Genomic DNA, 72,089 nt, shown 5'->3' with positions numbered 1-72,089 from the left:
TTCTCTAGAATCAAGCTAATCTTCAGTAGAATCAAATGACTAGTTTATATCATCATTAGTACGTAGAACTATTTTGTACCAGCCAAGAATGTTAATCTGACCTTCATTTGGATAATATATCCCTTCGCCTGGATCATTAGGATGACTATGTACTGATTTTAAGTTATACTATCATATATAAAAATAAAAAACAGGCACACCTTCTGTAAGTAAGAATAAGCCGAACATTTTTAAAGTTGGTGAAAAAAGAATCTACAAAAAAGAACAGTAGGACAAAATTGGTCACTTCAGATTCTAAAAAGATGATTTTTTTTTTTTTTAATTAAGGAGAACGAACTAGCATGACACCGCACAACAAATTTCAAAAACATGATAGTTTCTTGGGCACAGGGAAATGTTTATAAAACAATGTAGTCCTAAGAATATACAGATACAAACATGTTTGTATCAAATCTAAATTTGAATTGACATGCTTTATACAGTCTTTCAGGACTTCTGGGCTTCCGTAATTATAATAAACTGAAGTAGTGGTTAATAAAGAAATTTAAGGTTGAGGTAATGATGGTCAAAATACATTATAAAAGTAGCATGGATAGAACCTCCAAAAATCCAAAAGAAAAAAAGTCCATTCACCAACTCAGGTGTAGTATGATAGACAATGATACATTATGCACAAAAGGGTTTTATACTGTATGAAACATCTACTACCTCAAGACTACAGGATATTTTAATGGGTATACATACCCAGACCCACTCAAGTTATCCAATCATTGTAGACACAGAATGACCATAACACCTTCTTTATATTAAGATACTACACATTGAAATTCAAAATCTTTTTTCAAAAAATTATCATGTACATGTCTTGCAAAGAAAGTATTAAGAACATAGATAAGCTCATATCTAGAAGCTTCCGGATGGGTCAGGTGCCACGGGTCCAAAAAAGAAAGTAATATTTAAATTTGGTTTACACATGTTTCAAACTTTCAGGTTTTCACCAAGGGAAATTCAATTTGAACACCAAACATAAAAAGAAATAGTGATTTACAAGGGTAGAATATCCTCAAAGATTTTGAGGGGTTCTTCACAAGAAGGATGCAATGGTGAAGCTAGGACATTCCGCTATCTAAATGGAATGTGGACATTCTAAAGTGTCCACAATGAAGCACATGAAAATGTAAAACCAAGGAAAATGTTGGTATTGTAGATTCATCATATTCTATGTCACAGGATGTCCGTTTGAGCATTTTAACAACATTCTGTCCCTAATATCCATTTTAACAACAATAAGAACATTTACATCCCTAATATAATAACAAGAAGCACATGAACAAATTCAATCCATTCAACAATCAATTTACTTCTTCTACCCAAAGGCACATCATTAATAATAAAACATATGCAAAGAAAGCACTTCATTTTCAGAATTCCAAATAGCATATAGAGTAGGTACATACAGTGAGAAAATTGCCACAGTTCTGTCCTTCAGCCCTGAAGTAGTTATTTTTTGCAGAGCTGTTGACACCTGCAGGAATCTGCTTAATAGCATCCCCCCCATTCTGAGGATCTGAAGGAACCTGCTTGTTTACAGCCGGCTCTTCAGGAGAAGCGGGTGGTTCATTGTTGACAGTCGGTTGCTGAGGAGGAGGAACCTCGCCATTTCCAAACAAGTACCCAAGGGAACTCTGTCCACCTCCGCAGCTGACTCCACGACCCATATCTCTCTCTCTACAACAAGTCAGAAAACCTAATCACACAATTCATGGTAAGCGTGTTAATGGATCTATACATTTCAGATGATGAGAAAGCAATATGGAACGAGAAGTTAACCAGATCTGAATAATTAAATAACACTTATATATTTCCATTCAATTGTCAATGGTAAAGTAATGAATGAATCGTATGTATATGAATATGGAAGAAAAGATTGAGAAAAATGACGTTACCTTTTTCCTTTGTGATCGGATCAGCTACAAAAGGTCGAGAACCGAAAGATAGAGAGCTAGAAGAACCAGAGAGAGAGAGAAAGTGAGAATTGCGCGGAAGGTCGTTCCTTATTTATCTCTGCTTTTTCTTTTTCTTTTTCATTGATTGATTGATTGTGTGGCACTTCTTTGAACCGGCCGAAGATATTTTAGCTAATTATCTATTACCATTCAATTCAATTCAATGCTAACTTTAATTAGACTCGATTGTCTCAATTAATCCCACACAATCTCATTTCACTCAAATTCCTACTATTTCATATTCAAATCATGCTCTAACTTTACTATTCAAGATTTCATCAATTACATTTATAATTTTCAGTACAAATATATATATATTTTAAACAGGTTTTTATCCCCCAAATATATATTACTTGATTACACACAGTAAACCTCGATTCATCCATATTCATATTATAGGTAAAGATTCAAATAAGTTTGAACAATTAATTTTTTAATAATGTTAACGTTTTATTAAAGAAACACAAAATTCAAACCTCTGTCAAACTAGAAAAATAAAAAATAAAAGCGCAAAAATATTTAATGTCAATAAAATTAAAAGTATCATTCCGTACAGTTGTATATGCTCTTTTACGGATTGAAGTAAACATGTGTAACATTAATTTCATAAGACATTGTAACCATAATTTTTCCTTTGGAATACTTTTTTATTTATTTCTTTATATATTGTTTATCACATGATGAAAGAAATTAATTTCAGTTGTCCAAAATGTTATTGTTAGAGTTCCAATAAATACATTTAACCCAAAGTTAACAACTTTAGTTGTGTATCACATTATAAATAAAAAAAAGGTTCTATAGAAGAGTCCATATTATCTTCAAAAGGTCACAATGCAGAAAAATATGATTAATGAATAATTATTCACTATTTAACAATTGTTTCACAAGCTAGACAAATGAAATATTAGATGTTAAGACTTCTCTATTGCTAGTTTCCATCATAAATAACGAGATTCTTGATAAAAAAAATCCATATTTAAAAAAAAACTAAGATAGAGTGTTTGAGAATCTCTATATAGTCTTTAAATTTAAATTATAAGAGTTTGGTTAAAGAATACTTAGTTGGACTTACTTAATTAGACAATAATATATATATATATATATATATATATATATAAAATAAAAAAAAAATAAAAAAAAAAAAAAAAAAAAAAAAAACTGTTTTGCTTGCTTCACTTAAGAAAAACTTTAGGATTGTTTATTCAAATTCGCTTATCAATTCTATAACCTTTTATTTTTCTTTGAACTTCCTTTGAAATAATGTTTTTTTAACAAATAACTATTCAAAAATTAAGTGAGAAGTGCAATAAAATAGAAGATTTGCAACATTCCTTTTTTTATTTATCAGGATGACAAATCTGGATCTTTGATGATTAAAGTTAAGTTTTTATTAATTTTTAGTTAGTTTACTGTACAAACATAACAGTTTTGTAACTTAAATATTATTTGTTTTGATATTAAAATAAGTGAATATATCTCTAATTACCTTACTATGATCCATCATAAAAGAATTTAAGAATGATTAACAAATTGATAACATAACAGGAACATGAGTATAAAAGGAACAGGTGTATGAGACTAGGAGGGGAGATCCTTACCACTATGCATGATGTTTTGTTTTCATACTGGCACTGAACACAACCCACATTTATAGCAAACAAAGTTTCTTTGATTGAGCAACTTCCAAGGGTGGAATTAGAATTGACACTTTCAATTATGATATCTGTTTAGGGATTTAAATGTAATATTGAATTTATAATTTAAAATTCAAATTACATTCTTTTCTTATGTCTGAATTCTAATTCCTAATCTACTGAGTTAGCTAATTAAGAATCCTTGCATGGTGAAGTCTATATATTGTTTGAAATAAAGCAGAATAATCATACTTGTGATTAATTAACTATTCTCACTTGATTGGATATTTAGGAGCGAGAAACAACAAATATAAACGGAAATATAAATTATACAAGAACACCAAGAATTTAATGTAGAAAATCTTCTCAAATCAAGAAATAATACAACGGAACTTTGTCCAAAATAAGTTTCACTATAATCAAATGTTAAACACAAAACAAATGAAAATAAGATCTAAAATAAATAAGATATCTCATTATCTCTCTATAAGTGTATACTAATGTCTCTTATATGTGTTTTGATAAGGTCGCTTTTTCCAACTTTTATAGCAGAACGAGGACAACTCAAGAGTCTTTTTCCAATAAGACAATCATGCCCCTATTTAATACAAATTGACTTTTAAACAGGCTGAACTTTTTATTACATAGCTGAGAGCCCAAACAAGTAACCCAACAAACCCCCACAAAACAACTATGGAAGGGTTACTGTCAAATCCACAGTTGAACAACAAAACTTGAACTTGCCTTTTGGTAGTGTTTTGGTCAACATATTAGTGCAATTATCATTTGTATGCACTTTATCTGAAGCCATAAACTTTTCATCTAGTACATCTTGTATCCAATGATACCTTACATCAATGTGTTTCGATCTAGACTGAAATGTTGAGTTTTTTCAAAAGGTAATCGCACTTTGACTTTCACAAAAAAACACGTATTTATTCTATACAAAACCAAGTTTAGATAGTAATTTTTTAACCCAAATTATTTTTTTAAAGCTTTAGTTGCTGCAATAAGTTCAGCTTCAGCGATTGACAACGCAACACATTTTTGAAGTCTGGATTGCCAAACAACAACTACCTTGCAAAAGTAATCAAATAACTAGAAGTAGATTTTCTCGAATCTACATAACCTACCATATTGGGGTCGGTATAACCAACTAAATCCGAACTCTCATTTTTATGCCAAAGTCTCAAACTTGTCGTACCTCAAAGATATCTTAATATTCACTTGACAACTTCCCAATGTTCTTTTCTTGGATTGGAAAGGAACCTACACAAAGTACAAATAGAATGGGAAATATATGATCTTATGCTAACCATGGCATACATAAGACTTCCAACCTAGATAATATTCCCATTATATTTAAAGAAGAAATGCAAGAAATAAGAGTTAGAAGAGAATACATCAAGTACTCATTTAGAGACGTCGATGAAGGTAAATGTGATTCACTTTTGAGGCGTATTCTAGAAGGTGATAGAATCCTAAATCTAATGAGGCAGATGCAACTCAATTAAAGAAATGATGAAATATGCTAGAAAATAAAAAGTAACGAGAAGTTTATTACAGGAAAGGCATGTGAAATGGTTAGAACAAGAGGACATGAGGTAAATTGGCATAATGTGATATGGTCTCCAAAAATTATTCCTCGTCACCAATTTATTCTTTGGCTGGTATACAAGAAAATGTTAATAACAAAAGACATAATTCGAAAATATATAAACATTCCTGATATCAACTGTGTCCTATGTGAGGAAAGCACAAACCATTTATTTGGAAATGCTCTTTTAGAATACAAATCTGGAGGAGGTATGCTACAAACATGAACATCATCAACTTTCTAGGAACATGGGATGAAATCCAAGAGTGGATGAATAATAAAGAAAAAGGAAGATCCTTCTATGTAAGTATGCTGAAATGCTACTTTATAGTAGTAATCTATAATATCTGGAAAGAAATACATTCAAGAACTCATAATAGAAGAAGTAAAACTACTGAAGATATTTGGGGAGATATAACATCAGATGTAAATGCATTCATTCAATCTTGGAGAGGAATAGAAAGGAATGAAGAGAATAGAAAACTCTGCTAGATATGGGATATCTCTACTAGATATGGGATATTTCATTTGAGAAAGTCACAAGTAGAATCAAAAGTAAAAACGATATAGGCGCTAATTGATTGTTGTTGTTGTCTGTAATTCAATTATTGTTTCATTGTCAAATCTAGAAATTATCTAGATCTGATCTTAAACTTTTGTATTCTCTTTCTCTCTTTTGTTTTTTTAATGAAATGGCACTAACCGTTTCCCCCCCCCCCCCCCCCCCCCACCCCCAAAAAAAAGACTTCCAACCGTAGAACCATAAATATAAACACTAAAATATTTCTTACCCATTTTATAAATATTAAAATAATTATTTTGAATAAATAAAATTAAAATTAAGGCCAAAACATGATTAAATAATTAATTGGATTAACTATTGTGATAATTAAATCTCAATTAATTAAGTAATGGCCAAGAAAAATAAATAAAATAATTTGAGATTAATATTATACTCATTTTATCTCAAATTTATTTTAAGAAAATTATAGGGAATAAAAATAAATAATTTAGGATAAATGTTGTATCCATTTTAGCACAAATAAATTGTTTATTAAACCCCAAAATATACAATAAAAAATAAGCAAAATAAATGTCATATTTATTAAAAATATTTTTTAGGTGAAAATGGAGTAAAAAGGGATTGAAAAAAAAATCAATTTAAAACAAGCTTCAAGGCTAGAAAATGACTGGAATCTCCTCATAGCCATCGGATGAGCGTTGTATTGTCATACAACACCCATCAGCCAACCATGTAGCCCACTACAACGAAAGAAGGACACTTACGCGCAATAGAGGAACACCAAATAGGTGTCTCAACGTCGTTACCCCGACGCGACGTAATTCCCAAGCATAGACGGAACGCGGACAGAACACCCATGCATCCGCGCTATGGCCCAAAATGACGTCGTTTCGCATGGTTTATCTTCTTTTTCGCGACAACAAATATGATAAGAAAATATTCCATCTTTGATATTTCAAAGATGGTAGTTTGTCATTTCTTCAACATTTGAACTTGTTCAAAAGGTGAAATGATCACCCTACCTCGATGATTATTTCCCTACAACCTTAGACATCATCATTGTCTATACGAGCAACTGGCCGATGATCAAACAAAAAACCATTGATGGTCTTTTGACTAAATCAAAGACACTTGGTCAATCAACAAACATTGGGACACTATAAATAGCCTCCTCTAGGCAACCGAATGCAAAAAATCCACCCTCAAGCCATCAATCGACCTAGAACAAATATCCATTAAAGATTGTACGCGTTTAAATTTCTCTCCCACCCCATGTCCCAAGAAAAATGTTTTTTATTGTTTCTTGTATCGAGATTTTTTCTTCCATCTTAAGTGTATACCAATTTTAAGAGTCCACCTAAAGTCTTTCGTTTTAGGGCATGAATGATGTAATCTTAAGATATATTTATCTATTTGAATGCTCCGTCTTTATGAGCGTTTTGTGCGATCTGAAGTTGGTCGGTCTCATGCCTTACATATCCTTTGGAATGCTCCACCCATGGAGGGTACGCATCTAATGACTTAAATGGTAATAACGACTCGTGCACTTTTAGAAAAAAAATGTTTTTTTTATGAAAGATATGATATAAAACCCCGTGACTAACTTTCCTCTCGAATCTCACAAAAAGTAGATTGAAGAACTATCCATGTATGATGTTGTCTTATATGTTTGAGATGAGTAACCAAAGTGAAATTCTATATCATAGATCTTTCCTTGCTTGGCGTGTACATATTCTAGATTAGTACGTGTTTAAAACGTAATAATTCGGTTGACTTTAAGAGTCGCCACTTTAGTTTACTTCAAAAATAAACAAAAGAAAGAAAACAAAGTATTCACGGAGTAAGGGTTCGGTGTTTGGTTATGCATGAGGAAAGGAACTCACCAACTATGTCATATGTGCCTATCATGTGGGATAGTCTCTACTCCGATGTAGTTGGCCATTATTTATGAATGAACGTTACACGTTTACATTACGAGTTTAGAAATCTTTTTCTTGTGTATGCCCTAACCTTATCCTTAATCCAAAATGAGTAATCCTAGCTCTGATTAGGTTCCAATAAATCTTGATATCAAACCATTATAATTCTTGAATGTCCATTTATCGTTTCTTAAATCTAATTTAATATGGTATCTGTTAGGATCTAGGTCGCCGCTGGTGGACCGGGGGTTGGACCGGTTAGCGGTTCTCACTCGAAGGGTGGTGATTAATCCGGTTAGAGATTAATACCGGGGTTTCAATACTACACAACCTGTCACAAACCCTTGAACTAGGTTCAAGCGCGGAAGAGGTTTGCTTTCAAGTTGAAGCAGTACACGTGTATGATAGGCGGAGTCGGTTTCGGATGATGGAGATTTGAAGAATGGTGGGTCGGTTTCGGTTATCTGGATATTCGGTATGGTCAGTATGGAGTCGGTTTGGAGCGGTATGGTTAAGTTAGTCGGTTAGGTAATGAAGCCAACAGAAAGTAAATAACACAACAGATTTTATGGATGTTCGGAGATAAAACTCCTACGTCACCCCTTCCTCTCGAAACCGCGAGAAGGATATTCACTAAGGAATACAAGTACAATCCGATCGAGACTTATTTCTTGCTCGATAATACTCTTACAATTCACACCGAAATTGTAGCACACACTTAGAATTTAGCACTTAGGCTTTCTCAGAATACAGCACTGATATTACTTGTAGTAAATGCTCTTAGCTCTTGTTATCCCAATGTTTGTCCCGCATTTACTCTTCTGCAACTGCCTCCTTTTATAGGTGAAATATGCCAATGGTCATATTTCAAAGCCTTGAATCTGATTGGCTGATCAGAGATGCAGTGATTCAGTGTCTCAGACCTGCCGGTCGTCTCAGACCTGGCATCCTGTTTCAGACCTGCCGGTCTGTAAGACAAACCTGCTGGGTTTGTCTTTTACTCAATATAGGCACTGTCTGCTTGGACAGTTGTCTGTACTTTGAAGATTTCCTTTCTGGCTTATCCCGAAGTAGAAGGATCCGGTAGTACTGTTTTCTGCAGCCTACAGTCTTTCTTCAGACTTGCATGGATATGGAAGTATTCAGTCTGTTCCTTTGGTATCATTCTCAACAGATACCCAGAGTGTCTTCTTGTACAGGTCGGCCACTTGACTTGGCCGAATGTCTTTTGATAGTGGAGTAACCGGACTTCTTCCGGTTATGATTGCCTTATGGATTGATCGGCTGTATGATGGTTCCGGTTTTGAGCTTTGGCCGATCCTTCCTTTGTTCGGTCACGTTCTGAATATACTCGATCGGTTTGGTAGCTTGACCGGTTCGGTAGCTTGACCGGTTTGGTTACTTCAGTTGGTTTTCTTATTCATCCGGTCTGGTTCCTTGTTCCTGCATAGGAAGTTTGTTTAAGTTAGGTTTATTTGGACCGGTATGAATTTATCTAACAATTTCTCCCTTTTTGATTATTTTATTTAAAATTATCAAAATCATGTAAGTTTGCAACCGTAGGCCGGTTGTTTTGTTTGGCCGATTTTTGAAAAAGACTTAGAGAATTTTTCGAAAAAATTTTGAGGGAGGTGGTTTGGAAGAGTTTTGGAAGAATCTCTATCATTTATCTAACAATTTCTCCCTTTTTGATTATTTTATTTAAAATTATCAAAATTATGTAAAGACGCAAAATAAGGCCGATATTCAAAAATAACTTTCATATATATTTATAGAAAACCGAAAGACAAAGCATAAATACTAAGACAAGTAAGAAAAGGAAAGATAGTCCCTATTCCGAGTCCGTGAATTCATAGGCACTCTTCTTTTTCTTCGGTTGCGGTGGTGGTTGCGGTTGCGGTTGCCTGGAGGGTCGTGGCCTTTTAGATCGGGATCGTAGTTGTTCTTCTACTTCGTCCTCGACTAGGTCGGCTTGCTGCGAAGTACCCGTCTCGACCGGGTCAGAAATTGTATTAAGCGTCTCCACAATCCGAACTTTCTTAGGAGCCGGCCTTTTTCTCTTCTTCGGTTCTGAATCGGAGGCGGCCGCTTTCTTCTTTTTCTCGTGTTCCTTCGCAAATCCCGCCAGCCTTCGTTGCTCCGTTTCTAATCGTTCGGCATCCGCTGCGGCCTGTCTGGCCAATTTCTCAGCATATCCTGGATATAAGATCTCGGCCCTTCTTATTCTTTCGGCCTCTACTTCTTCCTCGGTCAGCTGAGTCGCTCGCGGCGCCTCTTTGTCTTTGCTAACTTCGGCGTCCAGCCTTTCCTGGACTCTCTTAGCAACCAGAGCATCGGCCTCTATAGCCGCGGCATCCGCGTTTTCCTTAGCTTTCAGGATTTCGGCCATCTGTTCGTTGAGTGCCTTTACCTCGGCCACGAGAGTCTCATTTGTCTTTTCAAGCGCTGACACCCGGTCAATTGTCATGTCGACCCGGTCGAAATCCTTCTTTAATTCCAAAGTGATGCCCTCCAGAGCCGCGGTCTGCTGAGCACATTTTTCACGCTCACCGGCTTCTTCCCACAGTCCGGTGCTGAGTTCTGCAAGGCGTTCTTGATTTTGATCCACAACTTTCTTTGTCGCATAGGCGAACTGCATGGCCGAGTCAAATATTTTATCGCAACTATCCTTGAACGGTTGAAGCTTAGAGACGTTGTGTTCAAGTATCCGGTCATCAATCTTCTCTGATATTGATGCCTCAAATTTCTGAAGCCGGTCTTCAATCTGCCCTGATGTGGACACTTCAAGTTTCTTGAGTTGTTCATCAATCCGCCCTGATACGGATGCTTCAAACTCTTGGAGCCGGTCTTCAATCCATTCCTTAGGGAGAACTGAAACGGTGGCTTCCGGTGGCGGAGTAGGAGGGGACTGCTCGGTTGGATCAGTATCGGCTCTCTCACCGGAGTCTAGTATTACAACATCCTCAGTAGGTGTTCCTAATGTGAGCGCCTCCTCCAAGTTTAATGCCGCATTGTCCATGATCGGTACCTCGACATCCTCTAGAGTTTGTACTTCAGCAGTTTTTGAAGTCGGTACCTCATCATCCTCTGGCATCGGTGTCTCAGTGTCCCTTGGTGTCTCAGTGTCCTCTCTTGAAGTTGTTGTCCAGTCTATTGGAAATTCGTCGATGACCGGAGCGGTATATACCGGAACTTGTTTCTGACTGCATATGTCTTCTAGCCGCTTTATCTCTTGATGTATTTCCAATTTGCCGCTCTCGAGCTTTGCTAATACACGCGGCGCCACGGTAGACACCGATCCCCCTGCGGTATACTCCTCCGTAATTTTCCGGATGCGCTTTCTTAGTTTCCGAAGTCGGCTTCTTGGTATCAAGAGACAGGTTCGGCATTGTATTTCATGAATTGTATTGGATCTAGTTAGACGTAGAATCATGTCTTCTACTTCCTCCAATCTCTCGATGCAGCTCTGTGGCGAGAGGTCCGTTAGGATATCCTTATATTTTGTGTCGAACCGGTACTCATGCCATTCCAAGTACAAGTCTATAACCTCCCCGTCTCTTTTGAGAATACCCTGAAAGATATTTTGGCTAATACTTCGGCCTCGGCCTCATCGGCCTCTTCCCGGTTGTAGCCTTCATCATCGGCTCCTTCATCATTGTCTCCTTCATCAACCCCGTCCTTACCCTCGGTGGTCTCAGGATTGATGCTATGCTCGGTATCGTTCGGACTTCGAACCAAAAGATCATCGTCATGGTCCGTTCTATTTTCGGTTCCTTCTGTGTCGACTTCCTCATCGGCCCACTCCTCATCTTCCGCTTGCTGCGGTGGGTCTTCGAAGGTTATCTTTTCCTTCCTCTTTCCTCCGGTGTTTGCTTTTGCCGGGGTATCTTTCTTTGCGGCTTTCTTCTTTCGGCCACCTGTGGAACTGGAGGCCGAATTCGTTCTTGGAAGAAAGTGCCTTGATCGGATGATGCTACGTTTTATTATCCCAACACCGGGACCGACGTTGATGTTTAGGTGTAAGAAGATCTTACCGAGTTGTACGGCATACCCCCATGACCTGGCTGAATCTGATCTTACCATGTCCATGAGGTTGCTGAATACCGATCTTGTCCAGTTCACCTCTGTTCCTTCCATCAGACGAAAAATCATTTTGATTTTGTCTCTTGTCAGATTGCTGAAATTCCCTCCCCTTGCCAGTATCGCCCTGGCAAATACGTCACATGCCGGGATAAGCTCCGGTTTCAGCATCTGTTTCTTTCCGGATGTGGTAACCGGCTTGTTGGTTGCCGATAAGATGCGGCAAGCGGTTTTGAAGGTATCATCGTCCATCTCTGCCATTGCGTCCATGCCGGTAGTTGGGAGACACAAACTCTCGGCCACCACTGCTTCGGTGATCTCAACTTGGGAACCGCAAACCGTTGCGAGGATCCTATCGTAGGAGATGGTTGCGGTTTTGAAGAACTCTTCGACCGCGTCCTTGTAAATTACGTGAGGGCCATCTAGAAAATATCCCAGACCGGTTTTAATCAGTCGGTCAATTACTTCTTTTGCTTCGGTTGTTCCATTCTGCCGAATCTCTTCAAAGTCCACTTGAGAGTATAGTTTGAACAATACCGAATCACGACCCATGTTTGAAGAGTTTGAGAATGAGAGAATTCGGCTTCAAAGAGTTTAGTAGCTTAGAGAGAGAAAGTAAATTTGTGTGAGAATGAAAAATATGACGAAGGCCCCCCTTTTATAGGCACGGTTTGGAAGCCAAACCGTCCCATCATGAACGAGCGGGAGTTTTCCCTCCAAAACGAAAGGACGCCAAACTATGGGCGGTTACGTACGAAACAGTGGGCGGCATCTTTGAGCGGGAGATTTCCCTCCAAAGTTTTGTCTATGTCATGGATGACACAATCTTTTCTTTGAGACCGAATGGTAGATCGTTTCTAAGCCTATTCAGATATTTTGATTGATCGGTGTTTAACAGTTTCAAGCAGATTTTATAAGACCGGATAAGTAAGCGGTTATAGGTAGAAAGAGTGAACCGGTTACTTAGATAAGTGTTCAAGGAATTTAAGAAGACTCGATCATTTAAACTAAAATGATAATGAAATTCAGGAAATATTAAGAGGAGAAAACCAATTATAAGATTCGGTACAGGAGTAGGCATATAGAAACAACGAAAACTATAGCCTATTCAACAGGCATTCTCCAGAGTCGTTCTCTTGCCGAACCACTGTTGAGGATGTTTGAAGAGGAAGCCGGTGTGCCTGGTCCGAACTCTAGTCGATACCCAAGAATCAGCTTGCTGATATGCGGTGCATACCCGAGACCCTTCTTGGTCAGCACCATATCCTTCAAGTTTTCCCAGATGACCGAGGACCAGTTAATGGCCGATTTGCGAAGAATGTTGGTCATGATATTGTAGGTATTCTTGGAATACCGTTGATTGGGTGATTGACACAGGATCGACCTGGTCACGATTTCGAGCAAGAGCTGACCGTGACTAGCAAGTTGGGATTTTGGCCCAAACTGTTCCACTGGAAGAGGAGTGGCCGACAGGTAAAGTGCGGTTTCAGTTCCCGCAGGGTCCTGAACAGCCGGGAAGTCAGAAAAACCTTCAGCGGGTAGATCGAAGAGTGAAGAAAATTCATCCTCGTCGATCCAGAATGTGTGGTCTCGGACAGTCGAGACGATGTACTTCCCCCTGATGCAGGCGCTTCGAAAGAAGGCCTTGACATCATCTAGAAGGATGGGACCGGCCTCTTCAAGAAACGGTTGAAGACCGGTTTGAACAAGGGAGTCATACATGATTCTTGTCTTAGCATTACAATCCCTTATGTCCGTGCACGAGTTGAAATCGATGCAAAGAAAATTTCCCAGAGTTCTGCTCGGCATGATTTCGGTATTGAGAGAGAGAAACGGGATTCAAGAGGAGATAGTGATTTTGTACTTTTGGATGTGATGAAACAAGAAGAGGATGGCTCCTTATATAGGATCGGTTTTGGAGGGAAAATCTGTGCATTGATGGTCAGTTTTGTTTTATTAAGGAAGAGAATCTTTTCCTTTTCAAAGTGCATGGGGAAGCGGCGGTTTGCAAAGCCCGAGGTAAGTGTTCGTTGGAAAGCAACCAGATTAGTTGGAAATTAAATGTGCGGGTGGTTGGGAGTTATCTTGTTAATTGCATTAATCGGGATTATCACATTAAATGCATTTAAGCGATATTGATTAGATAGAAACCGAAAATGGTAGAGACAATGCCGAAAATGACATACAGAAATGATGAAGTTAAGAAAAGCACAAATAAAACCGAAATGGACATGGATGTGGCCGATATGGTCAAAGTTGAATAGGTTAATGATACATCCGGTACATGCAGCAAAACGACCGGATGCCAGACGAAGTGACTTAGCGAGGGGGGTTGAAGTTCCTCCTCCTCCATTCTCTTTCAAACCGACTGTAGAAAGAGTCGGTCATTTCCCTAGTTAGCACCTGAGCCTGGTTCAGGCCTTCGCCAGGACAAGTTGGAACGCCGAGCTCCACCAGAAGGGTGCTCATTTGGGGAATGAGACCGACTGACTGGACGTTAATCATCCAAACTAAGGTGTCGAACAGCACCCGGGACCAGTTTACTGGTGTGCCAGTAATGATGGCGGCCATCATATTGAAGCTTGCCACGCAATAGGTATTGGTGACATCTCTTCCAAAGATGCCCCTTCCTAACACATCATTGAGGAGCTGGTACTCAGCCCTCAAGAGAGATTTAGATCCATGATCATTGACAGGCTCATCCGACCGGGCAAAGGCTAGGGATACTTCAGCCTTGATGTCTGCAGGAGGATTGAGATCTGTGATCCCTTGCTTAGGCAGACTGAAACACCGAGCAAAGTCCTGCTCGGTGAAATCGAAAATTATACCCCCAACCTTGGATTGGATGTGGGTCTCAAAATGGGGTGTGCCCCGGAATACCCTAGCATTATAGTAGAATTCCATGACGGATTCAGGGTAGATGATTTGCTTATCATCCAGAAAATACTGGAGACCAGTGTCTTCTAACTTCTTAATCATCCGATACACCTCATAGTGTTCGGTACCGGTACAGGATTCAAAATCTACTTGGAGGATGTTTGGGAATTGAGACATGGTTAGTTTGCCTTAGTGAGAGGATATTCTTGTGACTTGTGAGTTTTGTGGTGAGTGTTTCCCTCTCTTAAATACTAGTTTAGGGGCTAACCTATTGTCCAGGCATTAAATGGAATGACATGTATTAACTGCAGGATAAAAGGTTTTTCACCAAAATGGGCATGTTTGCAGTCTAGGTGTCGGTCATAGGCCTAAACCATGAAAGATATCAAAAGATCTTCACGTCTTTTTAGGCGCGACCAGTTTTCTTTGAAAAGGCAACATTTTAGAACAGATATCTACAAATATTGGTAGTTGTTCCACATCTGTGAAATTCAAATAATCTAGGATGACCTGCTTCCGAACCGGTCAGTCGTCAGTTGTTCATCCCGATGCGGTTAGTTGGTGTTTCCACCAAGTAGCCGGTCGGTTTACTCTTTCTAATGAGCTGGGCGGTTCTTCCATAGGCATCTTGAGAATTCAAAAGTCAACAGCTTAAGAAGAACTACATGTTTTATCTGTCGAAGCCAGTTTTCCTTTTAAGTATCCTTAGGAAGGATCTGACTGATGTCGGTTAAACCGAGAGTAAGTCTGAATTGAGAGAACTTAGCTTCCTGTAGAGGCTTTGTGAAGATATCGGCTACTTGTTGGTCGGTAGGTACGTATTCCAGCCGGATATGCTTCAGCGTGACATGCTCTCGAATGAAATGATGCCTTATGTCGATGTGCTTGGTTCTGGAGTGGAGAACCGGGTTGTAGGTGATTGCAATGGCACTTGTGTTGTCACAGAAAATCGGGGACTCTTCGGCTGTAATACCGAAGTCCTTCAGCTGCTGTTGGATCCAGAGGAGTTGAGAACAGCAGCTTCCGGCCGCCAAGTATTCAGCCTCTGCGGTTGATGTAGCCACCGATGTCTGCTTCTTGCTGTGCCATGACACCAGTCGGTCACCTAGGAACTGACATGTTCCACTGGTGCTTTTTCTGTCGATTTTGCAGCCTGCATAATCTGCGTCTGAATAGCTTGTCAGATTAAATGATGAGTCTTTTGGGTACCACAGACCGACATCAGGAGTGCCCTTTAGATACTTCAGTATCCTTTTTGCGGCTGTGTAGTGGGATTGCTTTGGATTTGCTTGGAATCTCCCACACACACCAATTGCAAACAGGATGTCCGGTCTACTTGCTGTCAGATACAAAAGGGAGCCAATCATGCCCCGGTATGCAATCTGATCTACTGATTGGCCTTCATCATCTCTGTCCAGTTTAATGGATGAACTCATTGGAGTGGCAGCCGATGAGCATGTGTCCATACCGAATTTCTTCAGAAGCTCCTTGGTATATTTAGGTTGACTGATGAATGTTCCTTCCTTGAGTTGTTTAACCTGAAGACCTAGGAAGAAACTTAATTCTCCCATCATACTCATTTCAAATTTGTCAGTCATCATTTTTGAGAACTTGTCACAGAGCTTTGGATCGGTGGAACCGAAAATAATATCATCTACATAAATTTGAACAAGTAGGATATGTTCCTTCTTTTCAAACTTAAACAAGGTTTTATCCACTGAACCGATGGTGAAGTCATGCTCTAATAGAAATGCGTTTAGCGTATCATACCAGGCTCTTGGTGCTTGCTTTAGACCGTATAAAGCTTTGTTCAGCCGGTATACATGGTTTGGAAATGCCGCATTTTTGAAACCGGGTGGCTGTTCAACGTACACTTCTTCACGTATATCACCGTTCAGAAATGCACTTTTAACATCCATTTGAAAGACTTTGAAATTTTTGAAAGCAGCAAATGCAAGAAAAATCCTAATGGCTTCAATCCTGGCTACAGGAGCAAATGACTCTTCAAAGTCAATGCCTTCTTCCTGTTTGTAGCCTTGAGCCACTAATCTGGCTTTGTTCCTCGTGACCAAACCGTCCTCATTGAGTTTGTTTCTGAATACCCATCTTGTTCCTATGACCGATTTATCTTTCGGTCTGGGAACTAAGTACCAGACTTTACTACTCTCGAACTGGTTTAGCTCTTCTTGCATTCCCAAGATCCAATCCGGATCTGACAATGCTTCATCTATTCTTTTCGGTTCAATCTGGGATATAAAAGCAGAGTTAAAATATCCTTCCAGAAGTTGACTCCTAGTTCGAACAGGTTCTGAAGGGTCACCTATAATTTGCTCAGGAGGATGTTTACTGTTTCTTCTGAGATTCAGCTCAGGGGTGTCTACCAAGTTACCGTTTATTTGATCAAGGCTAGACATATCGGTAGGCTGACCGAGATTGTCAGACCGACCGACTCCCTCGGATTGGACCGAGGTGTCAGCTTCCTGTTGTGGAACAGCTTGATCCGACTGGATATCAATATTACCCATTAGGTCATGGACAAATCCCCTGAAGACCGGGGTCTCATCTTCACTGTCAGAATGAATATCATTATTTTCAAATCTGTTGTGTAGATCGAAGCATGAAGCAGTGTTGCTTTCAACCGATTCATCGAAAACAACGTGAATTGTTTCCTCCATGGTTGCAGTTCTATCATTATATACTCTATATGCTTTACTTACTGAGGAGTATCCTAGCATAATGCCGGTATCGATCTTTGCATCAAAAGCAGTGAGTTGAGTTTTACCGTTTATATGAATATAACATTTACAACCGAAAATCCTGAGGTACTTGAGTTTAGGAACTCTGTTAAAATAAACCTCATATGGTGTTTTGTTGTGAAATCTGTTTATTAGAGACCGGTTTTGTGTATGGCATGCAGTGTTGATAGCTTCAGCCCAAAATTTCTGAGCAATGCCGGAGTCGGCTATCATAGACCGTGCGGCTTCCTTGAGAGTCCGGTTTCTTCTCTCGGCCAGGCCGTTTTGTTGAGGAGTCCTGGCATTAGACAACTCGTGTCTAATGCCGGATTCATCAAGATATGCAGTTAATGTACTATTAGTAAATTCGGTACCTCGATCACTTCGAATGCTGTTGATGCGAGTTGATTTTTCATTTTGCAACCGCTTGAGAAGTGTGATCAGGTTTGATACAGTTTCACGTTTAGATGGTAGAAATATCACCCATGTATATCTAGAATAATCATCAATAACTACCATGGTGTAAAGCATACCGCCTAGGCTAATGACCTGAATCGGTCCAAATAAATCCATGTGAAGAAGATCTAGGCATCGGCTAGATTGAATATTTCCATTACTCTTGAAAGATGACCTAGTTTGTTTACCCATCTGGCATGCTGAACAGACCTTATCCTAGTTGAATACTATATCAGGAATACCTTCAACTAGCTTTTTGCCACGAATGTAGTTTAAGGTTTTCATGTTTAGGTGGTTTAGTCTTTTATGCCATAGCCAGGTTTGATCAGTTTTAGCTATCATGCATATAGGATGTTCTACTCTTGTTTTCCAGTCTACCTTATAGATGTTACCTATCCTATTTCCGGTTAGCAATACAATACCTTGAGAATCCTTAACTAAGCATGCATGTTTAAGAAATTCTACCGTGTATCCGGCATCACACATCTGACTAATGCTAAGTAGATTAAAACGTAAGTTTTCAACTAAGAGTACATTATCAATAGTTAGATTACCATGGACAATCTTACCCTTGCCCACAGTCTTACCCTTTGAGTTGTCACCGAAGGTAATTGGAGCACCGGTTACTGATCTGATGTTGATTAGCAGATTGCTGTTTCCGGTCATGTGTCTGGAGCAACCGCTGTCCAAGAACCATTCGGAGTTTCCTAGTCGTTTCTTTGGGTCCTGCAAAATTTACATATTTACAACTGTTTGGTACCCACGTTTACTTGGGTCCACATGCGATTAGTCCTTTAGGTACCCAAACCTTGATGAACCGAACAGTTTTCTTTGCTAGGGAATTAACTGTCCTTTTGGCACTCGGTCTTGTGTATTTCGTTTTTCCTTCAGATAACCTAAATGGAAATGATCTTTGATTCGGTAATCTATAGTTTGACCTACGTGGCTCAGGAAAATTTTTCTTATATTTGAGGATTTCGGCTCTTCTTTTCTCAAGGTCAAGCCATGAATCGGTTGGGCCAACATAATCGTATTTTAGCTTTTCTTCCCTATAATATGCGGTTTCCTCTTCTTCAGCTGTCCAGGTACTCTTAAGAAATTTTATAAAGGGAAAGTTTCCTTTTGTGAGTCTTGATTTCTCTATAGGTTTTCGGTTTTTAGAGCTATTCCCTGTGTATCCTAGACCACGCTTACACCGAGGATGCCTATAGTGTTTATTTATATCCTTTACTATATCGCTAGATCTTTTATAGGCGGCCATCGTATATTGAAATCGGGCATTCTCTTCCTCGGTTAGGTCTCTAGTCGGTTCACTAGGTTGTTCGGTTTTAGGATCTAACTCGGTTTCTAGAGTGTGGGTATCATCAGGTTGTATGACTTCCGGTTCGGTGATAATAGGTACCTCTGGTTCTATTGGGATAGGTGCTATGGGGTCGGTCTTGATGTTGAGGTGTTTAGGTAACATGGTCAGTAGGTTCTTATATTCTTCTACCATGTCATTTAATGCTTCATATAGCTCATCTTTAGTAAATTCGTCATAGGGAGAATCGAATACCTGTTCCTCATTGGCCATGAGGCACGTGAGTTCATCGTCACTGTCACTGCGAGCCCACAGACTTCCTCCATCGTCGGCTATTAGTGCTTTTGGCACCTCACTTCCCTCACCGGCTTGTTGATAATTGTTTCTGTCATTTTCATATTCTGGTTTCTGGGTGTCCCTTCTTGGTTTCCTGCATTCCCACTTAAAGTGTCCCATACAGTTACAGTTATAGCATCTTATATTGGATTTGTCACCATAGTAGTTGTTTGTCGGTTGGCTCCTTTTCATGAACCTCCCAAACTTCTGTGCGAGCATGGCCATGGCGTCTTCAGTAAACTGTTCGGCTGTTCTGATAGGTGCGGGAGCAGGAGCCGGTATCGGGACAGGTGTAGGTACAGGAGTAGGTACAGTCGGTTCTGCAGATGTGAATAATGCTCTGGTTGATGTTGAGGCCGAGACTTCCTCTTCGGTTCTGGATTTCATTTCGAATTCGTATGCCTTTAGATCTTCGAATACATCGTATAGCTTCATCTTACGTAGACTCTTTGATTCCCTCATTACCATTGTCTTTATATCCCAGGCGCTTGGAAGAGATCTCAAGACCTTCATAATGACCTCTTTGTTGTCATACTTCTTACCCAGAGTTGCTAGTTCATCTAACACACCAGTGAACCGGTCACTATATTCCTTCATAGTTTCTCCTGGTTTCATTTTGATGCTTTCGAACTTCTGTGTGGCCATCATTATCTTGTTCTCCTTTGTTCTTTCATTTCCCTCAAAGATCTGGATAACTGTGTTCCATGTCTCCTTCGCAGTTTTGCAATCTCTGATCTTGCAGTATGTGTTTCTGTCTACGCTGTTGGAGATTCGGTTTCTTGCATGGTTATCCAGATTGTTTCTTCTCCTATCTTCAGCCGTCCATTCTTTTCTATCTTTATCGATGACTATCGGTCCTTCGGTTAGAACGGATTCCATTTCATCATCCAAGGTGACTAGATGCAGGTGCATGCGTGCCTTCCAGTTGGCAAAGTCATCACCTTCTAGCATTGGAGGCCTATCCTGATACATGTTTGCTTGAGTATTGAAACTACCTGCTCTGATACCAATTGTTAGGATCTAGGTCGCCGCTGGTGGACCGGGGGTTGGACCGGTTAGCGGTTCTCACTCAAAGGGTGGTGATTAATCCGGTTAGAGATTAATACCGGGGTTTCAATACTACACAACCTGTCACAAACCCTTGAACTAGGTTCAAGCGCGGAAGAGGTTTGCTTTCAAGTTGAAGCAGTACACGTGTATGATAGGCGGAGTCGGTTTCGGATGATGGAGATTTGAAGAATGGTGGGTCGGTTTCGGTTATCTGGATATTCGGTATGGTCAGTATGGAGTCGGTTTGGAGCGGTATGGTTAAGTTAGTCGGTTAGGTAATGAAGCCAACAGAAAGTAAATAACACAACAGATTTTATGGATGTTCGGAGATAAAACTCCTACGTCACCCCTTCCTCTCGAAACCGCGAGAAGGATATTCACTAAGGAATACAAGTACAATCCGATCGAGACTTATTTCTTGCTCGATAATACTCTTACAATTCACACCGAAATTGTAGCACACACTTAGAATTTAGCACTTAGGCTTTCTCAGAATACAGCACTGATATTACTTGTAGTAAATGCTCTTAGCTCTTGTTATCCCAATGTTTGTCCCGCATTTACTCTTCTGCAACTGCCTCCTTTTATAGGTGAAATATGCCAACGGTCATATTTCAAAGCCTTGAATCTGATTGGCTGATCAGAGATGCAGTGATTCAGTGTCTCAGACCTGCCGGTCGTCTCAGACCTGGCATCCTGTTTCAGACCTGCCGGTCTGTAAGACAAACCTGCTGGGTTTGTCTTTTACTCAATATAGGCACTGTCTGCTTGGACAGTTGTCTGTACTTTGAAGATTTCCTTTCTGGCTTATCCCGAAGTAGAAGGATCCGGTAGTACTGTTTTCTGCAGCCTACAGTCTTTCCTCAGACTTGCATGGATATGGAAGTATTCAGTCTGTTCCTTTGGTATCATTCTCAACAGATACCCAGAGTGTCTTCTTGTACAGGTCGGCCACTTGACTTGGCCGAATGTCTTTTGATAGTGGAGTAACCGGACTTCTTCCGGTTATGATTGCCTTATGGATTGATCGGCTGTATGATGGTTCCGGTTTTGAGCTTTGGCCGATCCTTCCTTTGTTCGGTCACGTTCTGAATATACTCGATCGGTTTGGTAGCTTGACCGGTTCGGTAGCTTGACCGGTTTGGTTACTTCAGTTGGTTTTCTTATTCATCCGGTCTGGTTCCTTGTTCCTGCATAGGAAGTTTGTTTAAGTTAGGTTTATTTGGACCGGTATGAATTTATCTAACAGTATCCTATGCTTAATAAAAGGTGATTATGAACTCTCATTAGATTTCCTTGACTTAAAGAAGATGAAATGGAACCTCAAATGCGCTCTTTGAACTCTCGCATTTGCATATTTTCTTGAAGGTTTTCTTGTTGTATGCAAAACCCCCAGGATCTTTATCTCATTCCATAGCTCAGCATGTGTGAAGAGACGTGTGACAATATGGAGGGACTATCGTGGGGAAGCTCGAGGTTCAATTTCTTTCAACCTTGGTTTGTGTGTCAGACATCTTTTAAAATGAAATATTTAGTTTTTAAAAGATTACGATAATACGTGAGCGGAAGAAATTAATTATGTAAAAATAATTAATTCTTTGTTCAAATTTTAATAATTTGGGGTCTAAATAATAATTTAACCTGAACTCGGTTTAAATTATTTAAACATAACTAATTTAAAAGATTATTTATTTGAAAATTAGAGACCTCAACTGATTTAATGAAAATCAATAAAATGATACGTGTATAAATATATTAATACCAGAGTTTCTGAAAAGGGTTTGTTGTCTGTTTACGCTCGGAAAATGACTTTCGTGCTATGTCATCTATGCCCGTCTAAGGACGATTTTAGAAAATAAAATATGGCTATGATAAACTTATTTATAACATTTACTTTCTTTAATTAGTAGCCTAGGGGTCCAAAACAATGTTAGGTTAATTTAGCTCGCGTAAATAATTTTACAAAATTATTGGAAAAGGGGTGTGTACCTGTTGCGCTTGTATTTAGATTTAACAAAATTTGAAAATATCAAGGAAGGTGTTAGAGAATGTATCCAAATAAGGTCTTAGAAAAAAACATTTATTTTTGAAGACATCCCAGAAATATTTGAAAATCATTTTCTAACCTCAAGAATACCATTTAAAATGGGATGTGGCTCCAAAATTACCAAAATAATTTTGTATTTTTGAAAAATGGAATCAAACAGGCCTTAAGATCAAGGTCCTAGGGCTTGGGTCCGATCTCACTGATCTAGGCTTGGTTGGGTCATGGAGGCTCGTTCTTGGGTGAGTGAGGGCTCGGTCTTAGGTCTAGGGTTAGGGCTAGGTTCATTGGTCCTAGACTAAGTGAGGGCTAGGTCCTAGGGTTAGAAACATCGGTCATATGTCTATGGTTAGGGTTAGGTTTACCAGTCCTAGGTATAAGAGGCTTTGTCCTAATCATCGGTCCTAGGCTAAAGTCTTTAAGTCCTAGGTTAAAGTAAGGCTCGGTCCCAGGTTAGAAAATCGGTCCTAGGCAAAGGGGAGGACTCTGTCCTAAGTCAAAAAACTCAGTCGGATCCCACGGTCATAGGTTCAAAAAATCGGTCATATGGCTCGGTCGTAAATGAAGAACACCGGTCCTGGGATCCTCAGTCCAAGGTCAATTTTCTCGATCTTAATTTTCAACCCAAGGTTCGTTTTCTCAGTCCTTGTAGAAGAACGAGAATCACCAGTCCTAGGCTAAAACCTTAGGACCGATGATTCTTATTTTGGTCAAAATTCTAGAAGCTCATATCTTTTGATTGATATCATGAACCGATGATCTTGAAGTAATATGATCATGAAGAATAAAAGTACTAACATAAATCACGATTTTATGATCTTTCCAAAGATCAATTTCAAAACATCATTTCTAGGTCAAATTTTAGGATATTTTAAATTATGTCATTTCAAGATCTGATTTTTATTCCATTAGTTTTGAAATGATGAATATAGTTAAACACAACCAAAATAAGAACATCATAACATCTTTAAAACATTTTTTAAAGATTGAATCAAAATAAAAATATTTCAAAAACAAAGTTTGATCAAACATGATCAAAGTGGTGAAATAGTTGCTTGAAATTCTTCCAAACACATCAACAAACATGTATAACAACTAATTGGATAAAAAAATCCGGATTAAACTCAAGAACACAAAATTTCAAAAATTCAGTTTTTTAAGTTTAAATTTTAAAATTACAGTTTGATCCAACATGATCAAAACGTTGTTACAGTTGCTTGGAATTCATCCTAACACATCAAAAATATGTATAACAATTATTTAGAACTAAAAATCCAGAATAAAACCAAGAACATAGAATTTAAAAAAAATCCAGTTTCAACCTCAAATTTCTGAAATTTGTTATTTAGAATGATTTGATCTGATTTCATTCAACAAAAAGTTCATACATAATATATAAAATGATTCTACTCAAAGAAATTCCATAATGAAGCTCAAGAATAGATCAAATTCGATCAAACTTAAGAAATATGTAAAAAAATAAAAAATAAAAATTCAAATTTCAAATCACAAATCATAAAAAAAATAATTTTAAAGCATACCAACAGCTGGGGAACACTCTTATGACGTGTTGGATGCTTTCCCAAAGCTTGGATCGCGATTGGGGTCACCGGAGATAGTTTTCATAGAAACTGTTCTTGGCCGGAATTTGAATCCATCGATTGAAGTGGTAAGGATTTGTGATTGTTTGATGATTTTCTTCATAGGGCATAAGGAATTATTAATAGTAGGAGTAGGTCGGTTGAGGAGGGATAATTCGAATCGAAACTGCCCTCCGACGAGCTTATCTCTAAGTTCTATCAATTTCATCTGCAACCTTATCCATGACATGATAAGGCTTCTAAAAAAGGGGGTTTCGTAGGCGATGAGAAGGGGAGCACATGACGAAAATTTTAAGGGATAAGGACGATTGTGGAGTGAGTTGTCCCTTCTGGAAGATCGCACAACGATGAGTCGCGTTGCCGGCAAGCCATGCGTCCCAACAAAGAAGATGGGCTAAACAACATTATTTTTGGTGACAGAATGCAGGGTTCCGTCAACGGTCAACTCAGTTGACTAACGTGGTTAGTCCGTCCCATTAGTTGATCGGGTGTGACAAGCACGCGCTTGATCCGTTGTAGCGGGCTACATGGGAGCGTATAGGCTGTTGGATGAAGCCCGTGCGCTCATCTGATGGCCCAGAATACTATTGTAAATGTTATAAAATAACTTATGCTACATAGGATTATCAAATTTTATTTTTAATTTAAAAGGTTATTAAAAATCGATTTCTAATCCCTTTTAAATAATTTTCTACACAAAAAATTTCACAAAAACATATTTTTAGAATCATAATAAAAATTATGATCATAATTTATATTTTTAGGTATTTTTGGGACTTTTGAGGTATTTTATTTAATTGGTTTAAGTCATGAATTAAACATAAATCATGATTAAATCACAATTAAATATTTTTAATCTCTTCTTTGATCTAATTTGGGTAAAATAAATACAATATTTTATCCTCAAATTATTTTTAGAATTTTTAACAATTTTCCTAATTAGGGTTTAATTATCACAATAATTAACCCTTAATTATTTTTTAATTCTTTCTTTAAGTTATTATGAATATAAAAATTCAAAATGTTTTATTAATATTTTTAAAAATAATAAAATTATTATAATTTTGGGATATGTCAAATTTCTATGTCTACAAAATACCCCTCTCGGACCGAGTTTCAGTAAAATAGACTTAGTTTTTGGAAAACATGGGTCCAAGTTTTGAACATACGAACATTTGAAATTCATAACCCAAACTAATAAGAAGAAGGTAGTGAGGAGTCATGACAATGACTCATAGCTGGGGATATCATGTGATCATTCTTCTTCTATTGACTTCTACTAGGGATAACTATTACCATAGTCCTACCGTATGCTGGGAAGATGATAGGGTGCTGTTGGGGATGAGTCATGATAATGAATCATTCTCTCGTTTGTTGAATCTTACTGAGGATGGACTATTACAATAGACTAACCATGTTAAGGAGTAAACAAGACTCCGATTAGGATGGATTATTATAATAATCCTATCATAACAACGACCGACGGTTCCTACTAGATTAAGTTAAATAAAGAAAAAGAGAAAATTAATTATAAGAGAAATAATTAATTAAGTTGACAAGAAAAATGTTTTAATTAATTAAAATGAACTTAGGTGAATAAAAATAAGTTTAATCAATACGACATAGTTTTGATGATGAAGTCATAAGTTAATAAAACTAAGTTGTGCAAATGTTTAATGCGCAGGTACAACTCAAGAGTCGTTGTCAGCAGTCTGAAAAAGCGCGAGCAAACATCTTGATTCAACAACAGTCTGGAGAAGTGTAAGAAGACCCCTTGTTTCAGTAGTAGTTTGAAGAAGCTCGAGCAAACGCCTTGCTTCAGCAGTCGTCTGAAGAACCGCTCGCTTATCTGCATAGTTCATCAGCATAGCGAACAACAATGTTCGTTATTAGTAGACTGCCCAATCAGCTTAACACGACAAAAATATAAAGCTACCACATACGCTACTATCCACTAGCCCGCGCTATACCTTCCAATACACCACATTCTACCGAATATTCTAGTGTAATCTGGTACGCCACGATTCAACGAATATATTTCGATGTATACTATCCCGTACACCTAGCGTACTACCATCAAAAAGATGACATGTATCTATCTGAAAGATTTGACCGTTGCTACGGTTCAATGAGAAAAAGGCAATAGAGTGCAATGACAAATTACTTCTTGATCGCACGAATTCCGAATTGCTTAGTTCTTTCGATTTACTCTCTCTAATTTATTCTAAGATTTTTTAAGTTAAGATGAGCAAATAATTTACTATACTACCAGAGTATATTTTCAGTATTGTAAGTTGAACAGAACGTTGTTTGTTCAATAGAGTGTGATAGCTAGAAGTTCAGAACATGCAGTTGTTAAGTCTTGAGTTTTGAATGGGATTGTGTAGGCACTATACAAATCAAAGTCTTCTAGTGGAATCCTTCTGGAAACATAAGAAGGGGTGATGTATGAGTTTTTATCTCCGAACATCCATAAAATCGTGTGTTATTTCCTTACTTCTTATTACAGTCTATTATCTACCGATTCAAATCTAGAAAACACTTTCTACACTTAAAACCGTTCAAGAGCTTGCGTCGATTTATTGAAGAATAGAAACATATTTTCATCTCTAAAAGGATTAAAATCGAATTGAAAGTGATAATTAACACAACAATATTCAAACCCCCCTTCTATTATTGTCACCGATCCTAATTGTTCCTATCAACAGATAGGACGCACCTAAGAAGTAAAAATAACTTTTTGTGGGGAAGAGTCTCATTCCAATAAGACTACCTATTAAAAAGTAGGAATTTCCTGAGGAATTCTCTCCTGGGAATAAAATCCCACAGGGATAGAGATAAAACTCTCGGAGATAATGATGATAATCACACCACGTCCATCAACATATGGAATCCACAACTAGAGATTAGTCACTATAATGATTCTCAAGGATGCTTGTAATAAGATAGGGCTTACTATAGGAGATGGTATCCACAACTAGAACTTTTCTGGGAATGAAGAGAATTCCCACTGAGGGTGAATGAAGATCGTCTAGGTGACGTGATAACAATCACATTGGGTGGTGATAACAATCACGATGTGTGAGGCATGTATCAATAATTGTTTTACGGGGATGACAATTATCATTATGAGGATATAAGTTATAATAATGACCTATAGACAAGACATGTGATAACAATCACTCTGGTGGGGATTGGTCATAATGGTGACCTATATAGATTATACCTATCAAAGACAGGACTCACTCTTGCAAGGGATATGCTATAACAATTACTCCATGGGAATATGTTATAATAATAATCCTTATAGTCTCCAATTTATTGGGGATAGGTTATAACAATAACCTATATAGTTGCCTATCGAAATAAGACTTTAGAGAGGTCTTATACAAAATGACCTTCACAATTAATTGAAATATCCTATTTCTGCTGGGAATTGTTCATGATTGGAGCCATCCTAATTGGAAGCTTATTTTTTCTAGACTTGAAAAAGTGTCCTTCGCAACTAGGTTAAACATCGACCGTGTTGTCCTAAAGGAAACTTTGATCTCAAGGTGACAAAATGTCCTTCGCAACTGAATAAAAATCGTTGACTCTTAGGAAATTTTATATCTTTCTAAGGAGGACTGCACACAATTTGTTTCCTTTTAGTCTTACAAAGTGACATTCACAACTAGGGAAAGGTCAATTCTCTAGGATTTATGGAATATTTTAACATAATCTTTTTCCTTTGACTTTACAAAGCCTCCTTCACAACTTGGTTGACACATCGACCAGTTGTTTTATTCCATTGTAAGGTGGGGAGATTTAACAAAAGCTACTTAGGGAATGGATTAATCCCCACTTCTATTTCGGACAAGGTTCGAAACTAGAAGAAATCTGGTCCTACCCAAGTAATAGGGTGACTTGGATTTGAAACATGCTCGGGGCTAGGACACGAGCATTCCTATATTGATAGGAATTGTCTCGTTTTTGAAAGATTCCAAGTTCTTTTTTCTCTATGTTAAGATATGGATGATAAATTTGATCTCGTCCAAAAGATTATCCAAGATATTAACTCGTAGAGAAGGGTGACGATAAAAAAATGAGGTCGCAAGCAGTTATATTTTTGGTTGTTTTTACATGGCTATAATTCTTCAATAGTTAGATCATTTTGGGTATATTCACAAAGAGAGTTTCAACTTTCTAGTTTCGGGAATTTTTTTAACTTCCGAGGTATGTCTGGAGGAATCGAATTCACTTTCTATTCTACGCAAACCCTTGTAAACACTTAAAACAGAATCAAGTGCGGAATGTTTACTTAAGTTTGAAGCTCAAGATGAAAAATGAGAAGATGACAGAAAGGAACAACATAGCAATTTGTTTATGGATGTTTGGAGAAAACTCTCATACGTCACCCCTTCTTCCAATCACCGGAAGAATTCACTATAATATGATTCGAATCAAATACAGTTTGCACACACTTAGCTCACTATTGAACAGAACACGCTCTGTTCAACTTACAAGATGAAGAATATCACTCATCTAAATGATGCTTTGATTCTAACTCTCTCTTGATTAACACATAGTACAATCAGGAAAGCAACTTCACAGTATGAATGTTCAAGGGCTTGATTTTCAGTAAGCAAGATGATCGACTGATTTCTCTCTTTGTAATTCCGGCAGTTCGTCCGTTGTCCTTAGGAATCTTTAAATATGCATAAATACCAACGGTCGAATCTTCAGAATAATACGGGGCACTCTTCCATTGGAATGCCTCCATAGTACACAGAAGACTCTAAATACAAGGATCGTGCTCGTACACAACAGGTAGTGCGCCGAATATTCTTCAGAGATTTACCTACAAAACAAGTAGTGGGAAGGATATTCGCTTACGTGTCATTAGTTAATTGGTTGCATAGAGCTGTCGTACTGATCTTCACAAGAACGTGGAGCAGAAGTAGCTAACAACTATAGCACGTGGGTAGACGGGTGCTAGTTTCAAGCAACTACTTAAGCAAAGCAATTAGACGCATTTCAATTAGACGACCTCGTATAATGAAATCAAATGTCTCCGTCTAATAATAGAATTCATTAGACCACCTGGTCTAATGGGATTAGACTTACGTCTAATTACAATCACTTCAGACTAATCTGAAGGAGTGAGACTACACGTCTAACTTTCATAATTTAGACTGCACGTCTAACTTTCTCTTTCTATTAGACTGCACGTCTAACTCCGCTGAGTTAGAATGCACGTCTAATTCTGTTCCACTTCAGACTAATCTTAAGGAGTTAGACTATACGTCTAACTTTTACAATCCATTACACTGCACGTCTAACTTTCACAATCCATTAGACTGCACGTCTAACTCCGCTGAGTTAGACTGCACGTCTAATTACGAGATCTATTAGACTGCACGTCTAACTCCGCTAAGTTAGACTACACGTCTAATTACGAGATCTATTAGACTACACATCTAATTACGAGATCTATTAGACTGCACGTCTAACACCACGAGTTAGACTGCACGTCTAATTACGAGATCTATTAGACTGCACGTCTAACTCCGCTAAGTTAGACTGCACGTCTAATTCCGAGATCTATTAGACTACACGTCTAACTCCGCTGAGTTAGACTGCACGTTTATTTACGAGATCTATTAGACTACACGTCTAACTCCACGAGTTAGACTGCACGTCTAATTACGAGATCTATTAGACTGCACATCTAACTCCACGAGTTAGACTGCACGTCTAATTCCATACATCTAATACCAAACCAAGTCTAATGAAATCTGATTTCGATACACCTGCATCAAGAATAGTTAGATGTATATATAATCCATTCATCATTTCATCATCAAAATTCCAAAAGTCAAACTATTTCAACATATGATCAAAATAATTTGACCCAACAGATCGTGGGATGATCACTTGCCACTTATAGAGTTTGCTTACAATAATAGTTATTAGACAAGTATACATATGGCTCCATATGAAGTATTGTACGGTCGCAAGTGTCATTCACTATTGTGTTTGGGATGAGATAGGCGAAAGAAGATTAATGGGACATTTGATAGTGCAAGAAACAATTGATAAAAATCATGTGATCAAAGAAAATTTGATCAAGTCACAAAGTAGACAAAAGTATTATGTTTATAATTGTAGGAGGGACTTGAATTTTAATATTGGAGATCATGTGTTTTTAAAGGTGTCTCCAATGAAGGGTGTTATACGATTTGAAAAACGTGGAAAATTGAGTCCTCGATTTGTAGGTCCATTTGAAGTATTAAAGAAAATTGGGGATGCTGCTTATGAGTTGCATTACCTCCATCTTTGGCAGAAGTACATAATGTCTTTCATGTGTCAATGTTAAGAAAATATGTCCATAATAGTGATCACGTGATTGAACACATTACGTTGGAACTAGAGAAAACATTTATCATATGAGGAGAATCCAATACGAATTGTGGATAGAAAAGAACAAGGTCTTCGTCGACGCATTATTAAAAATGTCAAAGTTCAATGGAGTAATCATTCAGAAAAAGAAGCGACATGGGAATTGGAATATTATGATATTAAGGATAAATATCCACAACTATTTAAAGCAAATTCAAGTTTGGAGGACCAAACTTCTTTTAAGGAGGTAAGATTATAATAGATATATAAATAATATATATATATATATTTGGCTAAGTGTATGAGTGACACCTCAAAAGGCACTTAAGTTTATATATATAAATAGGTAAAAATATCTCTTTCTTTATTTTGCAAAGAGAAAGTGAATGATAGAGAAAGTAGAGAGAGTGGAAGAAGAGAAAGAAAGGTGTTGAGCAAATGGGAGAAATTTGGGAAGAAAAGAGCTTAGGATTTGATTGAGTTGGTAGATCTAAGGGTTGGATGGATTAAAGGTAAGAAATACGCCTACTACAGTTAAGTTTTATTAGAACTATATATATTATTGTTTCAAGATAAAGCGTGTTTATTTCAAATGGATTTATAAAAATATGGATCAAGAATGCATGTATATGTTGATGATAAATTTTGAAATGGATTTTGATAAATTGAGGGTTTATAATACATGGTTTTGAAATGGATTTTGATAAAATGAGGTTTATGATATATGATTTTGAAATGGGTGTTGAGATAAAGAATGGTTATGAGATATGGGTTTCATAACAGTTTGAGCTTATTATTCCAACAATGAAAAAGAATACGATATACTTGGACTTCATAATGAAGTTTTACATAATTATGACGATTTGACTATGCATATTACTCTGGACTTGATCTTGTAGTTGTTTATCTAATACTGAACTATTGTGCCTCGAGTGCTGCTTATAACGGTTATGCATCAACGCAAGACCTTTACGTCTTGTTTGACGGCTACTGCGTCAACGCAAGACTTTTATGTCTTGGTTGATGGTTAATGCGTCAATACAAGACCTTAGTTTTGATTGATGTCCAATGCGTCTATGCAAGACCTCCATGTCTTGATAGATGGCTTATTATTAAGTTATCATGATATTATAGTCATTATCTTGATCTCAATGCTATTATATGTATATATATACGACGTTGTGATAAATAATTTCTACATCTGTTTAAGAATTGGTTTTCTATCAAGTTATACATTATTTTTGATCTAGCTGTAGAAATATATGATTCTCTTACTGGGCGTGTTTAGCTCATCCATTTAAATGGATTTCTTTCAGATAAGAACAAGAATTAGTTAGAAGGACGATTGGGAAGAAGACGAGATATATATTATACTAGCTGGTAAAGAAGTAACACTCTATTTTGTATCAGTAAAGATGTGTAAAAAGTGTGCTATGAAAAGGATAGTTTTTGTAGAATGTGATATGTCATCATCTATTTTGAACTAATGTTGAAAGTCTTAGTTTATGGCAAAAGAATTATGTAAGTTTGAAGACTTTTGATGATGAATGAATTATGTATTAGTCTATTTTGTCATTGCTTAAAGATGTTATTAGCCTAGCATGTTATGTATAGATAATGACAAGCGGCGACTACACACCTCATTTGTTTTGGTTCGGGGCATGACACTAAGGTAGAGAGAGATATAGAAAGGTTTAATGTGGAACATAGTTACTTTCATTTGAGTGAGGAAGATATACTAGACTTTCCTTAGGATAAGATATGATTGTATGGGATCTCTTCAAAAGATTTTCGTTGGTTGGTGTGTATTACATGACAGGTTTGGAGGTTCAGTGGTGGTTGCAAAAGGAAATAAGTTAGTGAGAAATATTGCCTTTGTATGGAGGTAGAGGCAGAAGAATAATTTTACCCATCTTATTACGTTCGTGCAAAAATATAAAACATGTTACTAAATTAAGGGCAAAGTCATGATTTAAAATTTATCCAGGTTAAAAAAAATTCAGAAAATCTATCCAGGCTAAAATATAATAATATCGAGCAAACAAACAAAATAAACATAGTTTATTGTCGCTATTTACCTTTAGCGACAGAAATACAACCAATAGCAATAATATTTTCTTGTCGTTATTGATAGATATATACAAAATATTTTGAGCTACCCTGGTCACTGCCCGGATATTCTTGTACATAAACCCGCACTCACGTGGAATGTAATAGAATGTGTGTTGGCATGCACTACTATTGGAGTATTCAAAACAAATTTACAAATAAATTAGATTTAAAGAGAAATGTTTATCAATTTATATTAGTTTGAGATGAATTATTTGGATTGAACAAAATATAATAATTTTTATCAATAAAACATGACCAAAACAATTAATCATTGGCTCTATACTTGTAACATTAGTGAATATAAAAAACGAAATAACATGTTGGTCAACTAAAGATGGAGTGAATCAAAATAACATAGTATTCATATTATTATGCACTTCTCCTATGAGATTTAATATATATATATATATATATATATATATGTTTTTGGTCTAAGTATTTTTAAGAGTTATTTATTTAGAATAAATTTATATTTGTCATTTATAACGCTTTAAATGTTCTGTTAAAAATAAATAACTTATCATTTAGTAGTTTGTTTTTGTGTAGAAAATAAAAGAATGAATATGAATAATAAATAGGGGGAGTGAAAGAGAGATAAAATGAAGAAAGGCTGGTCTGGTCAAGAAGTTCCAGATTGAATTGCTGAAGTGGCATACCGTTAAATGAGTGAAACAGTTGGAATGAATTAAAAATGAAAAAAAAAAATGAAAGAGAAGAAGAAAGTGCCGCCCGACAAATCTCAACCCGCCCCTCTCCTCCCATTGCTGCACCTTCGTCAATTCTCTATCGGTTTTGATCAGCTTAAAGAAGGTCTGATCGTTTTGGATCAGAGGCCATTGAAGGTTTTTTCAACCTTTTAAAGCCCATCTCTGCAGAATCCCTCTCCTTTATTTCATCGCCATTCAATATTTGGAGCTAAGTGATTCTAGATTCGTCGAAATCGGTCAAACTATGTTAAGTCTCTAGAAGCATTCGTGTTAGAATGATTAGGAATCAACAATGTACCTCGATAGACAGGTTTGGAATCATATATAGTTCAGTTCATTGATGAAAAAATATTGATTTTGAAGTTTATAAATGTGTATGGCAGTTTCTACGGCCTGTCGCATTGTTGGAGGTGTTTTTAACTGTTTCCCAGCTGAATGTTCAGGATTTTGGCCTAACCCAAAGCCGTGGGTTTGAAGTTTTCCTATTTTGGAGGACTTCACAAGCTTTACACCTATGATTTTAGGCTGTTTTTTGTTGTTGTGAAAGATGATGAAGATAATATTGGATATAGTTGGTTTGACAATCAAGTCCACTAACTAGTAATGATTTGAAGCATTTAATTTAATGGGTAAAGCTGGACGTTAGTTGGTTCAAATGGGTTTTGGTTGTATAAATGGGTTGCGCTTGATATTGATACTTGAATGGCTGATTCTCAAAGGGCTAGTCTCGCGGAAAGGGACATTGAACAGGTAAATTATAGACCAGTTATCTCTATTTGGTTGTTGTTTTCTTTCCATTAGCAACTTAGTGTTGAATAGATTGAAATAAGACAATGGGAATAGAGTAGATATTAGTTAAGTGCAGTAAGAAGAAAAATTGAATGTCAAATTATCACATGATAGATGCAGTTGTCATTAGTGATTCATGGGTGTTCGTTCATATTGTTATATAGGTCTAATCATTGACTATGTAATGTACCTCTCTTTGAATATTGTGGATAAGAATGATTTTGTTTATTTTAATTATCAGGCCCTTACAGCACTGAAAAGAGGAGCACATTTACTCAAATACGGACGCAGGGGCAAGCCAAAATTCTGTCCATTTAGACTTTCTTCTGTAAGTATTTTTTTTTTTTCAATTTTTCTGTTTTAGTGCAAGGGCTTTATAACACACAACCTTGTTGCAAACTGGTCTTGTATGCTTATGTAATCTCGATCACCTACTTCTATTAATAAAGATATGTGCAGGTTAAGTTCTCCCCTATTTTCCAGCCTATCTTTGGAAGTGGAAGAACCACAACATATTTGGATTGGATTTCAACTTCATTTATTTACATGACACCATTAAGATATTTCTCTATATTGGATGATATGAATTACAATTTCTTTTAGCTGAGAATAAGTTTTGACATATCAGTACAAGTGTACTTTATGTTCTCAAGCAAGTCGAATGATGTCATTCGAGTGGAATGTGTCTAGAGAAAGATTTCTTTGTTGTTGTAAATGAGGTTCTTATTATAATTTTCAGGATGAATCCATGTTATTGTGGTACTATGGTAAAGAGGAAAAACAACTTGAACTAAGTCACGTTTCAAGGATAATACCTGGACAGAGAACTGTAAGTCCATAGATTAAAATTTCATTAAACTATCACCATATCTCTTTTTCTGTCTTTTTTTTTCATCTCTAGCATGTTCTTTTGTAAAATTTTCTTGCATTCAAAAAATGTTGAATATGTGCTCTTATTTATTATTGCTTATTCTTTTCAGGCAATATTCCAAAGATATCCTCGACCTGAGAAAGAATATCAATCATTTTCTCTCATAACAAATGATAGATCATTAGATTTGGTACAATTTCTTCCTTTCTGCTTCGTTTGTATATGTTCACTCCACATTCATCCTCCAGAAGTATTGCTTTATAGGACAGGTGAAATTTTTGTCAGTTATTAATGGTCTGACTAATTGAAGAATATCAAGAAGAGAGAAAACAAATGTTGTCGATTGAATGTATACAACAAGTAAAAACAACATTGAAACCCAAAAGGTCTCCAACATTGAAAAATGTAAATAACAAGTTAACTAGAGTTGTATATATGCAGGCATGTTAGAATAATAATTATATTCAACCCTACCCTCAAGTTTAATTTAGTGGTATATGTACTTTCCTAACTTTGCATGTAGATCATTATAGTTTATTAGAGGGAAAGCCTTTATGTGGATGTCAGCAATTTGTTGCCTTTATAAGATGTAAGAGATATTAATATTTCAGTTTATCACATTCTTGGTTATGGAGTGATAGATTAATTTCATTATGCTTTGATCAATCATGCAAACTGGATTTTTAGCAATATCAGTCTTATCACAACTTTACCTTCTTTTCTGTGGCGATCTCGAGATCATTCAATATTTTAGAATCTCTATTCCCTCACATATTCTTGGGGAAATAGTTTTTTACTTCTCCTTGTAAACTAGTTTACTAAACATATTATTGAATTGACAAAGAAATTGAGAACAAACCTATCTGATAATTGTATTGAATGATATGTAAAATATACTACTATTAAATACAGGAAAGTAGAATTACAGAAAAAGAAATATTAATTACAACGAATCAAATAAAATTAAATCAGTTTGAATTTGATTTGCTATAAATAATTGATTTGCCACAGGGAACCTTCCATATTTACTGAATGTTTTACTTTGAAGAGATATGATTACCACGGTTACCCATCACAAAAGTGAAATATCCCAAAGTTGATTGCGTATCATTTAGCTTACCACACTTAAATACAATCTCATGTCTGATCGTGTCCACTTACGAGTCGTTGGTATCTTCCACTACTTTTTGGTGCATGGTCAAATTTTATTTGATGCAATCATATGAGTGTTCATAAGTTTACATTCAAACATTCCAGTTTCCTTTAGAAGGTCCAAAATGTATTTTGCTGTGAAAGAAATATGCTCTTCTTTCATTTTCTTCACGTCACACTGATTAAGAGATACAACAGGGATCAAACTTGACTGTGCTGCAAATTGAAGAAGATAAGAGTTTTTGGATGGATTTATTAGAGAATGAATCTTCATGATGAAGATAGCTCTCATACCATAAAGAATATGATTTAGAGAATTGACAAATGTTGTCTATTGAATCTATTTTCTTATATACAAGTAAAAGTAACATTAGAAACCCAAAATGGTCTCTTTGGAAGAATAATGTAAACTACAATAATTTGCTATGGTAGCAAGTAGCATGCTAGAATAAGAAATATTTGCAACAATAACAGTTCGGAATATTTGCAACAATAACAGTTCATGAAATTTTCAAGATCCAGACATTACTAATGCTAGTGGTCTAGGGAAATGTTTTGAGAAATGGAAATTGCAGGTACAAAAACTAGAACTTATTTTACCATAAGCTTCTTGAAGAATGTTGGGAAATGAATTGACCATAGTCAATGATTGCATATGCCTCTAAGAATGCTTTGATTGGGATATCATTTAATTTTACATATTCTACTTGTAAAAATAGAACTCCTTGGTGCAAATGAAAGATATTTGTTCATGATGTTCCTTCTAGCATGTTTTGGTAGGAAATGTTAAAAATGAAGCACATGTTTAAGTTATGTAAAAATCTTCAATGTCTTAAACTATACTGTTGTATGCATTATCACTGAGCATACAGGCTTACATGCACAGATATGTAAAGACAAGGATGAAGCTGAAGTTTGGTTTGTGGGGCTAAAGTCATTAATTTCACGTCAAAACCAGCGAAAGTTGAGAATCGAGACAAAGAATGACATTATTTTATCACCAGAGATTACTCCACGTCCCCAAGGAATTTCACTTTTTTCGTTCGTTTCTTCTGTAAGCAAAATCTATTGGTTCTTAAGATTTAGTTAACAGCTTAAATAAAGGAATTATTTTCCCCCGTATTCATTATACATTCATCGACCAGTTTTACTATAAAATCCTACGAAAATATACTTCATTCTGCCACTTTAAGTTCAAAACATTTTCTACCACCATCACAACACTCAAACGATTTCTTTTCTTATTTCCTTTCAAACTAAGGGCGTAGATTTTTTTTTTATCTTATCCCTTATCTTCTTCTTCTTCTGTGTAATCTTAGGATGGAGATAGTCGAAGACTTGAAAGTATTCCTGAGAGTAGCTTGGGAAAGGCATTCTCAGATATAATATCTTATACTGCGGTGGGAAAGAGCCTTGGGGCAGTTGAGCCTGTTACCCCTTCACTGAGCCCACTGACATCTATAGTTTTAGGTAACTCTGGTGGGCGAAGTTCAGCAACAGATACATTTCGTATTAGTTTATCTAGTGCTCTTAGTTCATCAAGTCAGGGTTCTGGTCAGGATGATTTTGATTCGTTGGGTGATGTTTACATTTGGGGTGAAGGAATCGGCGAAGGGTTGTTGGGTAGTCCATGTAGTAGTAACAAAACACATTGTTTTTTACCCAAGTCATTGAAATCAACCGGAGTTCTTGACATTCATGACATAGCTTGTGGGAGTAGGCATGCTGTAGTGGTCACGAAACAAGGAGATCTTTATAGCTGGGGAGAGGGGTCTGGTGGTAGGCTCGGACATGGAGTGGAAGAAGATGTTTCCCAACCCAAACTCATTGATACTCTTGGAACAAAATTCGATAAGGTGGCATGCGGACTTCATCACACTTGTGCCATCACACTGTACGGTGATCTCTATACTTGGGGAAATGGAAGCCATAACACCGGTCTTCTTGGACATGGGAATGATGTCAGTTATTGGGGCCCTAAGAGAGTTTGTGGTCTCATCGAGGGTGTGCATATTTCGCACATCTCTTGTGGACCTTGGCATACGGCCCTTGTCACATCCACAGGTCAGTTGTTTACGTTTGGAGAGGGTACTTTCGGCGCTTTAGGCCATGCAAACCGCAGTAGCATTGCCATTCCTAGAGAAGTGGACTCTTTGAAAGGGCAGAGAACCATTAGAGTTTCCTGTGGGGTTTGGCACACAGCTGCAATTGTTGATTTATTGAATGAAGGACCTTCTTCTTCTTTCAAAAACGAGTCTAGTAGTAGTAGTAACCATTTCACGTGTGGAAAGTTATTCACATGGGGAGATGGGGATAAGGGCCAGCTTGGGCATGGGGATACAGAACCTAAACTAGTCCCTCAATGGGTGGCTGCACTGGATGAAACTAGTGTTTTCAGGGTTGCCTGTGGGCAAAACCTTACGGTTGCTCTTACTAGTATGGGACGAGTTTACACAATGGGAAGTTCTAATCATGGACAATTAGGAAGCCCTTTAGCTGATGGAAAGACCCCGACATGCATTGAAAGCAAAATAGCCGACAGTTTTGTTGAAGATATTGCCTGTGGCTCTTATCATGTGGCTGCTTTAACCTCAAATGGGGAGGTTTACACTTGGGGAAAAGGTTTACATGGACAGCTAGGCCATGGGGACAGTGATGGTAGAGATATTCCAACGCGGGTTAATTTTCTGAAAGATAAACTGATCAAGAGCATAGCATGTGGAGCCAATTTCACAGCCGTAGTTTGTCTTCAGAAATGGGTATCCAATGCTGACAACTCTATATGCTCTGGTTGTCACAATCCATTTAATTTTAGGAGAAAACGTCATAACTGTTATAATTGTGGCCTTGTTTTCTGCAATGTATGCAGTAGTCAGAAATCACTGAAAGCTTCCCTTGCTCCAAATGATACCAAACCATTTCGGGTGTGTGATGATTGTTTCATCAAGTTAAAGAAGATCACTGAAGTTGGATCTGTTGCTAAGATGTCTAGTGTCAGAAGTGGAATTGGGAAGGAGATCAGGGGACCTCGTTTACAGGCTCAGTCTTCTAGACTTTCTTCTACTGAATCATTCAATCTATCTGAAGGCAGGAACTCCAGAAGTGACGATCGATTATTCTCACTTGCAAATGGTAGTAATGCATTATTGAGAGCCAGTACAGGTTCTACAAAATATTCAAATTCTCTAGATGGAGTTGGAGCTTCAAAGAAATACTTTTCAGTTTCTGTTCCTGGTTCTAGAATGATTTCTAGGGCATCATCTCCTGCTTCAAGAAAGTCAAGTCCTCTTAGATCTTCAACAGGATCACCATCTATTCCACTTCATAAGTCTGAAGTGGCTTGTGATGATTCAAGATACGTGAATGAGAGACTGAGCCAAGAGGTTATGAATCTAAAGGCACAGGTACATACAGCGCTACATTCATTCTTATGAATGCACTGTCATAATATACTTTGCATGTGTGTGTTACAAAGAGGACAATTGACTTTAGATATTAATGTTCAGGTTGATGATCTTACTAACAAGAACAAGTTGCTAGAAGCAGAACTTGATAGAAAATCAAGACAACTGACAGAAGCAGCAGAATTGGCAGGAGCTGAAGTTGAGAAATCAGAAGCTGCTAAGAAAGTAATAAAGTCTCTTACGGCTCAGGTATGTGATTTTTAAATGGAAAATACTGCGAAAGTCAAAAGATAAAATGTGTTTATCTGATAAATTTGTTTCTTCATAATTTACCTCAGGGAAGAAGCATAATTGCCAAGCATTTGGTTAATTAATTTGAATATGAGCTTTAACTGCCATCACATTTGTTTATATACAGCTGACCTTCTAGATGGAAGTTTTATATACTGTACTTTATTACTTACTCATCACTTTTTTTGCTGTCCAATCCTCCTATGTTAGTTGAAGGAGACGTCTGAAAGGCACAATATCAGGAAAAAGATGGATTCAGTTTCTGGGCGCTCATTGAGACCATCATCTCATGAGCATGAGCATGAGCATGAGCATGAGCATGAGCATGAGCATGAGCATGAGCATGAGCATGAGCATGAGCATGAGCATGAGCATGAGCATGAGCATGAGCATGAGCATGAGCATGAGCATGAGCATGAGCATGAGCAGGAGCATGAGCATGAGCATGAGCATGAGCAGGAGCATGAGCATGAGCAGGAGCATGTGCAAGAGCATGAAGAGGAGGCGGAGGAGGAAGAAAAGAATGATGTGAGTCATGAGGAAACTTCTCCAAAGAGTGCATCTAAGGCATCATCATCCTTGATTAATGGGTCCAAAACCCATGCAAAAGAATGGGTAGTACAAGATCAACCGGGCGTGTACATTACTTTTTCCCCTTTACCTGGAGGAGGTGGCAATGAGCTCAGACGAGTTCGCTTCAGGTACTACTGCACTTTTATGCCTTTTGTCAAGACATGTATTTCAAATAGGTATCACTATAGGTTTATGAGGGGAGCGGTCTAATTGAAAAATCAAACCTCTGATGAATTCATGATGCATTTTTTCTTTTGTAGCCGGAGGCGTTTCACAGAAGAGCAAGCAGAGAAATGGTGGGCTGATAATGGGGATAGAGTGTGCAATAAGCATAACGTGGTATCAACATAGTCTTTACACTCCTTTGCAGCAAGAATTCCACATCCAGCTTGAAAAGGCAAGCTTCCGGCGTTCAACTCTTCCTCCTGACTGCACTTGCTACTGCACTGGAATTTGTAAATTCTTTCCTTCTGGTTCCTTCCAGTCTGACATCATGGAATGGTTTGGGGATTTAAACGTGTTGTTCTTTGGATTGTAGGTTGAGCTTTGGTAAAATATTCAAGAAACTGCTAAATTTAGGCACCCAATTGAAAATGGAAGTTCTAACCTTGGTCAATAGGTTTTGCAAAGCATTTTTTTTCACTTTTTTGGTTTACATTACTCATGTAATAGACTCCTCAGAATAAACCTTTTGGAGAATTTTGATCGTGCCTTCATTTTTGCAACAACACTTGTTTATCTTAACTCAAGTGTTCCTCATATTTTGTGTGTTTGATTCACACCAGATAAACAAACAATGGTCAGAGAAGAGAGAACGATTTCCAACTTCAAAATTTCTTAGGGAATTAGTTATAATTTCTGAAATAAAACATGAATGGTTCAAAATTTTCTTTCATTTTTTTGGCTTTTCTTTCATTTTTTTTGTGGAACAAACTCATGGTTGAAGTCTTGATTTCTTGTTTGTGCAGTTAGACTGTGTCATTTATATGCAACTCCACTACCTCATTGTTAGAGTCTTGATTCTCTGTTTGTGCAGCTAGATTGTCGTTTATATGCAACTCCACTACATCATTGTTAGAGAATCCCTTTTTGTGCGATTAGACTGTCGTTTAAATACAAATCCATTACTTCACCCTTCTGGTGCAGCAGCTGAAATAAACTGTTTACATCATGATTGTCTTTTTTCGGTGAATAAAACTTAAGTCTTGCTACTGATTTTGCAAATGGGATTTAGGAAAACAAAAATTGTGTTTTAGTACTACACTTTTATTATTATTACTAGTATATTGGTTATGTTTAATTTTATTGATTAGGTTAAACTAAATAATTAATAGTCAAAAAAGTTTAAAAGAATAATCAGAAATATCTAGTATTTTATTAAATTTTTAAAACTAATAATTTTAATAAAAGTAAATTAAAAAGATTAATATAATAAACAATTTTATTTAATATTAACATTGATTTGTACCAATAACATATATTTAAATAATTAAATGATTGGCTTTAATATTATAATAAAATAAAGATTATGTTCAAGATATAAATTTAAATAATAATCATAATTCTAACCAGAAAGAGGGTAGTCCATTGATATTCATCAATGAGAAATGATACAGAAGAAGCAATTCCCAGCGACACTATGGAATTAAAAAAAAAAAATCCAAAAATTAGCAGCACCGTTGTGCCTTTCTACATTTTAACCTTAAATTTCTCTCTCTATATAAAAAAATGCACGTGCAAAAAAGAAGTGATCACAAGCTCCATTTTCTCCTTCACAATCTCCGTTTTTACCCTCTCAAACTTCGTTTTCATCATTTTCACTACCGCAATCTCCCTCCCTTTAACCCTCAAATAAATGTAAAAACGTAGACATGTATATCAGAATATAATAAATTGTTGTTCAAGAACTTTAAAAACCATATACATTTAAAAAAAATGTGAACGTCATGTTTTCAATACAGTATTTTTACGTTCTCAATAAAACTGTAAGTCTATAACATGAAAATTTGATTTATCTTAATTTTTTTTAAAAAATGTTCAAAATAACTTAAACATAGAATTAAAACATAATTAAGAGTTAATTATTGTGATAATTAAATCATAATTAGAAAAATTGTTTAAAATCCAAAAATAATTTGAGTATAAAATATTGTATTTATTTACCCAAATTAGACCAAAGAAAGAAGTTCAAAATATTTAATTGTGATTTAATCATGAATTATGTTTAATTTATGACTTAAATCAATTAAATAAATTAACCCAAAATTTCCAAAATTTCCAAAAATACCTAAAAAATAAAATATGATCATAATTTTTATTATGATTCTAGAAATATTTTGTGTGAATTGTTTTTAAGAAAAATGTAAAAAATGAAATTAAAATCGATTTTTAATAAAAATAAAATATGATAATCCAATGTAGACGGATTATTGTTAAAATTCTGCAGCAGGATCTTTGACCATTAGATGAGCGCCCAAGCTTCATCCAACAGCCTAGACGCTCCCACGCAGCCCACTACAATGAATTAAGCGCGTGCCTTCCACACCAGATCAAATAACGGGATGGACTAACCCCGTTAGTCAAAATCGTTGAACACTGACGAAACGCGAACGTGGTTAGCCAAAACGACGCCGTTTCAACAGTCTTCTTCACTAGAATCGCAACCTCTCTAGATTCGAGATCATCGTCGACGCGATTCTTCCAAAAGCTCCAGCTTCCTCCATAGACGATCAAATCCTTTGATATTAGGATGCCACGACTAAGGATAAATTTAGGGATGAGTTCTTCAGAGGTCAAATTCGTCTTGAATTATCCTACCTTGACCGACCTTAGGGCAATATAAATACTCTCTTACCCTTCCACTACCAAATCATCAAACAATTACACATCATAACGATCAGAAACAAGATTTAAAAAATCCGACGAAAACAGATTTTTGTCAAAACCTCTTCCAGCGACTCTTGCTTCGATCTAGACTTCTGGATAGCCTCCAGCACATCCTAGGAGTGTTCTCGAAGTGTTGGTATGAATCCAGAACACCTAAATTTTAGTTTGTAATTGAATTTTTTTTTTCAAATTTTCTTGTTTGATCGGGTTTGATCTGTTCTTAAGTTTGATTATGGAATTTCTTTGTTTAGAATTATTCTATATATCATGTATGAACTTTTTGTTGAAAGAAATCAGATCAAATCAATCGAAATTAATAATTTCAAAATTTGTGTTTAAAAACTGGATATTTTAAAATCTTATGTTCTTGAGTTTAATCCAATTTTTTTATTCAATTATTTAGTATAAAATGTTTGTTAACACGTTAGAATGATTTCCAATCAATTTTAACAACGTTTTGATCATGTTTGATCAAACTGTATTTTTTAAAAATCAAGCATAAAACTTGATTTTTAAAAATCTTGAGTTCTTGGATCTAATTTGGATTTTTTGATCCAATTAGTTATTATACATGTTTATTAACATGTTAGAATGATTTACAAGTAGTTATTTCATCATTTTAATCATGTTTGATTACCGTGTTTTTTAAATTTTTTGGATTTTGATTCAATCTTCAAAATCTGTTTTAATGTTTGAATGATGTTCTTTTTTGTTGAGTTCAATTTTATTCATCATTTCAAAACTAATGGAACAAAAATCAGGCCTTGAAATGACCTAATTTGAAAAATCCCAAATTTGACATACAAATGGTGTTTTGAAATTAATCTTTGTAAAGATCTTAAAATCGTGATTATGTTAGGACTTTTGTTCTTCATGATCATATGAACTAACTATAGCTTACAGATCATGATTCCATGATCTGAATCAAATGTTATAGACTTCTGAAATTTTGACCAAAATAAGAACACATTGGTCCTAAGGTTTTAGCCTAGGACCGGTAATCCTCGGTCCTATTCTTCAGCCGCGACCGAGAAAACCTAGCCTCTAACCGAGGTCTAGGACTGATGTTCTTCAACTCCGACTAAGGACTAGAACCAGTGTTCTTGAAGAAGGACCGAGCCCTAGGACCGATGGTTTTGGCCTAGGACCGTGGAGCCCAACTGAGTTTTTAACTTAGGATTAAGTCCTCCCCTTAGCCTAGGACCAATTTTTCTAACCTAGGACTGAGCCCTATTTTAACCTAGAACCGAGAGCCTTTAGACTAAGACCATGGACTAGGACTGAGAGCTTCTAACCTAGGACTAAAAATTAGGACCGAGCCTCCTAGACCTAAGACCTATGGTCTTTAACCTTAGACCTAGGTCATAAAACTACTTAACCCTACGACCGAGAACCTAGACCGTTAAACTTAACCTGGGACCGAGCCTCCCAGGTCAAGGACGGAGAAGCCTGAGTTTGGGACCAAGCCTCCCAAACCCAGGACCGAGCCCTCCGGTCCCTTGACCCCTACGACCCGAGCCCTGGTCCGGACCACCCCGGTCTTGATTGGGCCTAAATGAGTCTAGATCGAACAAACCGAACTCAGGTCCAAGGACTCCGATCATACGACTCGTTTTGTTCAACTTTTCAAAATAAAAATTGTTTTTGTAATTTTGGAACCCGAATCCATTTTCAAATAATCCTAGAAGGTTAGAAATTGATATTTTTATATTTTCGGGATATTTTTGAAACTAGAAGGTTAAAAATGGATAATGTCTCGTTTGGAATTTATTTTTAAATTTTAACACTTTCCTCTAATATTTTTAGGTTTTGTTAAATCTAAATACCAACTCAGTAGGTACACACCCATTTTTAAAAAATTTATACAACTATTTATGCGATCTAAACCTATCCTTGTTTAGGACCCCATGACTACTAATTAAAGGAAATAAATGTTATAAATAAATTTATCAAAGCCCGATTTTGTTTATTTTAAAAAGAATTTTTAAACACCGTCCTTAGGCGGACGCGGAGGACATATCGCTAAAGCCCTTTCCCGAGCGTAAACAGACCACGAACCCTTTGTTGAGTTATGGAGCCTACACTTATAATAAACTCTACATTGTTAATTAAAGTTTATTGAGTTTTTTTTGGTTTGGGCTTGGGCCTGACCAAAGTTATTTAGGTTTATTACATGAATGTTTACCCTATAAATATGTGATTATTAAGGGTTTACATTGTTAAGACAGAATTTTAGAGAGATAAAGTGTGAGGCAAAAACTTTGTATTCCTTCTTCTTCTTCATAGTGAAATCTGGTGGTGGCTGAAGTGGATGTAGCTCAATTTGAGTGAACCACTATAAATATGTGTGTTCTTGTGTTCTTCTTTCTTGTGTTTTTATAGATTATTTTCAAGCAGGTCGGATTTGGGAGATACAAATCCTAATAACTGGTATCAGAGCAGCTAGGCTAGATCTAAGCATTAGAAATGATGGCAAATGAGAATAGTATATGACATGGGATTGGAAGATTTAATGGGACATATTATGCCTTCTAGTGAATGTAGATTGAAGATTATCTGTATGGAAAGAAGCTTCATGTTCCTTTGAGTGAGAAACCAGAGAAGATGGATGAAGCTGAATGGAAACTCCTTGATAGACAGGTTTTGGGAGTTGTCCGATTGACGCTAGTCAAGACGGTTGCTCACAATGTAGTAAAGGAGAAGACCACCATGGGTCTGATGAAAGCTCTTTCTGATATGTATGAGAAACCATTTGCTAACAACAAGGTACACTTAATGAAAAGACTCTTTTACTTAAGAATGGTTGATGGTACTTCTGTCACTACTCATTTGAATGAATTCAATACAATTGTGAGTCAATTACTATCTGTTGAGATTGATTTTGGGGATGAAGTTAGTGCCCTGATTTTGTTAGCATCTCTACCAAATAGTTGGGAACTTATGAGGGCAGGAATTAGTAATTCAGTTAGAAATGCTAAACTGAAATTTGTTGAGTTAGAGATCGTATTCTTGCTGAAGAGGTTCGTAAAATTGATTTTGGTGAAACATTCAAAGGCTCTACTCTAAATGTGGAAAACAGGGGAAGAGATAATGATAGAAATTTCAACTGAGGTAAGAGCAGATCTATGTCAAGGAGCAGGAGGAGTCAGTCCAAGTCTGGACAGACATTTGAGTGCTGGAATTGTGGTAAACAGGGTCATTTAAAGAGGAACTGCAAAGCACCGAAGAAAAATGGTGATGATAAAAATTGATAGAAAAATTAAGTAGATTGATTTTGGAACCGGCCACACATTACAATTTTTGAATATTTATTCTAAATAATCAAAAAGGGAGAAATTGATAGAAAAATTAAGTAAATTAATTTTGGAACCGGCCAGACGAACTAAACAGAAGTTAATCTTCATGTGCAGGTACTTCTAAAACCGTATGAACAGGTTGGCGTTGTAAAACCGGCTGATACTACAATTCAAAGAAACCAGTTTCAAGTGATCAAGTTAAAGATCAGAGGAACCGGTTTTCACTTTCTCAAGCGACCGGTTAGCCAAGACAGAAATTTACACTCCAACCGGATCATACAGCAAAAGACACAAAAACCGGATGATTCAGAACAAAAGTCAGAAGATTCAAACTTCAAGAGTGACGTACCATGACGGAAGAAACGTGTCTTGAAAGAATAAAAGAAGATCAGATCCGATCGGAAGCATGCGAGGAAAGCAATGATGCTTTATTGATCTGAAATTGACAACCGGAAGTGCATGTTCAACACGTGTCCAAATCTGAAAACCGGCTACGTCATCTTTTGCTCAGAGTTGCCTGCATGAATGCCAGGTGTTGAGGAAAGTGAAGCGTGCAAGCAACCTTTTCTGCAACAGGCGTGATGACGATCGACCAATCCGCAGGAGAGAGAAGAAAGTAACCGTTGACTACTTTCAGCTATAAAAGGAAGATCAAACGTCTTCATTTAATGCAGCAGTTGTGAGTATTAACAGTTCTGAAAAGTTGTAAAAGCATTAAATTCTAGAGAGATAAAGTCCTATATACTGTAAAACCGGTGTGCCTAAAACCGGAAGCTTTTCATTGTGTTGTGTTGAGTTGTTGTATTATACCAAAGTGTGAGTTTGGTGTAACCGGCGAATAGCGAAGTTGGGCTCGACCGGAAGTATTGTTGTAACTCTAAAGAGTTAGTGGAGATCCTTCTCATAACCTGAGAAGAAGGGGTGACATAGGAGGGTTTGCTCCGAACATCCATAAACAAATCTCTTGTCTCGTGTTCTTTCCTTCGCTTTCATTTCTTGCTTTCTTGTTAGGATCGGGGACGCCCTTGGAGGACCGGGGTGTTTTCCGGTTTCGGTAAGGGTGGCCGCTTACAACACACACACTTTGGTGATAGTCCGGTTAAAGACTAAAACCGTTCTTAGCACTGCACAAACTGTCACAGACTCTTGAACCGGGTTCAAGGGCGGAAATGTCTGTTTCAGGTTGAAGCAACGAATGCGACTTTAGATGATGTTTAAGAAGGAGTTGGTTTAATGGAGGTGAATGACCGGTTTTAGGAGTATGATTAGTTTCAGGTTTAAGTTAAGAAAGCAAGAAATGAAAGCGAAGGAAAGAACACGAGACAAGAGATTTGTTTATGGATGTTCGGAGCAAACCCTCCTACGTCACCCTTCTTCTCAGGTTATGAGAAGGATCTCCACTAACTTTTTAGAGTTACAACAATACTTCCGGTCGAGCCCAACTTCGCTATTCGCCGGTTACACCAAACTCACACTTTGGTATAATACAACAACTCAACACAACACAATGAAAAGCTTCCGGTTTTAGGCACACCGATTTTACAGTATATAGGACTTTATCTCTCTAGAATTTAATGCTTTTACAACTTTTCAGAACTGTTAATGCTCACAACTGCTGCATTAAATGAAGACGTTTGATCTTCCTTTTATAGCTGAAAGTAGCCAACGGTTACTTTCTTCTCTCTCCTGCGGATTGGTCGATCGTCATCACGCCTGTTGCAGAAAAGGTTGCTTGCACGCTTCACTTTCCTCAACACCTAGCATTCATGCAGGCAACTCTGAGCAAAAGATGACGTAGCCGGTTTTCAGATTTGGACACGTGTTGAACATGCACTTCCGGTTGTCAATTTCAGATCAATAAAGCATCATTGCTTTCCTCGCATGCTTCCGATCGGATCTGATCTTCTTTTATTCTTTCAAGACACGTTTCTTCCGTCATGGTACGTCACTCTTGAAGTTTGAATCTTCTGACTTTTGTTCTGAACCATCCGGTTTTTGTGTCTTGTGCTGTATGATCCGGTTGGAGTGTAAATTTCTGTCTTGGCTAACCGGTCGCTTGAGAAAGTGAAAACCGGTTCCTCTGATCTTTAACTTGATCACTTGAAACTGGTTTCTTTGAATTGTAGTATCAGCCGGTTTTACAACGCCAACCTGTTCATACGGTTTTAGAAGTACCTGCACATGAAGATTAACTTCTGTTTAGTTCGTCTGGCCGGTTCCAAAATTAATTTACTTAATTTTTCTATCAATTTCTCCCTTTTTGATTATTTAGAATAAATATTCAAAAATTGTAATGTGTGGCCGGTTCCAAAATCAATCTACTTAATTTTTCTATCAATTTCTCCCTTTTTGATTATTTAGAATAAATATTCAAAAACATGTAATATATGGCCGGTTTTAAGAGATTTGCTTATTAGCCAGTTTAGAAAAATTAATCTACTTAATTTTTATATCAATTTCTCCCTTTTTGATTATTTAGAATAAATATTCAAAACATGTAATGTATGGCCGGTTTTAAAAATCATGTGTTTTGAAATGTTTGGAAGAAAATGTTTCAAAAACATGAGTTTGATTGTTTTTAGAAAATATGTGAGAACCTATCAGAATAAGCAAAGTAACCAAGTTCTAAAACATAGTAAAACATAATTGTTCGAAGTAAACAAAGAAAGAGATTTAGGGCTTGGATGATCCCCCCTTGTGTGGCTCCTTTTCCAGCTCCTTCTCCAACCGTCTTCTTTCTTCTTCTTGCCTTGCTTTGTATTCTCTATCACGTCTTTCGGCATCAATCAGCACACCGGCCCATACACTTGAGTGACCGGTGCCCTTATTCTTGAAACTGATGTTGGCACAAACTGGTTTTGGTGGTGGAGGAGGTGGAGCATTTGAAGGTCTGAAGCTTGGAGTTGCGGTGGATTCTCCAGTTGTCCTTCTCTTTCGCCGGTTAAGTTCCTCCGGGTCTTCTTCTTCTTCTTCGTCAAGCGGTTGCGCATTTATCACGACCGGTAAAGCTGTTTTCTGTTCTGCCCGCTTCATCACTTTCTTAACTACGCTTCGCTTCTTCTTGTTCCTTGTATCCATGGAGTGGGACGATTGAGCCAGTGGAAGTTCCTGGATGTTGGCCTGCTCTTCCTCGTTGCATTGTTGGGCAAGCACATAGTCTTTGTCTTCAATCTCCTTCTGTAACCGTTCCCTTTCTATCTCTTCCTCTTGCAGTTTCTTTGCGGTTTCAGCATCCTTTTTGATTTGCGTTTGGGTTGTGCTGACTTGAACCTTGGACATTTCCCCGATTTGAATGGCCATTGCCTGCAGCATGTCCACTAATGGAGCGGTTGCGGTTTGGACGGACTCGGCGATCAAGGCTTTTACTGTTGTCTACATGGCCGTGTCCATCATGGTCTTTAGAGAGTTTGACAATTTATCTTCAGCTGTTGTAATTCTTTCGTCGGTTACGGTTGTAAACTTTCCAAGGCACGAGTCAACAGTTTCAGCCACTGTTTGCTTAATCTGATCAATTTCCGGAGCTTTGATCGGTTGAGAGGTTTCTTGTTCCAAGTTTTCAGAGGTTCCGGATGTCTCACCACTCATAAAGAATGGTTTGCTTTGATATGATTCAGCATTGTTGAGTTGGCGTTGGCAACCTTTCCTCCACTACTTGTCAAGACGATCAAGATTTTTCACAAGTTGTTCTCGTACCGCAAGAAACCGTTCAGCCATCCTCATTTCAATCGGGTTTAGCGGCAATCCTTGGGTTTCTTGAAAGGCATTCTCCACTGCCTGTAGCCGTGCGTTTTCAAGGATAACTGGTGCTTTGTTGAAAGCCGGTTGAATTAGGTTTGTGTTAGCTAAATTAAGTGCCCTCTCTTCCAGCTTGATGAGCCTGTCCCACTGTTTGTTGCCACTTAAACCTGGAACCATGTCGGATAACTTGGTTTCGCATCTGAGCTTCACCCACAATATGTATGGAGCTAACGCATCACTTGCACCTTTGTTCATGTCTTGAATGAGTTCCTCGAAGATCTCATTTTCTTGCTCTGTGGTGAAGGTGACTTCGTCTCCGATTATAGCTTCCTGCTGAGGGTCGGTTTGCAGCGCGCTCGTTCCGGTTACCGTTGTGTCTTCTATAAGGACCCCTTTGCCTTTGTTTACATGAGTGGGACCTTCAGGTGTTGTGGCCGGTTGGATTTCTGCGGTTGTCTTCCCTCCTGCGGAACCGGAAGGTTCCTGTTCTTCATAATTTCCCTCCTGAGCCGGAGGTGTGATCTCTGTTGATTTGGTCGTCTCATCGACCGGTTGAACTTCTGTCTGATCAGGTATCTCAACCTGATCATCTGGCTTCCGACGACTTGAAACACCGTTCTCTTCGGTTTCCTTTGTGATCTCTTGGACTACATTATTGATTGCTTCTGAGGTATTCAAGCCCACATCGGCCAATACCTCTTCAACTCGTTTACTAGGTGACTTGGAGGTTTCAGAGTGAACATTTATCTCTGCTTCCTCCTTGGAAATTGACTTGTTCTCCTTGCTCCCCGAAGATTCGGTTTGCCTTGGAGAATCAGATGGAACGGGAACTGGAATAACTGTGTTGATGGGAATGGGTTGGAATACATCTGCGGTTCTTTCGGTGGGTTGTCCGAGGAAAGAGTTTTCTCGGAGTCCGCCGGTTTCTTTGAGCTCTTCTTCGCGGCTACCTTCTTCCTCCTCTTTGGTTCTGGTGGAACTTCTGCTTCAACCGCCTTTCTTGACGGTTTCTTCTGTCTGGTTTCTTCTTCAACCGGAACCGATGAACTGGCTCCCTTGGATGATTTGGTCTTTGAGGATTTAGGTTTAAGTGTCTTCTCCGGTTTTTCGATCACTGACTCTGAGTCAAGAATGTTGGAAATCGGAAGCGGTATGCCTTCACCTAGTTCCACTTTGAGGAACTCAAGGATTTTGACGATTTGCATAGCATAGGCCTGCACCCGCCCATCTTTCTTTATCACCATTTGGCAGAATTCTTCATAGATGACGTACCCCCAGTCTACCTTGTCACAGCGGACAATAGCCAACAGCATTCTAAGTTTCAGTTTTGTGAGGTTGTCGAAGTTACCTCCCCTTCCTTGGATTGATTTGGCGATGACGGTCACTAACCATCTATATTCCGGTTTGAGCTTGATCTTCCGGCTGGAGTGCATCACCAGATCCTGACCTGAGAAAGATACCACCAACCGGGCAGCATTTGATTCTGCCTCGGTTAAGTCAATCTTTAGGTCCGAACCTGTGTTGGGCAGACCAAGAGCTTCCGCAAAAATCTCTTCGGTGATGAGAACGGCCCTCCCGTTAAGAGTCGCCGAGATCTTCCTCTTCGACAGCGTCGCCGTCGCCAAGAATTCCGTCACCGTCGCCGGATGGATGATGAACGGACCAGAAAGGAACTTTTCCAACCCAGATTCCCGTAGAAGTTGAAGAACAGCCTTGTTCTTGTCGTCAGCATGTTCGTCAATATCTGCGAAATCTACTTGTAACATCCATTGAAATGGAGCTTTGCCTAGATCAATGATGTTTTGAAGAGAGAAGATGAAGAACGATAATGATCGGAGAGAGGAAAGCCTTTGAAGTTCTGGAAATTTTTAGAGAGAGAAAGCACATGTGTCGAGTGGGCTGATTTGAACTTATACAGATGGCGGTTTCGAACGGTTTGAAGGTGAACCGTCAATTTGATGTTTTTGGCGCCAACTTTCCCTCCAAAAGTTACTGCCGTAACTTTCGGCGGTAAAAGCGGAAATTCTGTGGGTGGTAAATTTTGAGAGATAAAACTGTGGGCGGTTAAGATTTTTCAAATTTTTCACTTTTGCTCGAAAGTCCTGTTTCTCTTGAAGTCTTGTTAACCGGAAATTTTAGGTTAACTTTAACATTTTTGTATGAGTTTTAGAAATTCGAAAGGAGTATTATGAATGAAAACCGGAGACTTTTGAAGATTAAAATATTTCATTAATATATAGGGAAAGTGATTAACATTGGGTCGGTTCTGGTCGTACAGCAAAATGACCAGAAGCCGGAAAGAAAAACGAAAAGAGAGAAAATTATTCTGTGAACCATCCTCCTTTCATACCACTTTTCTATGGTGTTTTGAGGAAACCGTTCCTTAATTCTTGACGTAAACCTATAGATCATGTCTATGGTGATGGTGTTGGATGGTCCAACCGGAACACCGGTTCCAAGGTTGCGACGCTTGGACATCAGAAACCGGGTGATTTGAGGAGCATAGCTGATCTTTCCTCTTTTACCGGTCATAAGCTGCTTCAACTTGTTGAAAAGGTAGGATGCCCAGTTGATGGCGGAGTTGCGGATGATGGCTATCATAATGTCGAATGCCTCCCGGCTGTAGTTCTGGTTGGGCATTCGGCCTATGATAGACCTTTGGACCAGATCGTGAAAGAGCTGGTAGTGAGGAGCGATATTTTCTTTCTTCCCAAAGTCCTTGATAGGAGTGTAGGATGAAGAGAAGATCTTGAAAAAGGTTTCCTTAGCCGGTAAATACGGTGTCGAAAAATCAGAGAAACCTTCGGTCGGAAGGTGAAAGAAGGTGGCAAATTCCTCCTCGGTGAACTGGAGAAACTGACCGTCGACGATGGTGCGAATGCTACCATCATCCAAGATGTGACCATTGTTGTAGAATTCACACACCTCCTCCACGAGGATGGCGTCTGAACCCTTGAGAAAGCCTTGCAATCCAGAATCTATGATATGCTGAAAAATGCATTCATAGTAGGCGCTATGCTTGATATCTTCAAAATCAATGATAAGAGTGTTTCTTAGCTCGGCAGACATGGTGATGAGTAGTGAAGGAGATTTTGAGAGAGTTCTTGAGTTTTCGAGTTTTAGAGAGAAGGATGCTTGGAGGCGTGTTTTGAAAATGAATAACATCATCCCCTTTTATAGCCTGGAATGAATGAGAGCATTTAATGATAGGATTTTGAAAAATCTAGCCGTTTATGCTTAGTCATTAATGTTTTTGTGATTTTCCAAGAGAATAAAGACATGTCTTGTCTAATCAAGTCAGGCATGCTTTTTGATAATGAGAATTTGTGTTTCCAAGAGTGATATGAGTTATTTTTGATATGACGCATTGAATATTTTGGATTTTGACTTGGAAAGGAAAGAAATCTGATTCATTAATTGGAGTACGAAACCAGTAGTACAACAAAAGTACCGGTTTTGTAAGAAAAGAGATAAAAGAAAAGAAGAAGGAACAGGTTAGACATTTGATGACTCAGCCGCTTGAGCATTTGATGCCTCAGCCGCTTGAATTCTTCTGGCTTTGACAGCTTCCCACCGGTCGATCATCTCTTGTACTCTTTCCTTGGTGAGCACATGCCTTGGGTGAAGAGTGACGAAGGGTCCGGAGTGGATGTCCAGACTTGCACAGAAACCGCTCAGCTGAGGAGCGTAGCCGGTTTTGTTGGAGAGAAGCATCTTCTTCAGGTTACTGAAGATGATCCAGGACCAGTTAACCGGTGTCCCAACCGTTACAGCGATCATCATCTCGAAGACCCTTTGGGTGTAGTAGTAACTCTTCTCTCTGCACAAGACAGATTTTTCCAGAATCTCGCAGAGAAGCTGGTACTTGTGAGAAATTTGACTCTTAGCATCCCAGGGTTTAACCGGGATGTCAGATCCTGAGAACCGGCGACACATATCTTCCATTGTCACCGGGGAGTATGTTAGGTCGGTTACCCCTTCATTGGGCAAACCGCAATATACAGCGAAATCCGTCTCGCTGAATAGGAGTTTCTGACCGTAGACCTGTGCAACGAGTATATCTCGATGCACCTCTTTCGCGGTCTGAAAGAGTTCTTCGACTACAAGGTAGTCGAGGATAAATCTGTTCTCAAGAAAACTTCTTAGCCCGCTCCTTTCTATGGCTAAGAACATTTCCCTTACTTCGTGATCCTCATATTGGTAGATTGATTCAAAATCTGCCAATAGGATTTTCTTTGCTAAGGAGTTGGTATTCATGTTTTTGAGAGAGAGAGGATTTTATCTCAAGAATGATACTTGTGAATAGTGAACTTGTGATATTTTTGAAAAGGATTGAGGGTGGTTTATATAGCCCGGGGATTCGGCTTGGTCTTTAATGAGGTTAAGCATGCTTGATGATGTCATCAGCTATTTAATAGACTTAATTTGTTGAAATAACTAATGGTTATTTCCAAGGTAAATCTAATTATTACTAAGATAGCAATGATGAAAAATATCTATTGACAAGATGTGAGTCTCCCTCTCTTGATGATGGACACATGTCGTCATCTCGATTTTGGTAGACTTGCTTTTATTAATTACAGGCTTCATTTTTCAAGACATGCATGAAAACTCAGTCAGTCATCCCAGTTTAACCGGAAAAGTTCATTTCATCAGACCAGAATGCATATGTACTAAGCGGTTTTCCATGACCGGTTTTAGTAGGATATTTCCATTTGTGAAGAAAAGTTGATTAATGTCAATAGTTGTTCAACTTTGGATTTGTTTTATCCACTTCAGCCCGGTTATTTCAACCGTATAGTAAACATACATTTGATTCGAAATTATGAAGTGATCGGGTATAACCGGAGACTTCCTCCCGGTTAGCATGTTTGATTTATTAATGGCCTATTTGAATATGGTTTGAGAAGCTTTAGCTTTTCCCTGAACACATATCCCGGTTTTATATACAAGCATGCATGATGGTTATATCAATTGATTAAGATTAGTAAGTCCCAAGATATTTCGAAAATGTGAAAACTTAGCTTCCTGTAGCGGTTTCGTGAAGATGTCCGCTACTTGTTGCTTGGTCGAAACATATTCCAGCCGGATGTGTTTCTCCTGAACATGCTCCCGGATGAAATGGTGTCGGATGTCGATATGTTTTGTTCTTGAGTGCAACACCGGATTGTATGTAATTGCTATGGCGCTGGTGTTGTCACAGAAGATTGGAGACTCCTTTGCTTCTATTCTGAAATCCCTTAGTTGCTGTTGGATCCAGAGGAGTTGTGCATAGCAGCTTCCAGCCGCTAGGTACTCCGCCTCTGCGGTTGAAGTTGCAACGGATGTTTGTTTCTTGCTGCTCCAAGTGACTAACCGGTCACCCAGGAACTGACAGGTTCCACTTGTACTCTTTCGATCGATTTTGCACCCCGCGTAATCGGCATCTGAGTAGCTTATGAGGTTGAAGCTCGAGTCTTTTGGGTACCAAAGTCCCACTTCTTGAGTTCCCTTCAAATATTTTAGGATTCTTTTGGCCGCCGTATAATGAGATTGCTTTGGATTTGCTTTGAACCTTCCGCACACTCCAACCGCAAACATAATGTCAGGTCGGCTTGCCGTGAGATACAGCAGCGATCCGATCATTCCTCGATATGCTGTGATGTCAACGGCTTGGCCATCATCATCTTTGTCCAGCTTTACGGAAGGACTCATTGGCGTAGCCGCTTCGGCACATGTATCCATCCCAAATTTCTTCAGCAGCTCGGCTGTGTACTTCGGTTGGCTTATAAAGATTCGGGCTTCAATCTGCTTAACCTGAAGTCCTAGAAAGAAACTCATTTCCCCCATCATACTCATTTGAAATCTATCAGTCATCATTTTCGAAAACTTGTCACATAATTTTGGATCGGTTGATCCGAATATGATATCATCAACATAAATCTGAACAAGTAAAATTTGTTCATTTCTTTCAAATTTGAAAAGTGTTTTGTCTACCGAACCTATTGTAAATTTGTGATCAAATAGGAATTGTGTTAATGTATCATACCAAGCTCTTGGAGCTTGTTTCAAACCGTAAAGGGCTTTATTCAGCCGGTAAACGTGATTTTCATGTTCTGGATTTTTAAAACCTGGAGGTTGGTTAACATACACCTCTTCATTTACTTTACCGTTTAGAAAAGCACTCTTGACATCCATTTGATAAACTTTGAAATTTTTGAAAGCTGCATATGCTAAAAATATTCTAATGGCCTCAAGTCTAGCTACAGGGGCGAATGATTCTTCAAAATCAATGCCTTCTTCCTGTTTATAGCCTTGAGCCACTAACCGGGATTTGTTCCTCGTAACTAAACCGTCTTCATTGAGTTTATTTCTGAATACCCATCGTGTGCCTATAACAGGTTTGTTTTTCGGTCTAGGAACTAGGTACCAGACTTTATTTCTCTTAAACTCGTTTAATTCCTCTTGCATTGCCAAGATCCAATCTGGATCTGACAGTGCTTCATCCACCTTTTTCGGCTCAATTTGTGATATGAAAGAAGAGTTTCCATAGTGATCCAAATTTTGTTGCCTAGTTCGGACGGGTGAGGATATGTTACCTATTACTAGTTCAAGAAGATGATTTTTGTTCCTTCTGAGGTTAATCCGAGACGTGTCTACCAAGCTTTCGGTTGGCTGATCAAGGTTAGACTGATCGGTGGGCTGAACAGAGTCAGACCGACCGATTTCTTCAGTAGAAACTGAAGCGTCAACTTTCTGCGGTAAAGCAGCTTGATCAGGCTGAATTTCAGCATCAACCGCTTGGTCCTTGACAAAGCGTCTAAAAACCGGAACCTCGTCTTCATCATCAGAATAGATATTGAAATTTTCCATTCTGTTGTGAAGGTCGAAGGGTAATGCAGTGTTTCGCTCAACCGATTCATCGAAAACAACGTGTGCGGTTTCTTCAACTGTTAAAGTCCTGGTGTTGTATACTCTGTAGGCTTTACTCACAGCTGAATATCCCAACATTATTCCCTCATCGGATTTAGCATCAAAAGCGGTCAAGTAATTCTTGCCGTTATTGTGAACAAAACATTTACTACCAAAAATTCGAAAATACCGTACACTTGGAACTTGATCAAAATAAATTTCAAAAGGAGTTTTCGAAAACCGTTTAGTTACTAAAGATCGATTTTGTGTATAGCAAGCGGTATTGATAGCTTCAGCCCAGAACTTTTGAGCGATACCCGAATCGGCTATCATTGACCTTGCGGCTTCCTTGAGAGTTCAGTTTCTTCTCTCAGCCAGGCCATTTTGTTGAGGAGTTCTGGCACTAGACAACTCGTGCCTAATACCGGAATCATCAAGAAAAGTTGTTAAATTACTGTTTATAAACTCAGTTCCTCTATCACTTCTGATTTTATTCACTCGAATAGATTTTTCATTTTGTATTCTCAAAATCAGTTTAATCAAGTTTGGAGTTGCTTGATTCTTAGAGGCTAGGAAAGTAACCCAAGTAAATTTGGAGTAATCATCAATAACTACCATAGTATAATGCATGCCTCCTAAACTAGTTACTTTAACCGGACCAAACAGATCCATATGCAAGAGTTCTAAACATCTTTCAGATTGATAATTTCCTTTATTTTTGAAAGATGATTTCACTTGTTTACCCATTTGACATGCATCACATACTTTATCTTTTTAAAACTTAACTTTTGGAAAACCGTGAACTAGTTCCTTGGAACAGATAAAGTTAATAGTTTTGAAATTCAAGTGATTTAACCGTTTATGCCAAAGCCAGTTTGGATCATTTCCGGCTATCATACACACAGGTTTTTCGAAATCAGTTTTCCAATTTACTTTGTAAATGTTTCCTATCCGGTTACCGGTTAGCAAAGTGTCATTATCTTGATTTTTGACCAAGCATGAGTTTTTATGAAATTCAACTTTGTATCCCACATCACACATTTGGCTTATGCTTAATAAGTTAAAACTTAGTTTTTCTACCAATAATACATTATTTATGGATAATTCACCATGGACAATCTTACCCTTGCCCACGGTTTTACCTTTTGAGTTATCCCCGAATGTGATGAATGCTCCGGTTTCGTACTTGATGTCTGTAAGTAGCTCTTTGTTTCCGGTCATATTCCTTGAGCATCCGCTATCCAAGTACCATTCTGAATTCTTTAACCGGTTGCTCCTCCTGACCTGTAACAAACAATTATTTACACCCTTTTGGTACCCACATTTAGTTGGGTCCATGGTTGATTAGTCCCTTTGGGATCCAGACTTGAATGAGTCGGATCACTTTCCCGGTTATTGTTTTGATAATATTTGGCTTAACTTCTTGGCTGTTGCTCAAGAATGCCTTATGTGGTGATGGGCTTCTTTGGTGTCGGTTTTTAGATTTACTTGGTTTCCGGTTGACTTTCCTTCTCTCAGGATGAAGCCATTTTTCAGATTCGTTAGGACCTACATATTTAAGCGTTTCTTCCGGTTTTAGGTCATTTTCGGTTTGTGAACTTTTGACAAATTTTATAAATGGAAGATTATTTTTCGTGAGTTTCATCCCGTTAGGTTGATTTGTTTCATTTTGTTTATTTGGTTCATAACCGATACCATATCTACATTTCGGATGTCTTTTATAGTTACACATTTGTTTCACTGCTTGACGTGATCTCTCCCACGCAGCCGTGACGTACATTGCTCGTTCATCGGTTTCGGTTACCGGTTGAACTGTCTTTTCATTATTGGAGAATAGTTCATCCGGTTCATACGTTTCGATTTCACATGTTTTATCATATACATAATCTGTTTGTTTGGTTTTAGGTTCTACAGGAGTTGGTATGTACGCAGATATGTTTCTGAACTCAGCAACCATTTGGTTGAGTGCAGAAACTAGATCTTCTTTAGTAAACTCATCAGGAGAGAAATCAAATACCTCTTCGTCGTTTGCCATGAAGCAGGTTACTTTCTCTTCACCATCTTCATTATCGGAGTATGCCCACTCGCTTCCACCGTCGGATGCAATGAGAGCTTTTTGAATCTCCTTTCCTTCATCAGCGTGTTGATCATCGTTTCTTCGGTAGTCATTTCGTTGGTTGTTGTTGTTTCCCCGATAATTGTTCCCTTGGTAGTTGTTTCCCTGATACCGGTTGCCTTGATAGTTATTCCCTTGATAATTGTTTCCTTGATAGTTTCCTTCCGGTTTTCTATCGTCTCTTCTTGGTTTTCTACATTCTGACCTGAAATGTCCAAAACCATCACAGTTATAACATCTCTTGTTTGATTTATCTACATAATTATAATTAAAGTCATTGTTAGATGGTGGCTGGCTCTTCTTCATGAATTTCCCAAATTTCTGAGCTAGCATTGCCATCACATCGTCGGTAATTTGATCGGTATTTTTGACTGGAGCCGGTGCGGTTGATACTTGAGCCGCCGGTTCCACCGATGTGACCAAAGCTCTAGTTGCGGTTGATATGGATGCTTCATCTTCGATTCGAGACTTGATCTCGAATTCGTAGGCTTTCAAGTCCTCGAACACATCATGCAACTTCATCTGCCCAAGGGTGCTTGACTCCCTCATCACCATGGTCTTGATATCCCACGTGCTTGGCAAAGATCTTAGAGCTTTGACGATCACTTCTCGGTTGTCATATTTCTTTCCGAGTGTTTGAAGCTCGTTGACTACACTGGTGAACCGGTTGCTGAATTCCTTCATGTTTTCTCCCGGTTTCATCCTTATGTTTTCATACTTCTGCGTAGCCACCAAGATTTTGTTCTCCTTGGTTCTTTCGTTTCCCTCGTGGATCTGAATAATCGTTTCCCAGGCTTCCTTTGCATTTTTACACTCTGATATTTTGTTCAAAGTGTTGTTATCTATAGCCTTATAGATATGCCTCATGCAATGATTGTCCAGGTTACTCCGTCTTCGATCTTCACTCGTCCATTGGCTTTCCTCCTTGTTGATCTTGATCGGTCCCTCTTTCAGGACTCGGCTCATCTCATCATCTAACGTAATCAGATGTAAATACATCTGTTTCTTCCAACTACTAAACGCTTCGCTGTTTAGCATTGGCGGCTTGTCGCTGTGGGTCATGCTTCCCATCTTCTTCGGTTGCTTGAGTTCTAAGAACCTCGCTCTGATACCACTTGTTAGGATCGGGGACGCCCTTGGAGGACCGGGGTGTTTTCCGGTTTCGGTAAGGGTGGCCGCTTACAATACACACAACACTTTGGTGATAGTCCGGTTAAAGACTAAAACCGTTCTTAGCACTGCACAAACTGTCACAGACTCTTGAACCGGGTTCAAGGGCGGAAATGTCTGTTTCAGGTTGAAGCAACGAATGCGACTTTAGATGATGTTTAAGAAGGAGTCAGTTTAATGGAGGTGAGTGACCGGTTTTAGGAGTATGATTAGTTTGAGGTTTACGTTAAGAAAGCAGGAAATGAAAGCGAAGGAAAGAACACAAGGCAAGAGATTTGTTTATGGATGTTCGGAGCAAACCCTCCTACGTCACCCCTTCTTCTCAGGTTATGAGAAGGATCTCCACTAACTCTTTAGAGATACAACAATACTGCCGGTCGAGCCCAACTTCGCTACTCGCCGGTTACACCAAACTCACACTTTGGTATAATACAACAACTCAACAAAACACAATGAAAAGCTTCCGGTTTTAGGCACACCGATTTTACAGTATATAGGACTTTATCTCTCTAGAACTTAATGCTTTTCGTAACTTTACAACTTTCTAACTTCTCACAACTGCTGCATTAAATGAAGACGTTTGATCTTTCTTTTATAGCTGAAAGTAGCCAACGGTTACTTTCTTCTCTCTCCTGCGGATTGGTCGATCGTCATCACGCCTGTTGCAGAAAAGGTTGCTTGCACGCTTCACTTTCCTCAACACCTGGCATTCATGCAGGCAACTTTGAGCAAAAGATGACGTAGCCGGTTTTCAGATTTGGACACGTGTTGAACATGCACTTCCGGTTGTCAATTTCAGATCAATAAAGCATCATTGCTTTCCTCGCATGCTTCCGATCGGATCTGATCTTCTTTTATTCTTTCAAGACACGTTTCTTCCGTCATGGTACGTCACTCTTGAAGTTTGAATCTTCTGAGTTTTGTTCTGAACCATCCGGTTTTTGTGTCTTGTGCTGTATGATCCGGTTGGAGTGTAAATTTCTGTCTTGGCTAACCGGTCGCTTGAGAAAGTGAAAACCGGTTCCTCTGATCTTTAACTTGATCACTTGAAACTGGTTTCTTTGAATTGTAGTATCAGCCGGTTTTACAATGCCAACCTGTTCATACGGTTTTAGAAGTACCTGCACATGAAGATTAACTTCTGTTTAGTTCGTCTGGCCGGTTCCAAAATTAATTTACTTAATTTTTCTATCAAAAATGATGCAGCCAACGTTGTTATAAAATCTGTCCCTGATGCGTTACTTCTGTCTGTTGATAGCCCGATAGATTCATGGGTTTTGGACTCAAGAGCGTCTTTCCACACCACTGCCCACAAAGAATTAATGGAGAATTATGTGGCTGGAAATTGTGGGAAAGTTTATCTCGTAGATGGTGATCCACTAGATATTGTTGGCATGGGTGACATCAAATTGAAGATGGCAAATAATTCTGTTTGGAATATTAATAAAGTGAGACACATTCCAGGTTTAATGCGCAATATGATCTCTGTTACACAACTTGATAAAGAAGGTCACAATTTCAGTTGTGAAAATGGTGCGTGGAAGGTGACTAAAGGAGCAATAGTTGTTGCTCGAGGTCACAAAACTGGAACGTTATACACGACTTCAACTTACAGAGAATCAGTTGCTGCTGTAGTTGATGACTCGAAGAACAGTGAGATGTGGCATTGCAGGTTGGGCCATATGAGCGAAAAATGGATGAAAATTCTTTTGAAGAATGGACAGATTCCAGAACTGAAGTATGTTGAACATCAGTTATGTGAAACCTGCATTCTTGGAAAATAGAAACGGGTGAGTTTCTTAAAAATTGGGAAGGAGCTCAAGAAAGAAAGGCTAGAGTTGGTAAACACTAATGTGTGGGGACCTACACCTGTTTCTTCTATTGGCGGATCACAATACTACGTGACATTTATAGATGATTCGACAAGAAAGGTATGGGTATATTTTATGAAGCACAAGACTGAAGTATTTGCTATTTTCAAGAAATGGAAGGCTTTGGTTGAAAATGAAACAAATCATAAAGTTAAGTGCTTGAGATCCGACAACGGAGGTGAATATATCAATTTAGATTTCAAAGAGTATTTTGATGTGAATGGGATCAGTATGGTGAAGACGGTTCCCCAAACGCCTCAAGAGAATGGAGTAGCTGAACGAATGAATCGAACATTGAACGAGCGTGCTAGAAGCATGACATTGCATGCATGACTGCCTAAAACCTTCTGGGCAGAAGCTATTAATACTGCTGCCTATTTGATAAACAGGGGACCCTCTGTTCCTCTTGAATTCAGAATTTCTGAAGAAGCCTGAAGCAATAAAAAGGTAAACCTTTTTATTTGAAAGTGTTTGGTTTTTTATCATATGTTCATATTAATGAATGTGATAGGAGCAGGCTTGATCCAAAGTCTAATAAATGTTTTTTCATTGGTTATGGTGATATCGAGTTTAGTTATCGTTTCTAGAATAATCAAAATCGGAAGATCATTCGTAACAGAAATGTTATCTTCAATGAACAAGTTCTCTACAAAGATTATGTTGGAAAGACATCAGACGGTGATTCCAAGTTGAAAGAGACTGGTACAGTCGATTTGAGAGATTTTTCAGCTGAATATATACCGACTGTCGAAGAAGAACAATGTGTTGTTGAAGATGAAATTGTTGAGAATGTGGTACTAGAGGTAAATCAGCAAACACCGGTTATACAGTTGAGAAGATCGTCAAGGAATCGAAAACCAGTTGAGAGGTGATCTCCATCTCTGAACTATATCTTGTTGACAGATAGAGGTGAACATGAATGCTTTGAGGAAGCAATAAAATATGATGAATCAGTTAAGTGGGAGTCTGCGATGAAAGATGAGATGGACTCTTTGCCGTTGAATCAGACTTGGGAGCTCACTAAGTTGCCAAAGGGAAAGAAATCACTTCACAACAAATGGATCTTCAGGATTAAAGAAGAACATGATAAAACCATGAGGTACAAGACAAGGTTGGTTGTGAAAGGATTTCAACAGAAATAAGCTATTGAATTTGTAAGAGACTGCTTCAACCCATTTGGTGAAGAAGTCTATAGAAACTAGTATGAATTTGTGTCTGTTTGACGTGTGGGGATAGAATTGCCCGATTACGTTAATACCCCATGTGAAAAAGGGTTAGGGGCTGTCATGTTGTATAGGAGCAAGATCAGTGTATGCTTTAGGTTATCATAAATTTGGTACTGATGATTGCTTCTTACATAATTCACACATTCTTGTTCGAGGTTTTGCCAATAATATCCTAGACGGAGTATTTTCTTGGCTAAAGCTATTACATTCATGTGTAGGCCACATGTTCCTTCATGTACTTCTTCCATGATCCTCTTGGACTCATGATTGTCTATACATAGTATGTTTTGACCATCAAAACATATTGGGTTGTACAATAAAGCATGTGGGCAATCCAAACGTAGTTGGTTGAATATTGGTGCAACGCCCGTCGTTCCTTAGCTCGGAAAAGAGAAGGATATTCTCCATACTCAATGTACTTTTAGAGAGTATCATACACTGATTTAGTAGAATTATTACAGGAAGTGATTTCCCCCGATTCAAAAGAAGATCGTTACTTTTATCGGATTTTTGGAGGTTTGACTTTGAATCCGTCGAGAATTTGAGTCATGACTGCTAAAGTAGTTAGGGCATCCACGAAGCGGTTTTGGCTTCTTGGAGCATGAACAAATGGTACTTGATCGAATTTGCTCATGAGTTTAGTCAAGTGGGTGTGGTAGGGTTTCAAATTTTCCCCTTTCACTTTCCATGTGCCATTGGCTTAGGACATAACCAAGTTAGAATCTCCAACGACTTCTAGCTTGGTTTCCCTTTTTCATATGCCAATTTAAGACCCGAGAGGCTTGTCTCGTATTCAGCATCATTATTGGTGACATGATATTCGAATTTTAATTATATTGGGTTGTACATCTCTTTCGAGTTAACTAACAAAATCCCAATTACATAACCTCGCTTTCCAAAAGCTCCATCAAACATCAATATCTTCTTTCCAGCTGTCTGATGTTATACTTATAATTCCTTCATCGAGAACTCGAGTTTATCTTCAGACTCAACAATGATGGGTTGGTCAACAAGGAAGTCCACAATAATGATTCCTTTGATAGACATATGTACAGTATAAGCTATGTCGTATTCGGATAACATCATCATCAATTTGGTTAGCCTTGATGATAAAAGAGTTTGTTGGAACAAGAAATGGATTGGGTCCAGTCTTTATACCAACTTGATGGAGTGGGCTTGCATGTATTGTCTCAACCTTTTGGTGATCCATACTTAGGGTAACAAATTTTCTCAACTGGTGTGTAATTAAGTTCACACTCAGTCATTCATTTACTGATGTAGTACACATCCGTTTCTAGTTAATCCTCATTTTCTTGAGCCAATAGGCTTTCCATGGTTGTGTCTGTTATAGTAAGGTATAAAATGAGAGGAATATTGGCTCGGTACAACATGAGTATGGGAAGGGATTTTAAGTAATCCTTGATTCTGTCAAAAGCTAGTTGACAATTTTCATCCCATACAATTTTTTTTTTATCTTTCTTTAGTATCTTAAACAACGGATCGGATGTCAAAATAAGTTTACTGATAAATCAGCTAATGAATTAGATTTTACCCAAAAATTTGTGGACCTCTCTTTTGTTTCGAGGGATCGACATAGTCGTGATTTCTTTAATCTTAGAGGGATCGTCTTCGATGCCTCAGTGTGTGATTAAGAAGCCTAACATTTTACCAGGTAAGACTTCAATGTGCATTTCTTCAGGTTGAGTCGTAGCTAATATTTCTTGATTTGCTATAGGATTTTTTCGAGGTTTAGGACATGTCCTTCTCGATCCTTGGATTTGACAATCATGTCATCAACTTATACTTCCACATCTTTATGGATCATGTCGTGAAGGATCATAGTGACTTCCCTTTGTTAAGTTGCGCTCGCGTTCTTAAGACCGAAATGCATGACCCTATAACAGAAAGTTCCTATCTCTATTATAAACTTTGAATTTTATCTGTCTCGTGGGGCGATCAGGATTTGGTTGTATCTTGAGAATTCGTCCATAAATGATAACAATTCATGATCGGCGACATGATCGATCAATACGTCAATGTGTGGTAGTAGGAAATGATATTTAGGGTTAAGCTTATTCGGATCCTAATAATCTACACACACATAATCTTCCATATTTCTTTAGGATGGGGACTACGTTGGTAATCTAGGTAGGATATTCCACTACATAGAGAAATTTAGTTTCGAGTTGCTTTCGAACTTCATCCTAGATTTTATTCACAACATTCTCTTAACATTAGTATATAGAGGAATAAGATGTTTTGTCATCTTTGGATCGATGTTTGGAATTTGTTTGTATAACCAGGAAAAGAAGTCTTTGTTGGCTTCAAGTATCACAACAATCTTTAAACGTTCTAGGGGGTTTAAACTTTGGAGAATTAGTACGATTTGAGGATTGTCGGTCGTGTTTAAGTTGATTTCGTTTGTTTTTTCCGCAGCGGAGACATTGTCATCCTTAGTTTCTAAGAAGTGTTTGATTTCGAAGTTTAAGTTAGAGTAAAAGGAAAGATCATTTTTACTCAAAGATTCGAAATCTACTTCTTGTATTACATCGAGGGACGTATTACATGTAAGAGAAGATAATCTAACAAGATCATTATTCTTAAGTTTCTTACAATGTAGAATATTTAACATTTTTCTACACACGAGAGGAGAAAGAGTTATACTTTCATCGATCACAGTATGTACAGATGAAAGGAAGTCGGTTTCTTGAAAACCGAGATAACTAGATTCTTGAGTTGGAGCAACTTTCATGGGAATTCGAGTCATGTTTTGGAGGGCATCACGACAATAGTCCATTATTTTCCTAATCATGCAAACAAAAGAGTTAATATTATAAGGACAATCTGAAAAGATTTTGAGACCTATAAAACGTCTCTTTAAATATGGGTTAGTAAACTTTGTTTTGTAGACATCATGTTCTTACTTGCACATGCCGATGTTGAAACCATTCAAACTATAAAAGATTTGCTTAACTTATTTTCTGATGTTACAGGTTTATCAATTAATGTAGATAAGAGTTCAACGTTCTATGGAGGTGTTAATGACGAGACAAAGGCAATGATACAAGTCATCATGGGCATCCCCGAGGGTTCATTTCTGGTCCGATACTTAGGGATTCCGCTCACGGCAAGGTAGATTCATGTAGTACATTTCAGGCCACTTATTGAGAAGGTCAAAAACGTGATTATGGGTTGGGAAGCCAAGAAGTTATCTTATGCGGGAAGGATTGAATTGGTGGACAGTGTGGTAATGGAGCTAATAGGATATTGGTCTCAACAAATTGTTCTTCCTAAGAAGGTAAGCGGAAGCTTGATACATTATTACGTGACTTCATTTGGGGCATCCATGGCCGTGGGGGGAAGAAAGTCAAGTTGACCGACGTTTGTAAGCCTAAGGATGAAGGTGGTGTGTGTTTGAACAATTGTGTCAAATGGAATCGTGTCGTTACTTATAAGCATTTATGAGCCTTACAATCTAAGAAGGATTCATTATGGGTTAAATGGGTGCACTCCCGGTTTTTGAAACGAGAAATGAGTATATGGATGTGCAAAACAACCGACAACATGGCTTGGTCTTTGAAGAAGATATTGAGGCTCAAAAATAACATTGGTTCGATCTTTGACATTCGAATTGGTGATGGGCGTCGCACTCTTTTTTGGAACGATCCATGGTTGGAAAACAAACCTTTAATTAATATAGACGAATTCTGAGGCCCAAGGATCAAGAGGGATTGTGTGGCTGCCACGGTCCATGACATTCATAGCGGGCTTTGGGTTTCGAATATTACTCGGGTATTGGAAGGCAAAAGAGTTATTGATCATTTGAGCGGTCTCAACCTTTGTGATAGGGCTGATGTCCACTTGTGAAAAGCGGAAGAGAACGGGAAATTAAAGTCAAGTGCGGTTTTGAACGTTATTCGGGAGAGAGGTCAATACGTGGGTTGGGCATTTCTTGTATGGTCTTCTACAGTTATCCCGAGACATCGGTTTATACTTTGGCTTGTCTTCTGGCGTAGGCTCAACACTCGTGATCGCATTCTTGCATATATGGATATCCCAGATTCTAGTTGTGTGCTTTGTAGTGGGTCCTTGGAATCTATCGATCATCTTTTCGGGAGCTAATCATTTGCGAAATCCATTTGGAAATTATTCTCCTCGGCTATGGGTATTGAGAATTTGTTGGACTCTTGGGATGAGATCATTGTTGTTGCCCACACCTTTGCTAAAGGTAATAAATTTTGTGCTAATGTCTTTAAATGCGTATTTGTAGCCATCATTTATCACTTGTGGGCTGAGAGAAACGCAAGAATCTTTGGTAGAGTTCGTCGAAATGTTGATCATGTGTGGAGCGACATTGTCTTTGATTGTGGTGCGCTAATCAGAACGTGGAGGCGGATTCCTAAGGGCGAGCGGGAGTAGGTCCTTTGTCGCGAATGGAAAGTCAATTACGATGAAGTCACATCTTTTAAGTACTTTAAGGATAGATAGTTCTTTACGTTTTATTTGTAAGTCATGTGTGTTACTTTGTTTGTGTTTTCTTTGGTTGTTTGAACTTTATTCTCACTTTTTAGGTTTGTTAGAAAGTTAGAAGAAACTATGTCCGTTTTTTCCCGTTTTTGAGATTTTTAATAAAATGACACTAAGTCGTTTTCCAAAAAAAAATCTGGGTTAGTAAAGGGTTCGGGGAAGTCAACGCTAAGGGTGCTTTATCCCTCGCGGATGAACTTTCCATTCAAGGTTGGTGGAACAATTATGTATCTACTTTGAAATATGAAGACTTACTAGGGATCTCCTTTTGAGGAGATTGCTCTTGTCAGGTAGTAGTTAACAATTGGTTTTAAAATGAATCGGTATTATGATCATAATACTGATTGGTGTTTCAACCAATCGGTGGATATAGTCGCGATAGTCCATTTTTTACTAGTGTGAAGATTTGGAATTATTGAATATAAGGCATGCATCGCATCTCGTTGAGATTGATGGTGTTCTTCAATGTCTGGCAGCAACATATGCACTTTTCTCAGATAAGAAAAACAATTATGTATATTTCTTAAAGATGTAAAAATGCCTGAAGGGTTCTGCTCCAATATTGGAGGGTGTGTAAACGTAGATGATAAGAAAAATATGGATTGAAGAGCCACGATTGTCACATCTTCCTATAGTATTGGATTCCACTTGCCACACATGTTATACTTCTGGATGATGTGTACGATGGTATAGTACACTTTTCTAGGTTCTATCGATTATTGTGCAAAAAAACCTTAAATCAAGATGAATTTGAAGAGTTGTAAGTTGACATTGTTTTGACCCTTTATAATTGGAAAATATATTTTCACCTTCATTCTTTGATATAATGGTACATTTTCCTAAGCACTTGGCCTTTGAGGCTTTGATAGAGGGGGTTGTCTAGTATTGATGGATGTATCCAATTGAACAATATATGGGTACTTTTAAAAAGTACATTCGGAAAAAAAACTTTCCTGAAGGGTCAATTAGTGAGAGTTACCTTTAGCATGAGAGTATGAGTTTATGGGCTCGATATTTAGAAGATCGCGAGTCAATAGAGACATCGATACAACCAACTTCAACTATATTGTTAGCAATAGAAGATTTATCGATTAGAACACTTTACATATACGAATAGGGTGATCGGGAGAATGCTCACGTATATATTTTGAAAAACTTTCTCAAAGCCGAACAATATTACAAGTAAGAGTTCAAAAGCTAAATAGTTACTAAGTGTTAACTTTTTAATTAACAAATTACAATTAAATTTCATTATATGCAGCGAATTCACGCAAGATTTGACCTATACAGTAGGACTCAATCTTTCTAATCTTGAATGCGATAAACTTTACATAAGTTTTTTTCAAGAAGAGAGTGGGGAAATTGACAGATGAATCAAAATGAACTTTGAGTCCAAAGATTCTTGGGAGTAGCCCGACAATTTATGTTAAGAAGTATAACTCTTGTTAAATAAATTGGTACAAGTTCAACACCGAGAAGCATGACGAATGGTTAACCACACAAAATAGTGGTGTCTTAGTAATTAGCAACAATGGTGTTAGGATCGGGGATGCCCTTGGAGGACCGGGGTGTTTCCGGTTTCAGGAAGGGTGGCCGCTTACAACACACACAACACTTTGGTGATAGTCCGGTTATAGACTATGACCGTTCTCAGCACTTCGCAAACTGTCACAGACTCTTGAACTGGGTTCAAGGGCGGAAATGTCTGTTTCAGTTTGAAGCAACGTATGCAACTTAGATGATGTTTTAGAAAGAGTAGGTTTTAGAGATATGAGTGGACCGGTTTACGGAGTAAGATTGATTTTGGTTAGGTTAGGTGAGCAAGTAGTAAATGAAGGAAATAACACGAGACAAGATTTTTTATGGATGTTCGGAGCAAACCCTCCTACGTCACCCCTTCTTCTTAGGTTATGAGAAGGATCTCCACTAACTTTCAAAGTTACAACAATAACACTACCGGTCGAGCCCAACTCGCTACTCGCCGGTTACACCAACTCACTCTTGATGTAATACAATAACACAATACAAAAACACACAGAAAGCTTCCGGTTTATGACACACCGGTTTTGGATCGTTCGTAATATTTCTTTATCTCTCTAGGATTTTCGTAACTTGTGTGCCGTTTATAATTTTGATCGTATGTCTCGGATGTGATGCTTATTGCATTTAATGAGGTCGCTTCATCTTCCTTTAATAGTAGATGAGATCCCAACGGTCACATTCTTCTCTCACCGTGGGATTGGTTGATCAGCATCACGCCGGTGCAGGAAGGTTACTTGCACGTTTCACCTTCCTCAACACTTGGCAAGCATGCAAGGATTCTTAAGGAAAGTGTGACGTTCCGGTTTGCAGATTCGGACACGTGTCAGGCATGCACCTTCCGGTTGTCAACATCGGATCAGTAAATCATCATTGATTTCCTCGCATGCTTCCGATCGGATCTTATCTTCTTTTATTCCTTCGAGACACGTCTATTTCGTCATCATACGTCATCTCTGTAGATTGAAGTGGCCGGTTTTGTCTCTTACATAATATGGTCCGACTGGAATGTGAACTTTGTCTCTGCTAGCCGGTCACTTGAGAGAGTAAAAACCGGTTTCTCTGATCTTTGACTTGATCACATGGAACTGGATTTATTTGAAGTGTTTCAGCAACCGGTTCATGAGGCTCCAGCCGGTTCATACGATTTGATCTGCTCCTGCACATAGAAGTTAACAATTGTTTAGTTTTTCTAGCCGGTTCCAAAAATTAACTTTACTTAATTTTTCTTATCAATTTCTCCCCTTTTGATTATTTAGAATAAATATTCAAAACTTGTAATGTATGGCCGGTTTAAAAATTAACTTTCTTAATTTTTCTTATCAATTTATCCCTTTTTGATTATTTAGAATAAATATTCAAAACTTGTAATGTATGGCCGGTTTGAAAATTTTGTTTTAGCAATATCTCCCTTTTTGAGTGTTTTAAGAAAATTTTCAAAAACATGTGTTGAGTTTTTCAAAGGATATGTAAATACTGATAAATCCAAAACATGATAAAACAACTGAGTTCTGAAGTCAAAATCAAACATAAATTGTTCTTAAGGAAAGAAAAGGAGACTAAGGCTTGGATGGTCCCCCCTTTTTCATTTCTTCCTCCTTTCGCCTTAGTTCTTCCTCTTCCCTTTCCTTCCATTCCCTGGCTCTTCTTGCAGCGTCAATTTGCAATCCGGCCCACACACTTGAGATGCCGGGAGTTCTTTTGCCGAATCCAAAACCGGAACAGACTGGTTTTGGTGGTCGAGATGTTTGAGCAAGGATCGGTCTCGAGCCTGGGGTTGAAGTTGAGGTTTCGACCGCTTTCTTCTTACGCCGGTTAAGTTCTTCGATGTCCTCTTCTTCTTCTTCATCAGGAGGTTGCTCGTTCAGCCCAACTGGTTCGATTACTTTTTGACTGTTTTGTTCTGCCCGCTTCAACACCTCTGCAACTGATTTCCTCTTGTTTTTATTCCTTTTTTATAGCGTGCGAGGGTTGAGCCGATATTTGTTCCTGAATAGCTGCCTGTTCTTCCTCATTACACTTTTGGGCAAGCTCATGATCTTTCTCTTCAAGTTCCTTTCTTGACCGTTCCCTTTCCCTTTCTTCGTCTTGTAGTTTCTTTGCGGTTTCGGCGTCAGAATTGATTTGCTCTTGAGTTTTGCTCACTTGGAGTTTGGACAACTCCCCAATTTGAATAGACATGGCCTGCAACATATCGACTAAGGGAGCGGTTGCGGCTTGAATGGATTTTGCGATCAAAGATTTGACGGAGGCTTGCACAGCTTCATCTATCATGGATCTGATTGAGGTTTGAACGGTGTTGGCCATTTCGGCTTGAACGGATCCCCGGATAGTATTCGACAGGTTGGCTTCAGCTTTTGCAATCTTCTCGTCGGTTGCGGTGCTGTAGTT

At 38.0% G+C, this 72,089-nt stretch overlaps 2 protein-coding genes across 4 annotated transcripts in view; one reads left to right on the top strand and one right to left on the bottom strand.

Moving 5' to 3' along the window:
• LOC124915711 (protein SPIRAL1-like 3) overlaps positions 1-2,097 on the bottom strand; it is a 4,465-nt gene extending 2,368 nt beyond the window's left edge. Inside the window, exons 1-2 of the mRNA XM_047456477.1 lie at positions 1,947-2,097; positions 1,458-1,747 (exon numbers count right to left, since the gene is read on the bottom strand). Coding sequence (XP_047312433.1) covers positions 1,458-1,718 — 261 coding nt within the window. The 5' untranslated portion in view covers positions 1,719-1,747; positions 1,947-2,097. The remainder of the gene's footprint in view (positions 1-1,457; positions 1,748-1,946) is intronic.
• Positions 2,098-33,225: 31,128 nt separating this feature from the next.
• LOC124916552 (PH, RCC1 and FYVE domains-containing protein 1-like) lies at positions 33,226-41,197 on the top strand. Of its 3 annotated transcripts, none has more exons than XM_047457286.1 (10): positions 33,226-33,668; positions 33,802-34,108; positions 34,389-34,475; positions 34,887-34,976; positions 35,128-35,208; positions 37,057-37,224; positions 37,490-39,574; positions 39,677-39,823; positions 40,076-40,566; positions 40,699-41,197. In XM_047457286.1, the coding sequence occupies exons 2-10, from the start codon at positions 34,061-34,063 to the stop codon at positions 40,787-40,789; spliced, it is 3,288 nt and encodes a 1,095-aa protein (XP_047313242.1). In that variant the 5' UTR covers positions 33,226-33,668; positions 33,802-34,060; the 3' UTR covers positions 40,790-41,197. The 3 variants fall into 3 exon arrangements, with proteins under 3 accessions (XP_047313242.1, XP_047313240.1, XP_047313241.1); XM_047457284.1 differs by having other exon boundaries at positions 33,742-34,108; XM_047457285.1 differs by having other exon boundaries at positions 33,226-34,108.
• Positions 41,198-72,089: the final 30,892 nt, after the last annotated feature.

This window comes from Impatiens glandulifera, chromosome 9, assembly GCF_907164915.1.
Source record: "Impatiens glandulifera chromosome 9, dImpGla2.1, whole genome shotgun sequence".
In the NCBI taxonomy this organism is placed as follows: Eukaryota; Viridiplantae; Streptophyta; class Magnoliopsida; order Ericales; family Balsaminaceae; genus Impatiens; species Impatiens glandulifera.
The sequence above is the reverse complement of the archived record's forward strand: the minus strand, read 5'-3'. Positions and strand labels throughout refer to the sequence as shown.

Excerpts from the sequence above, each read along its gene's own strand:
- LOC124916552 (XM_047457286.1), top strand. The coding sequence starts at position 34,061 with ATGGCTGATTCTCAAAGGGCTAGTCTCGCGGAAAGGGACATTGAACAG. Across the intron at positions 34,977-35,127 it reads TAATACCTGGACAGAGAACT|GCAATATTCCAAAGATATCC; the intron begins GTAAGTCCATAG and ends TATTCTTTTCAG. Across the intron at positions 40,567-40,698 it reads CTCAGACGAGTTCGCTTCAG|CCGGAGGCGTTTCACAGAAG; the intron begins GTACTACTGCAC and ends TTTCTTTTGTAG.